Here is a 60,110-nt window from a genome sequence, read left to right as displayed (position 1 = left end):
AATACAAAACAAATATAAACAAACACAGCGACTAGGAAATTATTTACTGGATCCAAATGAGACTCTTGTTCCAAGTGTAAAATACTGCTTATTCAACAAGATGTCTTTTAACAAATTAAGGGAGATATGGAAAAGATTTTAATTAAACCAAATGATTAAAGTTATTAGTGCAATTTTACTTAATCTTTTTCACATTTAAGGGTGGCACTAATAAACTCTGATAGTATATTTTCAGCAACTTGAAAACGGATGAAGTAGCCATCAGAAGAGAAAGGAAAGACCCCGGGGATGGAGGCCGTGCAGCCCCAGCTCCTGAAACGTTAGAGCTGGTAAATTATGGCTGAAGCTGGAGAAGTCGTTTAGGTTCATCAGAAAAACCAACTCAAGATAATGCAGTGGAGCTTATCTCTGTGGGAAGTAGGGCATGGAATGAATTTCTTTGGTATCTGTTGGGTTGACAGAATAACCTCATACCTTTGGAACCTAGAAATTGAAAGAGTAATGAGACTTTCTAGAATATTGGTGCCGGGTTTGAGAACTTTGGCTTGAGTTGGAAAGGGCTGAATTGAGATTCTACAGGGTTGAGGAGACAAGCTGTTGTAAAAATAATATGCTTTCTGAGCAGCTGTCATTTGATATACTCTATGATTTCCACACATTTTCTAATTTAATTCTCAGAACAATCCAATGGAATACTAGTCTTATTTCAACTTTACAGAAGAGGAAGCAAATTATGTAACTACTCTTTTATTTATGGACATGTAAGTCATGTTCTGTTGTTTTGCCCGAAGCTGAATTAAACGTTCATTTGTTCTTTAGTACTTGTGTTTTTATTTATGTTGATTTCCTAGCATTTTTTAATAGATAACTCAAGATGACTTTTCCATATTTGCTATGATTGTGACTAGAAAAAAACCACACTTGAAAACATGGAAGGAAGTAAAGTGCTAACAATATTTGTAGTCAGTGGTATAATTATGGCTGATATATTTTTGCTTCCTGTTTTCTGCAGTTTTATATTGACTTGGTATTACTTAAAATGAAAATAATAAATGTATGAATAAATGATAGATTATAGTAAACTAGCTTCGTAGCTTAGGAGAATATTCATGGAATCTTTCCTAAAGTCAATAACTACAAAAGAAAATATTATCTCAATGTAAGACATGAAATGGACAGATAAAATGTGAACTATGTTAGTTTCAAAAATCAGTATGTTGCCCTAGCCAGGTAGCTCAGATGGTTAGAGTGTCATCCTGGTACCTTATGGTTGTGAGTTCAATCCCCCATCAGGGCACATACAAGAACCAGCCAATGAATGCATAAATAAGTGGAACAACAAATCGATGTTTTTCCCTTTCTGTCCCTCTAAAAATCAATTAAAAAAACAGTAAAAACATTTTTAAAAATCAGTATGTTGTGTGGTATCTTGTAAACACTTTATACGACATGTAAACAGGACCAGTATTATAGGAAGCTGCCTGAGTTGTCCAGGCAGTAGAAAGTACGAGAGCCAGACTGAAGTAGGGAATCAAAAGGGCACAGATTTTAGAGTCTTGGCTGCTAACTGAGGTGTGATACTGAACAAGTTGCACAACTTCTCTGAGCCTTGGTTTGCTTTTTTGTAAATGGAATTAATGATCCCCACCATGCAGATCTGTGCTGAGAATGGATTAACAAGCAATTAGCAGCTTCAAAAATTGTAGAAGAGGAATTAGAAAAAGCAAGTAGACAGTTCTTGAGCAGCTTTACTCTAAGGAGAAGCAGAGAAATGGGGTTGTCGCTAGAGGGGCAGGTTGTTACTGGTTTAAAGCACATTTATATACTGATGTTAATGATCCATTGGAGAGAGAAAACTTGTAGATGATGGAGAACTGCAGGGGTGATGTTCTTGAGTTAGTGAGAGGGGAGGATCGCTCTTAGGTAGGAACCCACTATATGGGGAGCGGTAGGTGGGACAGAGGAGTGAGTGGGTGCCAGTGAGTGGGTGCCGCTGATGGTACTGGCAGAGGTGGGAGAATTTGAAAGTGTCTTGCCTGCTCTTAAAACTGCTGTGGAATTAAGTCCCTCCCTCCAGCAAATAGCATGAAGGAATGCATTGGGAAGGCCAGTGGGGAGAAGGTAACTGGGAAACTTGAGGAGAGCAGGGCAGCAGTGACCTACTCTTCCAGGAGAGTAAATTGATAGGAAATGTTGTATAATTGCAATGGTGGTGGAGGAGGCAGAGTCACTGGAAGTCAGTAGGCAAGAATTTAGTGAGATCGGATAGCATTGTTTTCTGTTTTCCTCCAGACACAGTGACTGGGCTAAAATGAAGGTGTCAGCAGGGCTGCTTCCTTCTGGAGGCTCCAGGGAAGAATCACTTTCCTCGCCTGTGCCAGTTTCTGCAGGCCACCTGCATTTCTTGGCTCAGGGTCCCTTCTTCCACCTTCAAAGCCAGCAACGTAGCCTTGTTGGATCCCCTTCACTGACTATGTCCTTTGTCATGTCACTTGCTCTCTAACATTAGCCCTTCTGCCTCCCTCTCATGAAGGCCCTTGTGATTACTTTGGGTCCACTGGGGTCATCGGGGTAGTCTCCCCATTCAAAAGTCCTTAATCACATCTGCAAAATCCCTTTGCCATGCAAAGTAGCAGTATTCCTGTCTGTGCCCATTAGGACATGGGCATCCTTGGGGGAGGGGCGTATTATTCCGCCTCTCATTAATTAGTGAAGCTGAATATGTTTTCATATGATTATTAGTTTTTAGTATTTCTTCTGTGGATTGCTCATTCATGACATTTTTTTCTATTAGCTGTTAGGCTGCATAATTCATTTGTAAGAGCTTTTTCTCTCTTATGGATATATATCCTAAAAGTGCAGCATTTTGCATCTTTCCCCGTTTGTTGCTTTCCCCATTTGTTTATGAGGTATTATCTAGCTTACAAAGGTACATTACCTTTTAAAAATTTAACTAGTGGGCAATGTCAAACAAACAAAAGTAGCCCTGGCCAGGTATAGCTTAGTTGGCTAGAGAGTCATCCTGATCCGTGAAGGGCACATAAAAGAATCGACTAACGAACGCACAAATAAGTGGAGCAACGCGTCGGTGTTTCTGTTTCTCTCTATAAAACCAATAAAATAAGTAAATAAAACTAAACCTATAAAAATATAAGTAAATGTAGAGACATAGTGTGTTAATGAAACTTAAATCATTATCACTTTAAATCTTATTTTAATCTATATTTTATCTATACCCTTACCCACTTCCTCTAAATTATTAATTATTTTGAAGCAAATCTCAGGCTTATATCATTTCATCCTTAAATATTTTAGCAAAGTATGTTAATTTAAGAAAATTTAAGTCGTGAAATTAGTTTTTGTAAGGTTTCTGGTTTTGGTACCATGCGCCAAAAAGCCCAATTTACTTCTTTTTAAAGGGGATGAAAAGAAAGTCTGAGTATAAGTTTTTGCATCTTTTTAGGAAGTTATGTTTCCTTTAAAAAAACTTCTAAAATTATGAATGAGCATTTTCTGACTGCGTAAGCAAGTATATTTGAGCACCTACCATGTGGAAAATGCTGTGAATTCAGCTTCTTGTTACCCTTGGGTGCATGTGAACAGAGAACTGCATAGAAGGATTATAGTCATAAAATTAGCGGGCTGCCCCTTGGTGTCCGCACTCCTGATTTAGTCCTCTTTCCATGATGACACTGATGACAGGGAGCAACTGCGAGGCTGCTGGCGATTGTCTGCCATGGCTGTATCGTGAGCACATTTCAGTGTTTTTTGCCACGGCCACTGCACACTAGGAAGGAAACACAAATAAGCAAACTGTGGGGAAAGACTGGAGAGATCCCCTTCTTCATCGTCAGTCTGCTCTTTGGCGACTCCTTCGTGTTCTCAAAGGGATGTGCTCCACATTCCTTTGTTCAACATAGTCCACAGTGTGGACCGTTGGCAACCGCAGGTGCAGTCAGAGAGCCACTGGCGTCCCCTTTGAAAACAAAGAAATATAAGAAGTACTGTACAGTTATTACTTAGGACTAGGTAGGAACAAGTGACCCAGGTGATGTGTCAGGTTTCCAGACACGAAAGGGCAAGGCAGGGCAGGAGTGCAGTGTGTGCCCACTCGTCATAGCCTAGCAACTCCGCAGCCCAAACAAACACCGCTCCAGCCTTACCACCAGAAATACCCACGCATTGGTTCAGCACCCTCTAACTTCCTACCCTTAACCCCTTCAGTCTGGTTCCCCTGCTTTCGGTGTGACTCTGGAAGGTGACCAGACAGATCCTGGACATTATTTCAGCCTCTGTCCTGTGCGTCCTCTCTTCAGTAAGTGACTGCTAACAGTCCTCTTACTTACATTTCTTGCTCTCTTAGCTTCTGTGATGCTTAATGTTTCTCATCTACTCAGGTTTTTCTGTGTGAATCTTTGACCACTGTGACAGCCACTTTTTAATCCTTTCATCCCTTAAATGTGGCTGCTTTCAGAGGCTTTGAGAGTCACCTCCCCTTCTCTCTTTCTCAGCATTCCTCGGCTTTCATTCTCTTGCTACCAAATCTCTGTTTCAAGCCTAATTTTTTCCCCTAAGCTCCCAGCCCACATTTCTGCCTAATTTCTGGGGATATCTAGGTTGACCTTTGCTCACCTCAGACTTCATAGCCCAGCTCCTGCTTTGAACTTTAGGCCCTGGACACCAGTACCCATCACCTCCAGGCTTGGACTGTTACAGAACAGAAAGAGTTCATTCACCTGGCAGGCGCTAGCAGAGCCAAAACTAAACACTGAGAATTACAGTGGAGACATATTGGCTGTTGATGAATGGTGCCACCCAGGAGAATGGGAAACTAATGCTCAAATGCCCGAACTCCCTGATGGCATGTATGTTATAGACTCTGTAGGGCAGAATCACAAGACAACATGGGTTAGGGGTTCCGGGTTATGTTGGGAGCTGATTGGTGGGAGGTGAGGTAAGGGTAATGAATCATTTCTCAGGTCTTGAGGACAGCTCGGAGGTCGGTCCCAGCGTTCCTCTGTCCAGTCTCGTAGGAAAGTAGCCATGGGGTCGTTCCACCTGAGGGCTTAGGAGCCGAAACATAACTTCGGTCAGGGTGTTAACTGCAGCCTGCCAGAGGTCCAGACCTTGTGACCAGTAGTCGGCTCTGGGTGGCTGTCTTCTGCCACCTAGGTCTCTAAGGAGTGTTTGTGGGGTGTCGGGGGGGCAGGGGGAGGGAGAGAGTATGAAAGAATGAATCCTAGAGCTGAGTTTGATTGCTAAAATCAGGCAGGCCTTCCTTGAGCCTGTGGCACCTGAGAGGGGCTACAGTCACACAGACTTCCATCCTGGGGGCCAGAATGCTGCTTTGGTTTCCTTCCAAGAACTCCACTCTCCCTATAGGTCTGAAGCCTGTTTTCTGAGGCCTTGAAGTGTTGATCAGTTTTACCAAGTCTCTTCCCAGATGATCAAATCCCATTTTGTTTCTATTTTGTTTTTCTCAGTCCCACTAGCGCTATGTCTCAGCCTTCACTGGCAGAATCTGGGTACTGTGCCTTGGGCCATAGGGTCATCCTCTTGGACATTCACCAGGTCATGACCATTACCCCTTTTTAAAGTCCTGCCTTCTTCTGTGTCCTACTGCCCCAGCTTCCTTTGTGCCTCTAACTTCATGCTCAAAATCATGGAAAATCCCTCCTACCATTACTTCCGGATGTGGTGGCTCACACTTGCACTCATCCTGTGCCATCTTAAATCTTTCCTGGAACTTGGTGAGGTGTAGAGATATACTGACCTCTAAAGTAGGCTTTTTTAAATTATTAAATTTTATTAGCATTCTTTTCTTTTTAGTATTTATTCTCAACTGTGTATCATGTGAAAGATTGGAAGGCCTAGCTTTGCTAGTGTTCCATAAAGTCAGGTAAGTGCTCTTTTGACATCCGTGCTAGTTAAAGTTATACCTTAGATATTTCTCAACACTCGCCTTGATCGTGTTGCTAGCCGGGAAAATGCCTTCAGGTACCTTTCACCCCAGGCCATAGTCCACATTTATTGGTGTGATGTTTCAGGCCTTTCACAGTTACTCTCTGCAGTACTCTTCTTTTCAAGCTTTGTTGACATATAATTGACATGCATAGTGTAAGTTTAAAGTGTGCAGTGTGAGGAGTTGCTATAACTCCTTAGTGGTACTAATATGGGACTCTTTTTCCTTCTTTGTCCTCTCTTTATTCCATTCTGATTTGCTCGTTGACTGAATAATTGTCGAATGCTAGAATGGCAGGGCTGTAAATGGAGGTGAGGCAGGTGGTGGTAGAGACTACAGAAAACAGGAGAGCGGGTGCCCTGGGCTCAGCGAGCAGCAGCTCCTGATCCCCATGTAGTGTGGCGGTCAGTGCTGTCAAATTGTCATCTTTTTCAAAGAAGCTTGCCATCTGATTTTGATGTAAAATGTCAAAATTCTAAGTGTTAGCAACCAATTCCAAAGCCTTTTAAAAACTGTGAGGGCTAAGCAGGACAGCTGTGAGTGGGATCGGGCCTGCAGGCTCCGGGCCAGAAGCCCCTCCAAGGCCCTCCATGCTCCCTCACACCTTGTCCTTTCATGGCTGTTCCTTTTGTTCCGCAGGCCCCCTTATCTGGACTGCCCGGCCCCATTCTCTCCATTGACCCAAATCCTAACTCCTACTTGATCTTTAAGATCCAACTAAAAGTCTGCAGTGTGGCATGCATGCTTGACTTTTCAGCAGCAATACAGAGCACGTAGGGAAGGCAAAATCAGAAATGGGGTTGACAGGTGGTCTAGATACCAGCTCCTGGGAGGTCAGCCAAGGCGGGGATCGGATTCCCAATCTACCAGTCCAGGGAGCAGGGAGCAGGGAGCCAGAGGACAACGGGCTCTGTAACTTGGATTAAGGAATCTGAATAAGTACAAGGCACAGGACAGCAAAGATCAGAATGGAATTTGTAACAGTCACAAGACAACAGTCTTTTTTTTTTTAAATACAATTCTGTATTTTTTGAAGGGGAAGGAAAAAGGAAGGATAACTAACATTTTTTTAAAAAAGTACTGTGTGCTAGGTATGTCTCAGTGTCATACATGAAATTCAGAAAGATCAAATAGTTTGTTCATGTCACATAGCTAATAAATGGCAGTGAGAATTTAGATGTTCAATTCATGCTAACAAGAGAAGGAAGCAGTAAGTAATAAACAAGTGGAGGTCAGGAAGGCCAGTGAACTCAAGTAGTGTTAATTGCTTAGTTCTTTATTCAAGTGAAAATGTACATTTGTACTCATTCCACAACCAGATGCTCAGTCTGAGAGTCTAGGAAATGAATAGGGACCATTCAGAGGGACTGAGCAATAACAAGTATAAAATAATAGTTCTCCAAATGTTGGTTTTAAGTTTCGGGTTATAAAGTACACAATTCAGTGGTTTTTACTATGTTCAGAGCTGGGCTACCATCACCACAGTCAGCTTTAGAACACTTTTTATCACCTCAAAAAGAAACTCTGTACATTTAACTCTCAACCATCAGTCCTAAGCAACCACTAGCTGACCTTCCTTCTTTATAGATTTCCCTCCCATAGACTCAAAGGTTGGTTTTCAACCCAAGTGCTTCATGGATGAAGGACCCATGATAATCTTTGTTATTTTTTATTTATTTTTACTTTTTAAATTTTTTTTTCTTTTTATAACTTTTTAAATTTAATTCTTGTTCAAGTACACCTTTCTGTCTTATATTCCCAGCCCTGTATTTTTACTTTTTATTGAAACATAACATATGAAACTGCCCCCCAAAGGCATAAAAAAGGCATAAATTATAAGTATATAACTCAATAAAATTTTGCAAACTGAACTCACCAGGGAACCAGCACCCAGATCAAGAAACCAAAGCTTATCGCTATTTCAGATGCTTCCCCTATGTCCTCCTCCTTAAGGGTGACCTCTCTTCTGGCCTCTATAAGCAAAGATTAGTTTTGCTTTCATATGAACTTTGTACCGGTGGAATTGTAGACTATGTTCTCTTTTCCTGTCTAGCTTCTTTTACTCAACATTATGTTTGTGAGATTCATACTGCCTGTGGACAATTTTCTGATGTTAAATTCCCCCAGTTTCCTTCAGAGTTAATTATTTGGAAAGGGTAATGAGACACTAAAATATTCTTTAGGTGATTTATTGAATAAGCCACTGCCCTTGCTCAGCATGAGAATAATCCATTCCTGAAGGATTTGTTAAGGGATTTAAATTCAGAAGATTGACATTATTGAGGGCAACTGACAGCATTTTGGTCTTGCAGAGCTACTTGGACAAGTCATTAAATTTGAATTGAATAAACTTGAACACTTATAAACATTTAATAAACATAAGACTAAATTTCTTGTCTAGGTCTTTTCTTCCTGGGATCTTTTTATTTTGACATGCCTTTGGGAACTGCTTATGATTTTTCTTTCTATTTAACATTCTTTTTCTCTTTCACATCTAGTAGCCAGTGTTGTAGACCAATCCCTTTCTTCACCTAGGAGTCTTTTACATGTATGACCGAAAATATAGCTAGGGATGAAGGTCGTGTTTTATGCCTACAGGTGTTAGAAAGTACCATATAATTTACTCCTAGTTTCCCTAGCACTTTCCTGTTTCCCTGCACAAACAAGCTAGTGGAATGTTTACTAAACATGGCAAAGTACTTTACATAGACATTTGTTGTCTGTGGAATTTCTTTTCATGTACCAACAAAAGCTTGCATTTCAGAATAAAGCACAAGGAAGGTCTTCGTGAATCAGGCCTTTCCTAATGTATTTGAATACTCAGGTGACTTGGGGAGGGGTGCAGGTCTTGTACTGTGCTGTCCTTCCCCAAAAGAAACTTCACAAGACAACTGAGGTGAGAGGTCAGTGTCTTGCTTTGAAGCCAACCAGATCAGAGTCATTGAAAACAGATGCTTTGTGGGATTTAAAACACAGAATGAACGTGATAACCAGTAAATGTGCTTCCTTCATATATAATACTTCCCTGTTCCCATAAAGTTTGCAATGGTGTTTTGTCTTCAGACCAGAAAGCTCCAAAAAAAATGTATCCCTAAGCAGTCAAGTGGAAGCCAATCACTTCTGCAGGTTTCTAACACTAAGTATTGACTCACCTTCCTCTGTGCTTCCCATAAGATCCCATATTTGATAAGAAAGGTCATCAGAGCCCTGCCAGTTCCAAGGGCCAAAAAAGCAGTGCTTTTTAATGCTTAAAAAACTGTATTCTCTCAGTTTGCAGAGAGGAATAAAGAGGAAATGCAAAGTTTGTTCATGGAAATTAAGCCCAACTTTTCCAAGATGTACAGCAATGCATCTTGCCATTTTTGCTTATCATAGAAATAGGTGTTCTGTGATGAAAGTGCTTGTACAAATATTTTCTCTAGGATTTATATGCAGTGAGAAAGCTTGAAGAAAATTTTTCTGTTAAATGCCATTGACCACCCCGCCCCTCCCTTTCTGTGATATGCCTGGCTTTGAACTTGTACTCGTAACAAACTGTCTGTCACCGCTGCTGCACCTTTGCTCTTTCTGTTCCTTCTTCCTGGCACAGCTGTAGTCAACCATAGCACTTTCTTTGCTGACTTATTCATATTTTACCTGTAAGACTCTGCTAACGTGTCATCCCCTCCAGGAATTCTGAACCTCTAGTTTGGTGTAATTATCCCATCTCTCTGTTCTCACTGCACCCCTTGCAAATCTGTTTTAAACCTTATTTTGTTAAAGTGAGGTTAGAATTCTTTGCATGTGTCTCTCTCATTAGCATATATGCCCCTGGAAAGCAAATTATTAATAACAACTATTAATTATATATAACCACCCTTTTATGTTTCTTTTCCAAATCATAATATTAGCCCATTTCTAAATTTTAGGTTTAGTTAATAATTATTAATGGAAAACATGCAGCTTTGTGAAACACGCACTATCATTATTTTGTCTACTATTAAACAGAAACAATTTAGATGAAGCTTCTATCTTGCTTTAGGGGTCCTTAAATACACTGTTGATACAAAACAATACACTGTTGTGCAAATATGGTCTGGAATACCCATTTGTAAAAATGGTCCCATTCTCTGTTTTTACTGTGTGTATGTACTTCTCTTTCTTCTCCTTTATTAACCCCTTATTGTTCTGTTACACTAGATTGTCTTCATATTTCCAAAGGGCATGTCCTTGTTTATAATGTGTACTGTTACTTTATAGATTTGGGTTTCCAACACTACCTTGAAGGAGGCCGATTTATTGCCCCTTTCAGAAACTGAAAACCATGTATGTGCTTGTCACCCAGTGAAGTATGATCTAGGCTATGACCCTATGGCCTAACAGTTTAACCATCATAGTTTATATTTATATGATGCTTTATGGATCAGACCCTGTGCTAAGAACTGTATTTGTGACAGTTCTGTGAAAAAGAAACACGATTGTGCCTTTTTGCAGGTGAAGGAACTGTCTCAGAGAACTTCATGACTTGCTCAGCATCTTGTAAATTTTAAATGCAGAGCTGGGATTAAGAACCAAACTCTACCACATTCCAGAGCCTATGATTTAAAAAAATTTCGTTGTTTATTTTTAAATAAAATAAGTGTAGATTAATAGGCAGTTGCAAATATAACTTATTCAGTAAATGGTGCTAGGAAAATTAGACAGATACATGCAGAAAAATGAACTAGACCACCACCTTAAGTCACACACAAGAATAAATTTAAAATGAGTTAATGACTTAAATGTTAGACCTGAAACCATAAAAATCCTAGAAGAAAAGACAGACAGTAAAATCTCAGACATTGCTCATAGCAATATTTTATCTGATATATCTCCTCAGGCAATTAAACAAAAGGAAAAACAAATGGGACTACATCAAACTAAAATGTTTTTGCACAGCAAAGGAAACCATCAACAAAATAAAAAGACAATACACTAAATAGGAGAACATATTTGCATCCAATAAGGGGTTAATACTCCAAATTTATAAAGAACTTATAAAACCCAACCCTTCAAGAAGAATCCAATTGAAAAATGGTCAAAAGACCTGACTAGAGACTAGAAACTTGCCAGAGAGGACTCACAGAGGGCCAATAGACGTATGAAAAGAGGCCCCACATCACTAATCGTCAGAGAAATGCAAATTAAATCCACAATGAGATATCAGCTCACACCTGTCAGAATGGCTATCATCCATAAATGAACAAACAACAAGAGCTGGCAATGTTGTGGAGAAAGGGGAACCCATTTGCACTGTTGGTGGGAATGCAGACCGGTGCAGCCACTGTGGAAAGTAGTATGGAGATACCTCAAAAAATTAAAAATGAAACTGCTTTATGATCCAGTGATACCATTTCTGAGAATTTATCCAAAGAACCCCAAAACATTAATTCAGAAGACTATAAGTACCCCTATGTTCATTGTTAGTTACAGTCGCAAAATATGGAAGCAGCCTAAGTGTCCATCAGTAGATGAGTGGATAAAACAACTGCAAGACATTTACATAATGGAATGCTACTTGGCCATAAAAAAAGAAAATTTTACCCTTTGTGACAGTGTGGATGGACCTGGACAACATTATTCTAAATGAAATGAACCAGTCAGAGAAAGATAAATACCGCATAATTTCACTCATGTGGAATCTAATGATCAACTGAAACAACACGGAAAACAGAGACAGACTCAGAGATGGAGAGCATCCGACAGCTCCGATGGGGGCAGTGGAGGGAGTGGAGGGATGGAGCGGACAGGAAAGGGACCCATGGGCGCGGACCACAGTGCGGCGATTGAGGCAGGGGGGTGGTATAAAGGGGATACATGGTAATGAAAAAAATACAATTTAAAAAATAAAAATAAAACTAATAATTGACATAAAAAAAGGAAATGGAAGGGGAGGTCCTTTGAAACCTCAATCCCGTTTTCCCCAATTTGACATCCTTTATAACTATAGAAGAATATCAAAACCAGGAAATAGTTCTGCATCCATAGTTATGGTAAACTGAGGTTATTGATTAGCACAGAATTGGAGTTGCATAAGAATTCTCAATGAAAATAGCATTCTTTATATTATAAAGTCTTTATTTTAGCAAACCATTTAGTATTGCCATGATATACATTGGGGAAGAATGTGCTTTAGATCATTGGTTCTTTTGTTTTACTTTTAAAAAAAAATTATGTATTATTGATTATGCTATTACAGTTGTCCTGATTTTTTCCCTCTTTGCCCCTCTCCACCCAGCACCCCCCACTCCCTTGGGCAATCCCCCCACCGTTGTTCATGTCCAAGGTTCTTGTGTATAAGTTCTTTGTCTACTCCCTATCCTATACTGCACTTTATATCCCATGGCTATTCTGTAACTCCCAATTTGCACTTCTTAACCCCTTCACCTCTTCACCCTTTCCCCCACATCCCACTCCCATCTGACAACCATAAAAATGCTCTCTGTATCCATATTTCTGTCTCTGTTCTTGTTGCTTAGTTTGTTTTTTATATTCAATTGTTGATAGAAGTGTATTTTTGCCATTTTATTGTTCATAGTTATGATCTTTTTCTTAAGTCCCTTTAACATGTCATATAATAGTGGTTTGGTGATGAACTCTTTTAGTTTTATTTTGTCTGGGGAGGTCTTTACCCTTTGATTCTAAATGATAGATTTGCTGGGTAGAGTAACCTTGACTGTAGGTCCCTGCTTTTCAAGACTTTGAATATTTCTTGCAAAGCCTGCAAAGTTTCTTTTAAGATATCAGTGGACAGTCTTATCAGAACTCCCCTGTGGCTAACTACCACCTGTAGTATAACTACCTGTAGCTATACTTTGCTGTGTGTAATGCACACTTTAGCCCGAATTTTTGAGGGAAAACTGTGGATGCACATTATACATGTGTGGTACCTGAAATACCTTGTATCTGTAATTATTTGTTACATAAAATTTCTTGTACCATAATATGTTAAAGAATAAATGCTAAAATATCTTTATAATACAAAAAACAAGTTTCTAAATATAAATAAATAAATAATTGAATCAAAAAAGTTAAAACAAAAGATTTTTTTCCTGAATGTTTGGGCCAGAAATGTGGATGCACATTTTACATGGAAGCACATTGTATATGGCAAAATATGGTAACTTCTTTTCTCTGGCAGCTTTTATGATTCTCTCTTTATCTTTAACCTTTGGCATTTTCATTATGATGTGTCTTGGAGTGCGCCTCTTTGCATCCAGCTTGTTTGGGACGCTCTGCTTCCTGGACTTGCATGTCTGTTTCCCTCACCAAATTAGAGAAGTTCTCTTTCATTATTTTTTCAAATAGATTTCCAATTATTCTTTCTCTTCTCCTTCTGGCACTGCTATGATTTGAATGTTGGACCCCTTGAACTTGTCCAAGAGGCTGCTTACACTATCCTTATTTTTTTTGGAGTCTTCTTCCTGTTGTGTTCTGATTGGTGGTTGTTTTTGGGTTCCTTATGTTCCAAACCATTGATTTGATTCTTGGCTTCATCTACTCTACTGTTGTTTCTCTGTAAATTGTTCTTTATTTCAATTAGTGTATCCTTTGTTTCTGACTGGATCTTTTTTATGCTGGTGAGGTCCTCACTAAGATCTTTGAGCATCCTTATAACCACTGTTCTGAAGTCTGCATCTAATAGATTGCTTATCTTCATCTTGTTCAGCTCCTTCTCTTGAGTTTTGTTCTGTTCTTTCCTTTGGGCCATGTTTCTTTGTCTCCTCATTTTGGCAGCCTCTCTGTGTTTGTTTTTACGTATTAGGTAGAGCTGCTTTGACTAAATGTCTTGGTAGTGTGGTCTAATGTGGTAGGTGTCTTAAAGAGTCCAGTGGCACAGCCTCCCCTATCACCCAAGCTGGGTACTCAAGGTGCACCCTTGATGTGGGCTTTGGGCACTCTCCTCTTGTAGTGGAGCCTTGGTTGGTGTTGCCAAATCAATGGGAGGGATTTATCTGGGCCAGTCAGCTGCAAGGACTCGCTGTGACATCTTGGGCATCACCTGAGCTGTGGGGCTGGGAATCCTTGCTCCCGAGATGTCCCTCCAGAATTTTTATCCATGGGTGTAGGACCAGCCCAATCTGCGTCTGTGTCCCTCTTACTAGTGTGTATGGGTGTGGTTTCTCTTTTTTTAAAATATTTTATTTATTTATCTTTAGAGGGGAAGGGAAGGAGAGAGGGAGAGAAATATCAATGTATGGTTGCCTCTGCCGAGGACACACAATGTGTCGTGTGTACCCTGCTGGGAACTGGCCTGCAACCCAGGCATGTGCCCTGACTGGGAATCGAACCGCGACCCTCTGGTTCGCAGGCCTGTGCTCAATCCACTGAGCTACACCAGCCAGGGCTGGGTGTGGTTTCTTTAATTGCATAGTTGCCAGACTTCCAGTCAATACAGTTTCTGATGGGGCTGAGTGATAATTGTTCTATATTTTGGTTGTAATTTTGATGTGGCTGTGTGAAGAGGTGAGCCGTGTCTGTCTGCACTGCCATCCTGACTTGGAAGTCTAGATCAGTGGTTCTTAACCTTTTAGGACATACATGCATTTTTAGAAGACAACGAAATATGAACCTTTCAGCAAAAAAAGACATATACAGAAATATAAATAAAATATTCATGGTTTCACAAACATTCTCTATCTCCACCTCCCAAAATGTGCATAGATCACAGATTAAAAACTTCTGGTTTAGAGTAATATTTAAAGAACTACATTTACTTATATCTGGAAACTGTTTAACAATTCTCATTACTGGGTTCCCCCCCAATACTGCTTATAGAAAAGTCACCAGAACCCTCATATTTCTTTTTCTTAGAGGGCTGAAAGCTCCTTGGATTTTCTACAGCTCTTGGTTGATTGCAGGGGATAAAAAAGCTGCTTCTAGCATGATCACCTCTGTGATCACATTTTATCTGGACTGCTTTCTTGTTCTCCAAAGGCCTTTGGTCAGTAACTTTCACATCTTTCCTTTTTCAGGTCGCCATCAAGAACTGGGTAATTTGGGCTTGTGGCTCTGGAGTTAGGGACCAGGCCTGGGATCTTGGAAGCCCGTATAGTCTGAGAATGAAACTGGGAGCTCCTGTTCGTTTTGAGCAAGCTGCCAGGAGCCAGGACGTGCATTTACACAGCTAGGCCTCACCCTGAGTGTTCATCGACAAGGAATAGGTCAGAGTAGCAGTCTGGAAGGACGAGGGTAGAGATATTTAAAACAACAACAAGAACAACAAAAAACTTCACAAAAACCAGCTTATGATCTAATAAGAAGGGTAGGCTGAATCGTGATTCTGAGGAAGAAACTGGCCTTAGTCATGTACCTTTTATATACTTCCTGCTGAGGTGAAGCTCATTAAAATATTCTGCTGCCTTGGACCCAGAATCCAGAATTAGCTAGCCTGGAAGAACCTACAAGGAAGTGGTTACACGTGGAAACTTGCGAGTGGAAATAAGGGCTGATGCTGACACTGCGTACGTGAGATTGGCTGTGTTCTGCTCTCATACAGCCAAGGTAAAAGGTCAAAATGCCTTTCCTGTATTAACTGTATCGTTGCTTATGATGATCTTTTTCCAGTCAGAAGTTTCACAACTGTTCTGCCATCTGAGTTTTCTGCCAATGAATGCCTTATCTTTTGCATTGGGTAACCTTTTACTACTCAGTAGTTTTTGAGCCTGGTTAGTAAAAGAGACTAGTGAAACAACTTTGCCTTCAAAGGCTCTGTACCCTTTTCCTCTTTCTTCCAAGTGTGACTAGGACAGAGACTTACACCGTGGTTTCTTTGCACTGTCAAACCAAGTATTTGAGTCGAGGAGAATGGGGAGTCGAAGAATGGAGGGTTGGTCTGGGCCAGGGCCTTTTCATGACTCTGCAGCACCGTGTTTGTTGGGGTCTCCTGAGGTTGAAGGTCGGCCTCAGTTGTGTAACAGCAGTCACACCTGCATACCTGCTGTGCCAGCACCTATACTAAACACTAAGTAATCCTCCCAATAACCTTAAAGTTCACTGTTTGTCTGTGAGGAAACTAAAAGTCAAGGAGGTGAACTCACCTAACCAGTGTCACAAAATGAGCTAGTGAAGAAAATAAGACTTGATCCCATATATTTCGTACTCCTTTCTTTAAGTGGACAATTTACTTCTCAGCTCTGGCTTCTGTAGTATAACCCACCCCCAACTCCCCACCTCCAAAAATGAGGCAATGTGGCCCAGGGACACTAGTTGGCACTAACTGCATTCCTCTGGGACTGATTTCACTGGATGCCATTTTACAGAGGGAGATAGGCCTTTCCAATAGCAGAGGGCTCTGCTATTGCAAGAATTAAATCAAAGGGAGGATTAGATAACCTGGCGGTGTCTCGAATCCAGACTGCAAGGCTGGACAAATTCAACACACTCAGTAGCCCAATAATGGCTAGAATATTCTCGTCCGCCAAATTTAGTCTACCCTGGACAATGCGAGATAAACAATGGCAAGGGTTTGCCTCTTTCCAAAATCATAACTTTTTGGACTCTAGATAACTGAGGGCAGGTGAATCCTCTTTTATTTACAGTACCTTTAGTTGCTTACACTTTCTAGGATTGCTGTATCAGATCGCTTGGCTTGAGGTGATTTTCCCAGCTATGTTTTTCTGAGCATTAGATAGAATCCGGTAGAATTCACATTCAGGATGGGTTACTTTTGTAATCCCATAACCTAATTCCTTGGGTGTTGATTTTTTAATGAGGTTTTTGTCTCTAAATTTTGAAGAAGTGACTCCCTTAGTATTTGCAACCTTTATTCTCTCAAGTGAGCTTTTCGTAGCATTTGGAATCTCTTGTACTTGAAGGCTTTAATAGATAGGATCAAAATAAGTTAGATAAAATGGATAAAATCTACCATTTAGTCACTCATATTGTTATGTTAAATATATTTTTTTAATTTTTCAATTACAATTAACATTCGATATTATATTAGTTTTAGGTATAAAGAATAGTGGTTAGACGTAAATAATGAAGTGATTGTTTTGAGAAGTTTAATACCAACCTGACACCATACATCATTATTAGAATGTTATTGCCTGTACTTCCTACGCTGTATTTTACATCCCTTTGCCTATTGTTACATTTTATACTTGACAACGAATATGCAAGTATTTTACTCATCTTTTTGGATGTGTGACATATCTCACACACAACCATCAAATGGAGAGGAAGAACGTCTTGTTACACCCTAACCTGTCCTGGTATCAAAAAAATAACGTCTGGAAAGGTTTCAGGAAAAATTAACATTTGATTATTTCTTCAGGCCGCGATAGCCTTTCTTGTTTCCTGCTCTGCTCTAAAAGGAATGGATTCATCCTATTTTTAAAAGGTTTCTCTCTGCATCCAAAGCTTTGTACAGGAGTCTGCTACACTACAATAGGAGAGCCCTGGGTTTTCAATCAGGAAGGTTTACTCCAAGGCTAAGGAGGCTCATCATTTAGCAGTGGGATATGGTATAAAGGCAGAAGCCAAGGGGCACTCTGACGTCTCTTTCTAAATTGGCCACTTTTAGCCTGGTGCAGCTTGCCTACTTTGTGAATTGCTTGTGAAAATGAAATGTGATAAGTTTGCAAGTTTGAAAACTATAAAAGCCTGTATAAATGTAAGTTGTTAATTCAGAGCAAAGCAGTAAGCAAGGAGAAAGGAATCAGTTGAACACAAATGCTGTATATACCTTTTCAAGCACCAAATGTTTGGTGCCGATGTTTATTGAACATTTATTGTGTTCAGTTTTTAAATGTTTTTTTTATATGTCTTAGCTCATCTAATCTTCACAGTACCCTAATAAGATAGATATTCTGTCACTATTTTATAAATGGGAAGCACTGAAGCAAAGAAAAGTTAAACATCCTGCCTAAGTTAATATGCCTAGATAATAATGTCCAGGTAATAGACTCAATAGTGATGAGATGAAGCTGGGATGCGAATGAGGCTGCCTGGCTCTAGAGCCCAGACTATACTGATGGCAGCAGAATCCATACTAACTGAGTTGGTATTAGGTCTCAGACATTTGTCATGCATGTCACAAAAAGTTGTTGTGTGTGTCACAAAGGGTTGTTACGTAAGTCTCGAAAAGTTAAAATTGTGATGAGTAAGACATTTCCCAAGAAAAACGAGTATCCGCTAAGGATTCAGGTTTGACTCCCGTTCAATGCCTAGTCTTTGTATCTTACTTATATGGCCTGTATAGCCCCTAAACATTCATGTAAAGTAATCTCTTGCACACCTACTTCATCAGCAAAATGGTGGTAATGGAATCGGTTGATATATTTTTAAGGTCTACTAAGGTTGAAAATGGTCAAGTGAGAGAGTGTAGAGGAAAAGCCTTGTAAGTTAAATTTCAGACAAGTATTTTTGCTGAATTGATAATAAAAGTCAGAAATCAGTTAATATAACTCTAGTAATTTCACTCTTCTTAAAAATTCACCTGCTAATAGTTGAATCTGATTCTTTTGCTTTCTTTTTCTTTTTTGATAAAAAATTATCATGGTCATCCCATGATATGTCTGACAGTATCTTTTTCTTCAACATCAGTTGGTAAGTTTCTGTTTGATTTGTATGATTTCTTCTTAATTCATTTCATTTCTTTTGTTTTACCACTTATATCTTCTATGTTAATTTGGTACTTCTAGTTAGATGATATAAATGTTCATTTATATGTAATGAGAGACAAGGTAGACAGAGCTGAGAGAATAAAAACTTAAAATCTTCCCTTCCTTCACGTACCAAGATAATGCCTTAATTGTTTAATGAATCTTTTTATTGCAAAAGTAACATTTTACCATGGAAAAGTAGGAGGTACAGAAAAGTAGTAAGTCCATCAAAAATACGAATCATGTACCTAATAGAAAATTGAGTATTATAATTTTTATATAAGGTTATATCATAAATATGTTTGACTTAAGACTGAAACATAAAAGTGACATAAAAATGTATTCTTAAATATTTAAATTTACAGCTTTAGATGTAGATTTGTCAAGAATATGTATCTTAGCCCTGGCTGGTGTAGCTCAGTGAATTGAGTGTGGGCTGCGAACCAAAGGGTCACAGGTTCAATTCCCAGTCAGGGCACATGCCTGGATTGCAAGCCAGGTTCCCCGCCCCCCCCGCCGGGTGGGGGGCCACGTGAGAGGCAACTACACATTGATGTTTCTCTCTCTCTCTGTTTCCCTCCTTTCCCCTCTCTAAAAATAAATAAATAAAATCTTTTTAAAAAGTATTTTAGTTTATATTCACTATTGGGTGCCTCAAATTTTCTTTTAATTGATTTTGGAAAGGAAGAAAGGGAGGGAAGGATGGAGGGGGGGGAGGGAGAGTGAGAGAGAGAAAACATCCATTTATTGTTCAATTTATTTATCCATTCATTGGTTGATTCTTTATTTACTTATTTATTTTTTAGAGAGAGAGGGGTAGAGAAGGAGAAAGGGAGAGGAACATCAGTGTGTGGTTGCCCCTCAACGTTCTAACTGGGGACCTGGCCAGCAACCCAGGTATGTGCCCTCACTGGGGATTGAACCATCGACCCTTTGGTTCATAAGCCCACGCTCAATCCACTGAGCTACACCAGGCAGGGCCATTGGTTGATTCTTTTATGTGCCCTGACCTGGGATCAAACTGCAACCTTGGGTGTGGGGACGATGCTAAAACCAACTGAGATACCTAGCCAGGACCCAGTGCCTCATGTTTTTAAATGATAATAAATAAATAACATCACACTGAACTTCTTGGTACATATCCTAAGAGGGATAAATACCCAGAAGTGGAATTATTGGCAGAAAAAGTACAAACATGTTAAAGCTTTTGCTATATCTTGCACAATTGCTTTTTTGAAAGAATTAATTAATATTAATTGCAACAGAAATATAAAAATGAGCTTTTTAAAAAATGGATATTTTCATTTAAAAATATTTACAAGTTATGGCTTGTGATTATTTCAGTTGAATAGCTCTTCATACATGTTCAACTTCATACAAGTTGAACAGCTCTTCATACATGTTCTTTTTTATGTTACAAATCCTTTGCATGCTTATGGAAAGAGTGACATAAAAATTAAATGAATTTGTAATCTTGAATTATATCCTGAATCAGAAAACAGTTTTTTCCTTTCATTATAAAGGATGTTAGTTGGATAACTGATGACATTTAATGTCTATAGATTATCTCAGTGATTTTCAATCGGTGTGCTGCAAGAATTTTTAAAGACTTGCCATACCTCTCTATGGAGTCAAGGGCACTGACCTCTTTTCCTTTAGATTACCAAATAAAAAGAATGACATTGGCCAACACAACAATAGCTCTCTGTTGGGTTTATGAAAGGGAAAATCATAAGTAACTCAGCTTTAGAATCATTAGGATGCTTCAGTATGAGTACTTGAGGAAATCAGTAGATACTTACTTTGATTTTTCACAGACTTTTGATAAAGGTTCACATCCACCTAGGGCACCCACTTTGGGGTTGGGAATGTGATTGGAGTGTCAAAGGAAGACCTGGGGATATAGGTGAAAAAGTGGTAAGAAATGGAAGTAATAGATTAGGTATTAGGTCTAGATCAGGTGGACCTTGTTAGGCCACTGTAAGGACTTGGGTTTTTTTTTAACTGTGTTGTCTTTGGAAGGTTTTGAGAGTATCATCTTATTAATAGCTGTAAAGGATGTGGTTGCTGTGAGACCAGACCGTAGTAGAATGAGAGTGGAAACATCATGACCCTTAGGCTATTGCAGTAGGTGGTGGACTGGACTCAATAATAGTCGTAATAGTAATGAGAACAACAAATTTTGGAAGGTAGAGGGAACAGAAATTTACTGATGACTGGCTGTGTGGTATGAAAAAAGGAGTCAAGAATGACTTAAGGTTTTTGGCTTGAACCATTGAATGAATGCAAGTTCATGCTGGTCTCCCTGCATCATAGTCTATCATGGGAGGGGCTATTTCATGGAGGTTATCTTTGAAGGGCTGGGAGATTAGTTGGGAGGCTGCTGCAATCATTCTGGAAAGAAGAAAGAGGCCTCGATCTGCACAGAGGCTATAGGCATGGAGAGGCATTCAGAGAGCACAGACTTAAGAGACATTTAGGAAGTAAAAAATCACCACTTTGCAAAAACAGTTTAGATTTTGTTTTGGTTTTGATTTTTAACTAAACTTGAAGATGGCTGAATCTTTTTTCCTCAGTAAGTATACTTACACCCTAGGGCAGAGCTTACCTGAGGCATGTGTTTGTATAGTTCTGGGGCTAAGTTAAGAACATGTCTTACGATTTTAAAGGAATAAAAAAAGGAGGGAAGGTGTGTGACAGAGGCTGTTTGGAGCCCTCAATACCTAACATACTTACTAAGAGGTCCTTTACAGTGTAAGCTTGCCAACCTATGCTGTAGATCAGTGGTTTTTAAAGTATGGTTTAACTTCTGCTACAGTAGCAGCAGCAGTACCTGGGAACTTGTTAGAAATGCAGATTTTCAGGCCTTGATGCACACTTGCTGAATTAGAAACCATGGGAGTGAGACCCAGCAGTAAGTATTGGGTTGGCCAAAATGTCTGTTTATTTTTTTCCATAAAATAAAAGATACATTTTTCATTTTCATCAGTAACTATTAGTTTGGATATTTTGAGTATGTCAGCTATCTCCCATGTGGTATAACGTTGATTGTTCTCAATTAATGTCCTAATAATGTTACAAGTTTTCTTCCATCTTCAATGTTAAAATGGCTACACAAAAATTCACCAGTTTTGATTGTTTTAAAATGCATGCAGATAAGATAGCTATCACAATACAATGTAACAATTGTTTCAAATGAATTTAAAAACAATTAGGGGCTACTAGAGCGATCTTAACAGGGGAAAAAACAGTTGAACTTTTTGGCCAACCCAGTGTTTTAACAGGTTCCCTTGGTGATCTGGGGCACATTAATTTCTGAGAACCATTGCTCTGGAGAAACTTTTTACCAGTGCACGGTGATACATGGTGAATAAGAGTGTGGTGCCTGAAAACCCCGCACTGGAAACCACACTACAGAGAGTCAGTCCATCAGCAGTAGGGCAGATAAGTTGCAGCAATTAATAATCAATACAATGAAGGTATCCTATAGCTTGTGGTTAAGGGCATGAAGTGTGAAAGCAGACTGCTTGCATTTGAACCCCAGCTCCACCAAATAGTAGCTGTGTGACCTTGGCAAGTTCCTTGACCTCTTTCAGCCTCACTTTCCTCATCTGTAAAATGGGCATAAAATAGTTAACTACTTTCTGGGGTTATTGTGAGGCTTAAACAATTATGAAAAGTAATTAGGAGAGTAGCTGGTACATAAGTATTAGATTAAAGAGCAATCTGCATATTATGTTGCGTTAAGGGAAAATATGTCAAAGTTTATTTCATAAAGGCAATGACCTGCCTATGTGTTTTGCATGTAACAAAATGATTAAGCAACCTCGCATAAAAACTATGTCGATTTTAGAGGTTTGAATGTTGGCATGACCTCTCTAAACCTGTTTTCAGTTGTAAAAAATACTAAAATTGCTCTTACAGGATTGTGAAGAAAATGGATGAAATGTATATACCTGCATTGTTTGGTACATGGGTATAATAAATGTGTTCCTGTCCCTAATTGCCCTTTCTTTCACCATTCTTTCAGCCCTTACTTCCAAAATTATTCTGCTGTCTTGAAATTCTCTGACAGAACCAAGGTGCAGAGTGGCTTCTTGGACTGTAAGATTTGGCTTTTTCCATGAATCAAGGTCAGGAATGTCAGTATCTAGTTTTTCCCCAGCCAAGTCCCAGGGCCAAGTCTGTGCCTAGATCTAGGACAGGACTGTAATCCTGGTATCTCTTGGGATTTCAGCCTTTTAGCTGCCTTGGTTTGTAAAATGCTTAGTATGTATTTAGCAACACCTAAATACAAATCGGGCATACAAAGAAATAGATTCTTTTCTCTGTCGTGGAGACCACAGCATATTTTTTCTACATCCCAGGGCCTGGAATCCAGTAGGCTCCAGATTATATATATATATGTGCATACATAGCTTTGAGCTGTTAGGGTGAATCTGAGTTTCTCGGTGGAATTTAAAATCATTTCTTAGAATGGAGTAATAAACAATATAGGTGAGTTTAGGGTGCAAACGGCTGAAACCCCTAGCTGCACTTTGTACTCATTTTGAGCAGCAAAGAACATGCTGACTACTAGTTCAAAAAGAAAATTCCCTCCCTCTTAACATTAGTAATCAATAGGCACCCTCCAAAAACAGCTGGCCAGAGACGACGCTGCGGGCGAACCGGCTCCAGTTCTGGCGCGATCTCGAGGGGCGCAAAGGCCAGAGCCTTTAGGCAGGAGAAAGGCAGCCTCCTTGTGACGTCAAATCAGCGGACTCTAGCACCGGTTTTAGGCCGGTTCCGGTTCCCCGGCTTTCTGGGCGCGAGAGTACGTGAGCGCGGCGACATTCTGCGCGTGCTCCGCTGAGGGACGCGAGAAGGTTGGGTCCATTTCGCGAAGGAGATGCGTGATTGGCTGAGGCCGTGCTGGGGGGTTCCCCAGCCCTTTCGGCAGGGGTAAAACAATAAGAGGGGGCGGTGGCAAAGGGGGCGGGACGTACGTGTTCCTGGTCGCTCGCCGCAGCGCCTGGCGCCCGGGAAGAGCAGGTTGTAAGGGACCGAGCTCGCGGCTCTTCTGTTCCCGAGGCTTGACGTTAGTCGGAGGGAGGGGGAGGCGAGCGAGAAGAATCCGCTGAGCCGGCTGGGTTCTCCGCGACTCTCCTGCTGACCTCCGCGCGACGTACCCGCCGCCGCTGTTGGTTGGAGGTGTGTAAGGGGGCCGGGAAGGGTTGTCGGTGTGGTGGTTGGAAGGGGACGTTCCTGTCGTGTGCTCTTCGCGCGCGGCTGCTCCAGGCAACCGCCCACAGCGTGAACCGCGGTGTCAGAGGTTTAGCGGTAGAGAGACATTGTTCTTGGCCGCTGCCTACGCTGCCGTGTGTGCGGGAGAGAAGCGGAGCGTTTCCTCTCAGGTGAGGGGTGGGAGGCCGCGTGGGAAGGGAGGGTGGTGACGGATCCGCGTTGCGAGGGCTCCGAGGGCACAGGTGGAGCCAGGGTTTGTTGGGGGTGAGGTGGCGGGCTGGGAAGGGGGACGCAGTACTTCCCGAAGGCGCGCTAATGGAGGCTTAATACGGACCGTGAGAGTAGGCATTCCAGAGAGGATGTTTTAGGTGGGGAGCCACTAGTCCTATCTCCGATTCATTTGCGGCTCTTATTCCTAGTTGCCGGGGAGCAGGGAGGCGGTCGCCGCCCCGCCCGTGGGGGAGGGGGAAAGAGGCTCTGTTGGCGGAGGCAGAAGCGACGCAGATGCGAAAGTAGAGGCCTCCGGGCACCATTTCTGAGCAAGGAAACAGAATCCGGGTTTGAAGGCAGCCGCTGCTTTGCTTACCCGGTACCTAAGTGTTCCGCGGTCTTTCACACCCCCCTCTCGGGTTTATCCCCAGCGTGTTCAGAAATTGGAGCTATCTGTAACGTGTGCTTCTTCGTGCCCTCTTTACGTAAACGATTCTATATTGACCTAGGAACAGAAAAAAGATGTTCGAGTGCTTTGGGGAATGGATTTCTTTCTCTTATCCCACTTTCGTCGGGGCTGGGGGCAGATATGTAGGATAGTTAAGGGGAGGAACTAAGCTTCCTTATAGTGTTTTGTTAGTCGAATCTGGTTGAATTTTACCTGCCTCTAAAAGCAGATTTAAGATGGCCCTGTGCCGCTTTGGAGCGAATATAGATTTGCATCTATAATTTTCCGCATAGATCAGTAGTTTTCCCATTTCAGGTCTACTTAATTTTTTTAATGTTTTTTTTTGAGGGGAGGTGTCTTTACTCCCTTAAACAAACAAAAAACAAAACACGTGTGCCGAAGGTGCAGCAGCAGCAAAGTTGTCTCCTCTAAGCCCCTATGTGATTGTTGTGATACTAACTTGGGTTAAAATGCTGTTTTTTTAGGTTCAAGGCTCCATGCCTCACGTTAGTCTTCCAAATGTTAGCATTGCATGTACCTGGTTCAGTGAACCATTAACTAACACCAGGGAGCCCCATATGCTAGAGAGGAAGAAGATGGGAATTCCTCCTCCAGCTCCATATTTGGCAGTTAATATAGCCTTAGGCATGTGAGCAAAGTTTCTAAGTAAACGTTCTGACCTTTTAGTATCCAGTGGTCCTTTTGATGTCCAAAATTTCTGATTTAAAAAAATAGATAATAGGATTAGTTTGAACTTCTTGGAATTGAATTGCATGTTTCTTTAGTGATATTTATTACCTTTTTGTCTTAATTTTTAGAACTAAGTCTTATGACTTCATCTTTAACTGTTGTTTAATTTTGGAAGGTTATCAGGAATTGTAGGCGGGATAAGGAGCTCAAATGGATTGCTTACTAAGAGCTGTTCAGATTGCGAATATTTGAGGCTGAAATATTAGCCAATAGTGAACAACTGTTAAGAGTGGAGAGGAAAAAAAGAAGAGAGAACCAGAATGCCTGTGGGGTGGGTGGGGATCAAAGGTAGAACCAAGAAGTATTAATTTGATAGTCGGATTGAGTGCTCATTTTGCAAGCAACCCCGGAGCAATTGAAATGCCAGCACACGGCTTTTGAATGTGAATAGTACTGGCACTGTTGGCAGCAGGAAATATTATCTCTATTTCATGGATAAGAGATGAAATACGAAAATTGCCTTAGCAGTTACTGAAAAATGTATAAATACTACTATAATGTCTTTAGATTTTTAATCGCTTTCTTATCCTGCAGATGTACTGCTGTTGATTACCCATTATCAGGGTTGAGGATTTTTTCCTAAATTTTTTTTTAAGATTTTATTTATTTATCTTGAGAGGGGAAGGGAAGGAGAGAAGTATCCATGTATGGTTGCCTCTCGTGAGTCCCCTGCTGGGAACTGGCCTGCAACCCCGGCATATGCCCTGACTGGGAATGGAACCGCGATCCTGTGGTTCACAGGCCTGCGATCAATCCACTGAGCTATGCCAGCCAGGGCCCTAAATTGTTTTAAATAAGACTTTTTCCTAGAGAATTTATGCTGAGGGGGCATAGGGGTGGAACATTTCCAAGTCTAGTTTTTATAGGTTCAAACTTAAGGGGTCGTTTCTGAACTTCCATTTTCAGTAAAGTTTAATTGACAAGCATAACTTACACTAGTGGCACTTGTTTTAAGAGTTAATAGGGCAAATTAGTTCTACTAGAACTCTGTCTGGACTGGCTCAGAAGCAGTAGTAAGTTTCTTGACTGCTTTGTCTCAGCATATTATTGTTTAATTTCTATATATTTTGCCTTTTAAAATATTTTATTTATTTATTTTTAGAGAGAGGGGAAGAGAAGGAGTGGTAGAGAAACATCAATATGTGGTTGCCTCTCATGTGTCCCCTACTGGGGACCTGGCCCACAACCCAGGCACATGCCCAGACTGGGAATCGAATCAGAGACCCCTTGCTTCACAGGCCTGTGCTCAATCCACGGAGCCACACCAGCCAGGGCTATTTTGCCTTATTTTGATGTACCTTTCTAATATGTTGAGATGATTCTTGGATTTCCTACTATATTAGTGTCGCCTGCTTTTTAGCTTCTACCAACAATATCAAATATGGGAACAATTGGGCTTAGAATTTTTTTAAATTTTCTTGTGTCTTTGGCTGCTCTTCCAAAGAGGTTGTTTTTTGACCTCTGTAATGAAAGCATCACCAGAGGCAGGACAACTGATTTCAGATTCTCTCATAACTATAACAAGGATCCTTGAACTCCTTCCTTTTTTTAGACTCTCTGAACACCAGTTTCCTTTTTTTGTAAATGAAGCTAATACCCTGTCTGTTTCAAGGAGATAAAGGAACGTGTAGGTTACTTGTTAAACTTTAAAGCATAAAGGTTCTAAAGCATAAATACATGCTTTTTGTGGGAAGCTTTTTCTGTCTTAATTCTTGGTCACTTCTAATAATATCTGAGCTTCAAAACTTGCCTCCTTATCTTTGGAGTATAAAAGCAGAAAAGGCTTAAATCCACAACTACCACTTATTGTTTATTTCTGCCACTGGTGCTTGGATCCTGATTGTGATGTCTTCATTCTGTGGTCTGCCATAACAAATGAAAGGTTTTTGCTCTAAAGAGAGGGAGAGAGATTGTACATTGCTGTTTGATTGGTAAAATTATTTTAAACAAAGACCCATCTGGAGTATAGGAAGGTTCTAGTTTTAATGTGGGGTCAGTTATTGAGAATGAGTATAGTCCGTGGTTCACTGAGAAGTGGCTTGGGCCTGACTTGAATGAGCCCAGAGTGAGAGGCTCTAGAGGGGAAAGAGATTAACTATTTAGCAGTCGAGATAAGCTGTGTCCTAGCTTTTGGTGTTTTTTTTTTCCTTGCAAAAAGAACAGCATTCTGCCCTGGCTGGTGTGGCTCAGTGGACTGAGTGCAGGCTGTGAACCAGAGGGTCACCAGTTCAATTCCCAGTCAGGGCACAAGCCTGGGTTGCAGGCCAGGTCCCTAGTGGGAGCTACATGACAGTCAACCACACATTGATATAAATTTTTTTAAAAAAGAAGAAGGACTGCATTCTATTAGTAGAGATTATTTTTGTAAGAAGCAAGATACATAGCACATACAACTTTACTGTGCTGAAAAAATTTATAGATTTTTCTATTATCTAAATGTCATTTTCTTTTGGTTTCTTAGAGGTCTTTGTTTTTTAAAATAAGATGACATGGTGTCTCAACTTCATAGCAGTTTTCATTTTGGCCATTTTCTCCACGCCTTGAAATAGCCACCAAAATGTAACATGAATTTTCATGTCAGTAATTTGCAATGAGTGAGTTTTTCCCCCCTCTCAGATTACTTGAGGAAAGATGCCACATTTATTATCATTTGTGACAGATGGTGGTCAGGATACTCCAGGCTCCTCAGAGATTTTTTTATTGTCTATTTTCATACTTACCTATAATGGTCGTGATTATGGCCAGTTGTTTGACATTAACAATTATAAATAGGTTTTATGGTTATATGCAGATCTAATTATTTTATCACTGTATGGATAAAGTCAGTTTTCTTTAATAAAAATAAAGATGTCATTTGAGATCTTTGAGATTAAAGAGAATTTATGGGATACAAAGTGTTTTTTAATGAAATCTGTTTTTATAATTATTTTGCTATAATAGTAGATCTAAAAAATTAGTATCATTGTCTTGCCCAAGTGAATATATTCCCATGATGTTATTGAAATCAGACCTTAGTTACAATTTTTATGCTGTGTTGCGATGTTTTTTCCCTATGGGTTTTATAGTGTTTGACAATATAGTCATGACTGCACATGAACTGATGTTTCCCTGTTGGGGTTCAGTTTATTACATACTTGTTTGTAAGACTATTAATACCAGGTCATTTGACAATATAGTACTAACTACATCAGGTAAGCACAAGTGTTTTTTAAATTACCTCTTGGAAACATTAAAGTTCGAGGGCGTGCCTTACAATCTAGGCGGTAGGTTTTTCTTTATATTCTTTCTCTATGTAGATTCTCATTTTTAATTCTAGCATGGTATCTTTACTGGGCTGTATCTCCCATCTGAGCTTTTCAGTTTTTTTTTTTCAATTAGTTATGTTTAAACACACTCAGACTTTAACCATTAATGGTCTCTAATGTAGGCAAACTGTCAGTACTTTTTTATTTACGTGTACTAAATGAATTTTCACACTATTTGTATTTCTAGATATAGGGGAACAGAAGGAGAAAGAGAGGGAGAGAAACATTAATGTGTGGTTGCCTCTCATACACCACTCCTCACTGGGGACCTTGTCTGCAACCCCAGCACATGCCCTGACTGGGGATCAAACCTGTAACCCTTTGCCTTGCAGGTGGGCACTCAATCCATTCAGCCACATCAGCCAGGGCTGAATTTTCACACTTTAAACCTTTATTCTAGAGCCATGTTTCCTAACCAGTAATTCATATCTGTTAGATGGTTATCAGAAACTAAGTGAAAAATTTAAAATATGATTTTTAGAACTACAAAGTTAGTATATATATTTTTAAATACTCAGACAATGTAGTAAATATCTTACTGGTGATCTTAACAATTGGTATGTAGTTTTTCTTGTTTTCTCCTAGACCTGTAATATATATGTCATGTGTATTTATTTTTGCATCATGCCTTTTTGTCAAGGATGATGATGATATTCTACAATTTGATTATTATACTTTTGTGGACAGTATTTCTTGTTTCTATTTATAACTTGCCTGCTTTTCCCTATTTCTGTTGAGTGTGCGATTCTGTATTTTATAGTAAATCATTTCCCTCTTGATGGGCATTTAGATGGGTATTTCTTTTTTGGCAGTGCAAAGCCTTGAATATACATCTTTGTGCATGTATTTTTTTTGTGACATGTCTTCAAGCAAGATAACTATGTGTTCATTTTTTATTACTTTGATTAAAACTGAAATTGCATCTCCAAGAGGTTTTAACAGCTGTATTTTCACCAGTACTGTATGTGAAAGAGCCTGTTTTCCCACTTTTTTTTAAAATCCTCACCAGAGGATATGTGTACTGATTGCAGAGAGAGAAACATGAAACATCTTTTGGTGTATGGGATAACATTCTAACCAACTGAGCCACCTGGCCAGGGCTCCTACAGTCTTACCAGTACTGAAAATATTATCAATCTTTTTAATTTTTGTTAATCCCAGTAGGTGAAAGGTGGCAACTTTGAGTATATTGCCCTTTTTTAATTGTTAAATGGTATCAGTGTACCATGTTTCTCCAAATGTTTGTAGTGGTATTTTCTCCATAAATGATTGTGAAGTGATTGACATAATGAAGCATAATTGCATTAATTGAGGAATAATTTACAAACGGTAAAAACCCCTCTTATCATATGCTTTGTTCTATGATTTTGGGCAGACACAGTCATGAACCTACCACCACAATCTAGATCCAAGATATTTCCATCATCTCTGAAGTCTCTCATGTTCCTTGTAGTCGTTTCCCTTGTGCCTCCAGCTGCTGGTCTGATTTAGTCTTACAGGTTTACATTTTATAGAGTGTCGTTAGCTTTGAATAATGTTTTTGAAACTCATGTTGTTGCATAAGTCCGTAAGTTTGTGTTTTTTTTCTTTTTGTTTTGAGTAGTATTCAGTTACATGGACTAATATCATAATTTTTTTATTCATTCACCTGGCCTAATGGTCTTTTTTTTTTAGGTTTTGAGTATTTATTATTTTTTGAATTATATTTTATCAATTATGCTATTAGAGTTGCCCTAATTTTCCCCTTTGACCCCTCCACCAGCAAGTCCCCACTCCTTCAGGCAGTCCCCATACCATTGTTCATGGATCATGAGTATAAGTTATTTGGCTACTCCATTTCCTATACTGTACATACACCTGGCTCTTCTTCTATACCTATGATTTGTACTTCTTAATCCCCTCATTTCTTCACGCATTCTCCTACACACCTTCTCCTATTTGGTAACCATCAAAATGTTCTCCATATCCTGATTCTAGCTCTGTTCTTGTTTGCTTAGTTTTGTTTTTTGTTTTTAGACTTTATTTATTTATTTATCTTTAGAGGGGAAAGAGAGAGGGAGAGAAACATCAATGTATGGTTGCTTTTCGTGCCTCCCCTGCTGGTAGTTGGCCTGCAAGGAACCGGCCTGCAACCCAGGCATGTGCCCTGACTGGGAATTGAACCGGGATCCTCTGGTTCACGGGCCCATGCTCAATCCACTGAGCTACACCAGCCAGGGCTGCTTAGTTTGTTTTTAGATTCAAATTGTTGATATGTATTTATTGCTGTTTTATTGTTCATAGTTTTGTTTATTAATAAAGCTGCCATAATGTATAAGTCTTTGGACATATATGCTTCATTTCTCTTGGATAAATATGGAGTAAGATTGCTGAGTAATATGAGATGTGCATGTTTAAGTTTATAGGAAACTGCCATACTGTTTTATAAAGTGACTGTAACATTTCTTTATTCCTACCAAGTTTCCATATCTTTGTAAACAGTACTTCTACATTTTTATATTAGTCCCGTTATTCTAGATGTTCAGTGATATGTTATTGCCTCATTGTAGAAATCTAGAAGCATTAGGAGAGGTCATTGGATTTTTTAGAAGAATTGTGACTTTCTAGAAAATGACATTAAGGGAAAGCTCAGATTTTAATATGTGAAAGGGGAATAGCGAAGAGGAAGACTAAGCCAGATGTATATTTAGTAATTTAGGGTAGAATATGATTAATAAAATACCATGATAAAGACCCAATGTAGTGTGAGAAATCAGGAAATACAATTATATTCTACTGAGCAAATAGGAAAGATTTTCAGGGGATAATATTTTAGCTGGACCCAAATGTGAATGCATAGGGTTTCAATCATTAGATGGAAAAGTATGGAGTGAGTATTAGAATAGGAGTAAAAGGTGTTCTTGTTAATCTTCCTCTGTTTGTGTTTTTGGTTTTTGTTTTGTTTTTTTTGTTGGTTTTTTAGATTTGATTTATTTGTTTTTAGAGAGAGGGGAAGGAAGGGAGAAAGAGAGGAAGAGAAACATCTATGTGCAAGAGATAACATCGATCAGTTGCCTTTCGCATGCCCCCTGACTGGACACCTGGCCTGCAACTCAGGCCTGTGACCTAACTGGGAATTGAACCAGCGGCGTTTTGGTTCACAGGCCAGCACTTAGTACACTGAGTCACACCAGCCAGGGCACCTTCCTGTAATTTCCATTTATTGTTCAACCAGTATTTAACTTGTACAAAGTAGAACAGAAATGTAAACTCATTTTCAACATTACATTTATACTAGTTTGAGGTGGTTTGCTTTGGGAACAGCCCCATGTGTATATAGTAGTAATTCACTGACTTTTAACTGAAAAGTAAACAAAAACCTAAGTACATAACTAAAAGCTGAGGTTTTAATGGAAGAACAGAGTGTGGTAGCTTTGGTTGACAGTTTTAGTTTTGGTTTTGTTTGTTTTTTTGTTTTTTAAATCATCACCAGAGGATATGTTTATTGCTTCTAGAGAGAGGGGGGGAGGGAGATCGATATGTATGTCAAAGAGAAACATCAGTTGCCTCCAGGCCAGGGATTGGGATGATGCTCCAACCAAGCCATCTGGCCAAGATGATAAATTTTGTTTTGTTTTTAAGTATTTATTTTGAAATTAAGGAAAACTGAGCATATTGTAGATATCAATGTGAAGCCTGATGTAACTTTCTTTTCTGTATTATTTGTGTATATGTGTTACTTTTTCCTGTCCTCCACTTCCCTCTCAGTGGGTTATAGGTGGTAGGTATTAAGAGATTTAGAAGACAGTGACAGTTGACATAGAGCAGTTTCTCTGGAAATGTGCTTTAGGAATTAGTCTAGGCAAATGGAGGGGAAACATTTTAAGAAATAGGAGTGAATAAAAGAATATGGATGAAGATACACAGGGATTTTAAGTGGGATAGACAGACTTGGTGAGTAGAATGATCTTTGTAGTAGATGAAGCTCTGTAAAATAAGGAAGGTAGATGTAATCATGTTGGTTCGAGGATGAATAAATAGGATTGATGGCTTATAATTGACAAAGAGTAAATTTTATGTTGTGCATCTCAATCTGACACAATCTCTACATTGTCGAATGGAGTTTAATACATGAAATTTCACTTTATTTGAAAAGATACTAGATAGTTGCTTTTCAGTTGTGGTAGAGGCCAACAACCTTCTGAAAAAATTTTTTTGCTTTGGCTAGCTTGCTTTATTGAACTGCATAATTTTATAGACTTGACCAGAGATCATGTCTTAATTTGTAAATGAGGAAATTGAGATCCAACAAGGTCATGACTTCTTACTCTGAATGTGTGATTTGGCTCTGTTTTCCTCTCACACTTCTTATATACACTAGCCATACATGAATGATAAACCCAACTTTATATTGATCAGTAGTCCAAATCCCAAATTACCTTGTTTGGTAATTTATCTATAATTTTTCCCTAGCGATTCTTTGATGCATTCCTTATTTCTTGAATTGTTATTTTTCCTACTCTGGGATAAAATGGGAAGATGGAAGAGATGGCAGTTTTCTGTATAGAACATATAAATTAGTGTGTCATTAAAAAATTGTCAGTTAGGTTTCACCCTCTCCCCTAATACCTTTCCTTTCTGCTTGATTTCCATCAATCATTTTTTTTAGCTTTCTAAACTCTGATTCACTTTAAATCAGTTACAGTAAAGAAGTAAACTGATTTGTGAGTTATATTTGCCAGTGTAATTAATTTAAACACAATTCTGAGTGACATCTTTCATTTTATCATGGAACCTCCTGCGCCTTAAAAAAGAGGCTCTGCATAGCCTCTTGTGTATAACTTTTTAGACTTTTACCAGATTAGCATTGCCTTTTCTCGTTTACCATTTCAAGTTACGTCCTTTGAATAAATAATTTATTGAATAATAATCAAGTAAGTTACTGCTAGCTCTGATCTACAGACTTGTAGTGCATTTTGATGCTTTCTGTGATACTGATAGGTGTATTTGGTTACTTTCCTTACTTTGGCTGTATGTAAGCCAGAAAAGTACTAGGTGAGTATGTACCTTATAAATGTGATGGGAGATTTGGGATAAATGACAGAGTGCCACTGTAGGAAATCTGGAAATATGGGAGAAGAAAGAGGGGAAAATGAGAATCCCCAAACCCAGAAACAATCCCTAACAGCAGCATTTCTGTCTTTTAACCGTTTGAACAAAACTATTTTGTACCTATTTTTTTTTCCACAGGGTTAGTATCTCCCCATATTATTTTTAACATCAGTTATTACAGTATTAAAGTATGTGTGGTTTCCACATTTTAGTTTATAACATTTTACTAGGTAACCCTACTATTCTTCACTGTTCCACATCATTCCAAATAAAAATATTATGTTGCTTAGCTTTGTTGCTTTAAATGTAGCAAATGAAAGTCCTTCATGCCTTATCTTCCTCTTTTACCTCCTTGGCCTGCTTCTTGGGCTACTCTAGGGGTTCTTTCTACTCACATTCCCCACACTCTGCCACTAGAAGCAATGAATTATTTTTAAAAGCAAGTGAGGCATTATATGAAAATTTTTTAGTATTTTGGGGTTTTAATAGACAGAGTTTGGGGACAATTACAAAAGGAAAACTGGAGGCTAATAGAGCATATGTGAAAGTTGAATTGGGCGTCACTAGGATTATAAAGAGCTAGTCTTATCAGTAGGCTCTACTGTATAATTTTAACAAGTAATACTTAAATTTTCTCTCCCCTTCTCCAGTTCCTAATGTTTTAGTTTTGCTTGTGCTGAGGATATAAATATGTAAGTCGTTTACTTTAAATGGTGAAAAGTTGTTTATAATTTTACTTTGTTTCTTGACCTTTATCTTTGAGATTTTAGCTTAAAAATAACTTTAGCATAGCACCTAACATATTCTGTTCTCTGCTTGCCTGTTTATATTTTGGGGCAGACTACAAACTCCTTTAGGGCTAGAGTCTTGTTTCCAGTGTATCCCATTTACTATAAATAGTATATGGTTATGATGCTTAATCAGTGGAAATAAAGACAACAAATGTAAAAACAATTATCTTGAGTACTGAGATGATTGGTGATTTTTACTGGTAATTATTATTTTGAAAACAGTGGAATAAATTCCTAGGAGAGAAAATGAGATGACACAGGTCAGTACTGTTTCAGTAAGTGTGATCTCTCAGTCCTGCCCTGTACCCTCTGCCTGGTTTTCAAAAAAGAATCAAGGACACAGAGATAATGGTCCCAAAGAAGAAGAGGTGCTGTGAATGGAAAGCCTTGGGTACGGTTTTCTTACCATCTGAGGCAGCACTGGACTTCTTTTAGGAATAAGAACTGTGCTACTTCCCACTTCTGAGGGATAAGGGGCATGAAGAAATAGACAGGAGATTCAAATATTGGAGGTTACCAGTAGTTAATGTGGATTTATTCTTTTGGCATTGTAAACTACTTTTTAATAAATGGTATTAATTTTTATTACCATTTGTATATCTCAGAAAAATTATTTTCTTAGAAGTTTATAAAGATGACTTTCTAATACTTACTAATCTTGTGTTTTGCTCCTTTAGCATTTGACATTGTGCAGCAAAGAAATGGTTATGGAGAAGCCCAGTCCGCTGCTTGTAGGGCGGGAGTTTGTGAGGCAATATTATACTTTGCTGAATAAAGCTCCAGAATATTTACACAGGTAAATTTAAATGGATTCTATTAGTATTTTTATTTAGTTTTATTTTTCTGAGTAGGACTTTACATACTGTCTTTCCTGTCTCATATCTTGACAGTGTCTTTGTAAACCATATCTAATACTTTTAACTGTCTGATGGCTAAAACCAGTATTTTTTCAAGTTTTTTGATGAAATCCATGGTGAGAAAGACACTTCATAACACATTTACACATGCTTGTGTGTGCACCAAATTTTATCCTCTGGTACTTTATGTTTAATTTTAAGAAAACCTTGGGCCTGACAAGGTTCCAGTGAGTTCCAGTCTGCAATTTGAAATCATGTGGACTTTAGTTGTCTCTTTAAAGTTCTCTACAGCATTGTTAGAAAATTAATCCATTAAGTGATTATACTTGTTAAAGTTTCTTGATCTGCAACATAGATGAGTAGTATTTATAGTTTCTGTTCTTTGTGATGTATTTTAGCAGGTGAAAGATAGGAGACTTTAGTCAGTGTTAGGTTTTGCAAGTAGTAGTTGTGGAACATTCTGGTCAAGTGAGTTAATAATAAATATATGAGGTTGAGCCCCTTGTACAGACTTCCCCCGCTAGGTGAGTGTTCTAGGAACCCGTCTGTATCAGGGTACCAGCCAGTGGTGTTGTGGGAGGCTGCATTATGCTTCAGTGAAATTTTTTTTTTGAAGACTCTGAATGTGTTTGCCCATATTACAATGAGTGATGTATAAGCACACCTGCCTAAACCACACTGAGAGTTCGGCATTTTTTGACCAAAACGATTATGACCACCATGCCCCATCCTTGTACCCATGACTTTATGTTATTTCCCTGAAAGAAAAATGTTCTGAAAGGAAAAAGTTTTTGCTGATGTGGAAGAGCTGAAAAAAATGACAGAAGCACTACAAGGCATCAAAATTGATGAGTTCAAAAACTATTTTGAGCAAGTAGAAAAATGTCTCAGTAGGTATATTGCATCATCAAATGGAGGGTACTTTTGAAGGTGTCTGAAGTTTAAACATGTAAAAATAAGTAACAATTTTTTGTAAATGAATTCCAGGTTCTTTGGGTTCCCCCTTATATATGTTACCTGTAGGTCCTCTTTATGAGGATGTTGGTTATTCTAAAGTTAAATTTTGCAGCATGCCCTGCATCATTAAATGTGTGTAATACTGTGTTATTCCAGGAGACATTTATATAACAGCCCCCACAACTCCAAAGCGAATACCTGTATATTTTTCTAATCATAAAAATAAAGGAATTCTTCAACAGTGTATGTGAGAAGTGTGTGGGGGCAGAAGAGAATTAATAGGGCCTTTTTTTATTTGGGATTTAGGGTTTTTTTCAGTGTAGATAATAGCATTATATTAACAAGGAACTTTTTTGTAGTGACAAAAAAGTAGAATTCAAAACAATTTGACTTTCCACCACCGTTTTAAATACAGCAGCACATACTTCCGTTTTATACTTCATGTATCCAATTTCTCTAATGATAAAAATTTGGTTTGTAATTTCCACTTAACACATACATTTTTGTGCACTTTTAGGATAAGTTATTAGAAGTCAAATCATTAAAAAATCAGATTCTTTTTAGATACAAGGTGTGTCCAGAAAAAGTTCAGCCATTGTTAATATAATGGGAACAGTATGCGGAACATCAGTGTAACGTGGCACCCAAGGAGAATAGATGAATGTGTGTGTGTGAACAGTGACTACTTCACTGTACTTGTCAATGGGGACAGTAAGACGCCATTGAGTGAGCATGTGTGCTGTGTGGCTGTCACATTCAAAATGACAGCAAGTAGAGCAATGAATGTGCATCAAATTTTGTGTTAAGTTTGAACATTCCTCCACGAAAGCTATTTGAATGATTCAGAAGGCTGCAGCTATGGGCAACTGGTGATTGGCAGCTTCATCATGACAAGATACCCACCCATTCATGCATCAGGTTTCCTGTAGAGTTTTTTGGTGAAACATCAAATTGTTAGTCACCTAGGCAACTCAGCCCCACTACAGACCAGATTTGGTGCCCCATGACTTTTGGCTTTTCTCAAAACTAAAAATCACCTTTGAAAGGAAAGGGATTTCAAACCATCGATGAGATTCAGGAAAATACAACAGGGCAGCTATGGTGATTGGGAGAACTTGTGAAGACCCAAAATACCTGAGGCATCATTGTCCTTTGTATAGCATTTCCTGTATCTTGTACCTTTAGTAAATGTCTCTTTTTCATATTACATGGCTGGATACCTTCTGGGCAGACCTCGTATACACGTAGATCCAAATTGTCCTCCAGTAAAATAATAGTAGTTTACATGCTTGCTGGTTTTACATCAAAGAAAATATAAATTTTAAAATATAGACAGCAAGTTTAAAACATGAATTCTAGAATCAGACATACTAGGTTCATGTCTCAGCTGGTGCATTTTGAGAGGTGTGTGATCTTAGCAGAGTTAATTTAACTTCTTCTGATCCTTATTTTTACCCATTTAGACAATAGCACTTATTTCATGAGGTTGTTATTAGGGTTAAATGAATCAGTCTGTGTAATGCATTGGAAACATCAGTTGGCATAGAGGAAGTCTTAGTATATTTTATGATAGAAGTTCAGTTTTCTCTATTAAAAAAGTCAACTTTGAATGTTTGATAACCTTAATTTAGAAAGATAAATTCTAATTGCTTTAGGTAGTACCAGAGAAACATTATGTACTTAAGAATAATGTAGAAATATTAAAGAGAAATTGGATATTATAATAATGTAGATTTTTTACATGGTCTCTGAATTATTTCAGTTATTTTAAATCTAAACTGATTTAATCTAAGGCTTTGCAAGGATTAGTAATCATTTAGGGTTTGGGGTGGAATGTTAAACAGCATCTGATTCCCACACAAGTCTAGATATAACTGAGTTTTTGTTTCTAAAGAGGGGATCAATTACTATAGCATCAATACGGAGAATGTATTACAAATACCTGATTTTCCCACTTAACAAAAAAAATAGGTGTGATAAGAATTAGATGAGAATAGCTAGTGATTTGAGTGTATGGTATATTCCATATGCTAGGGATGCTGAGAGTTTTGTCATTACTCATGTAATACTTACAAAAACCCTATGGGGGGTGGTCACTATTCTGGTTTATAATTAAGGTAAACTTGTAAGACTGTAAATGTGCTCAAGATTACACAACTAATGAACGAGGGAGCCAGGCCTGGAAATTGGGTCTGTGTGGCACTGGAACTGTGCTGCCTCTTAGGCTTCCCTTGACAGTTGAATGTTTTCATTGTCTATGGTTTGCAGGTTTTATGGAAGGAATTCTTCCTATGTTCATGGTGGAGTAGATGCTAGTGGAAAGCCCCAGGAGGCTGTTTATGGCCAAAATGTAAGTATCAATTTCATATACATTTATTTTTTGTGTGTACTTTAAAATAAATATTTGAAAATAGCCTTTTTGGCCCATGTGTTTCTTGAATGTGATCATTAGTTATAACTAGGATTTATGTTACAGTAATTGTCAGTTGTGCTTTGAGTTCTTATAAACATTGATTTTACATGAAATGCCGTATTGCATTGGTTTGGGGGTGGATACCAAGGAGAAGATGGGATGTTTTATATCCTTAATGTATTTTATACATGAAACAGTTGAGCCAGTTTATTAAAGCTTATACAGATGTGGTCTAAACCTTAACTTTAAACAGGAATGCACAAAAGTATATATATTCCTTATGATTTTGTAGAGGATGGCATGTGGGATTTCAGGTAGACTCTGAATTTACAGGATAGTCATTTGAAAGTAGAAGAAATTGCCTCGGCACACACGCAGTAAAAATAGATGTGAGGCCAAGGAGTACACAGTACATTTTGTGTGAATGACTAATTATCTAATGCAGATAGTGGGACAAAGCTATATAAAGCCCATATACTACAGCATAAGAGACAGCCATTGTGATTTCTTGTGTGAGGAGTTAACATGTTGACAATGGTGGCTTCAGGAATATCAGTCTGGCAGTAACATAGTGTGATATAGTAGATTCAACCGAGGCAGAAAGATTAAGTAAATATTCTGTAGGTTGTGAGGAAGAAGTCAGTGAAGTTTTGTTGCTGTGTTATATAGGTAATGGAGTATCATAAGAATTTTTGTTTTCTCCCTTCTAATAAAGGATATACACCACAAAGTATTATCTCTGAACTTCAGTGAATGTCATACCAAAATTCGCCATGTGGATGCTCATGCAACCTTAAGTGATGGAGTAGTTGTCCAGGTCATGGGTTTGCTGTCCAACAGTGGACAGCCAGAGAGGAAATTTATGCAAACCTTTGTTCTGGCTCCTGAAGTAAGTTTTTATTTATATGATTGTATTTGGTTCTTATTAGTTGCTTGACATGTCCAGAGGGTTTCATCTTACCAGTTTAGGTGTACATGTAGCTTTTTTGAAAAATTAGGACGGGGCCTGTTGATACAATTTATTTGAGCTTTGTGTGTGTGTGCTTTTTGACTAGAGGTAAAAGTCAGATACTAATACTAATGTGTAACTAGATGGTTAAGATTAAGATTACAGAAATATTACAAAAATATGTTAGGTTTAATAGCTTACATATTAAGCTATGGAAAAGTTCCATTTGTTAATTGGTTCTGGTTCTCTTACATTGAGAAGACATTTCTTAAGTTTCAGTATTTTTTTGTGTGATCTGTAGTTTTGTTAACACCATATATCATGTTCAACTTTAGAATATTATGGTCTTCATTATTCTCTATTACTAAAATAGAAATTGTGTGTGCTGTGCAATTTGTTCATTTTTTAATTTTATGCTACCATTATGGGGGTACTTATGGTGTTATTTGGATGCTGTTTTTCTGTAGGGATCTGTTCCAAATAAGTTTTACGTCCACAATGACATGTTTCGTTATGAGGATGAAGTGTTTGGTGATTCTGAACCAGAACTTGATGAAGGTAAGGTTACTTTTGAGATAGAAAGGTTCTTTCATCATTCTTTAGGGGAAAGTATGAAACTTAAAGAAATTTTTTTATATTGTAACTGTCAAAACCCCTTTTCTCCTTTGGGTTTTTGTTATGAATGATATAGGTGTTCATTATATGAAATAATAAAGTCAGACATAGAAAGTGGAAAAAACTCTCCTCAATCTCATCCTTTATAGATAACTGAGAGTTTGGTGCCTATTACAGAATTTTGTTGTGCTTACCAGTAGTTATATTTATGAAACAAACAAAAATCAGTATTATGTTGGCTAAAGTTTGCTTATTTGTTTGGCTGTCAATTTTTTGGCTATGCCATAATTATTTAATTGATCTTCCATTGGATACATAAGTTGTTTCCTTTTGAATAAGTGCGATAAAGGAAACTAAGCTATAGCTTAATTGTTTATTTCCTACTCTTTCCTTACTAATACATTTTGTTTTAAAAAAATAGGGTAAATAGCAAACATGTTGTCTTGCTTTTCAGATTTTTAAGAGAATAGGGAATATTGCAAATGAATGCCTTTTTTTACTGTCACATCGCTCCCTTAATCATTAAAAGTATGGATATCAAATTGTGTGTTAAGCCTGTTTTTAAAAGATTTGATGCATTATATATTGTCAGAATCAGAAGATGAAGTAGAAGAGGAACAAGAAGAAAGGCAGCCATCTCCAGAACCTGTACAAGAAAATGCTAATAGTGGATATTATGAAGCTCACCCTGTGACGTAAGAATAGTGTTTACAAGGTTAAATTTGGTCTAAACTAATGCAGTCTGGTGGTTTTGTTCCTAGGATTACTGCTGGAAGTAAATTTTTGATAAAGCTACCTGTCAGCAGTATTTGAGTATTTTTCAAGAAATTTGGGAATAATTGTTTTACTTAATTTAAAAAATTGAACATGGTTTGGCCCCAAACACTGAACACTTAACTGATAATGCAGAATGTTGGGACAACACAGAGTAAGCATTTTATTTTATTTTTATGAATATAGGTTTTATTTATAGTTAGTACTAAAGTAAGTAAACATTTTTAGTTACCCAGTTTTAAGATAGTGGGGTTTAAGAAATGTTTCATGAGAATGTGATTCCTTTCTGCCTCCTACTTCTTAGTGGACTTTTGGTCATTATATTAGAGAAATACTGAATTTTTTATCTTACTTGATCATTTCGCTGTTATACTGAAAAGGGAATAAAATATTTTATTGTAGTAATGGCATAGAGGAGCCTTTGGAAGAATCCTCTCATGAACCCGAACCTGAACCAGAATCTGAAACTAAGACTGAAGAGCTGAAACCGCCTGTGGAAGAGAAGAACTTAGAAGAATTAGAGGAGAAGTCTACCTCTCCTCCTCCTGCTGAACCTGTTTCTCTGCCACAAGAACCACCAAAGGTTAGATCAAAGGATCTCTTTATTAATCTGTAACTTCACACTTTCATATTTGATGCTATTATTGAAGCATGACCTTTGTTCTGTTATGTTAAATTGTTTAATATAGTAAAGTATACTTTTTTATGTATATGAAAAAAGCTGTGTGGTTTTTTTTCTTTTGTTTTTTTGTTTGGTAATCCTGAGGAAGTCTCATTACACTTTCCCCTCCAAAAAAATACCCCTCAGAGTGAAGTTTAAGATAAATCTTTGTCTGTATGCAGTGCTTAGTACCTTTCATGAAATTATTTGGGTCCATGTATAAACCTGAGAGTTGCTCTTCCATTGTGTGTTAAGTCCTCTACATGGGTGCAAGCGGTCATGCAATTTCCCAACTTAAACAAGTTGGTTTATTATTAGAAGAAGAGATACCTGTTATTTCTTGTTTAAATGGAACAGTTTCCTTACTATACCAATTAAACTCTTTTGGAAAGATGAGTGACTGATAATGTATCATTTAAGCCTATCTATACATCTTTTATCTTTCTGTAAAAGTAGGTTAAAGTATATTTGAGTAGTGAGAGGAGATACTTAGTTCAATTGGTGAATGTTTGTTACAGTTTCCAGCTAGTACTTTCTTCTTTCCTATCCTTCCCCTCTTCCCTTAACACCATCACACACCCTATTTTTCTCTAAAGGGGAAAGAAATTGGTTCTGTTAGGCTCTGACTTATTCTAGTATGTGTTAGTGGTTTTGCGCTACTTGCTCATCTACTTAGGACATATAGGAAGTTGCTCGTTGATTTATTTAGTAGTTCAGTAAAAATCATCAAATCTTGCATAATGAGATTTTGAAAGCTGGCACATAGACTGGCATGTGTGTGTGTGCCTTTCTTTTAGGAATCCTCCAATATAGAACAATAGTTTAGAAGTGAAACAATATATATATTTGGAAGTTTCCCTATAGGAATGTTGGTGGTTTTCCATGATTAGTAGTCTAGGTTTGTTGCATTTCCTGCAGGCTTTCTCCTGGGCTTCAGTGACCAGTAAAAACCTGCCTCCTAGTGGTACTGTTTCTTCCTCTGGAATTCCACCCCATGTTAAAGCACCAGTCTCACAGGTAACCAATCTGTGAACACATTGGATTGTATCCTTGTTACATTGCCAATTGCTTATCTTTTTAATACTTTTTTAAATGAGTCAGAAATTATGGATTAAATATACAAACAATTGTATTAAATGTCAGTGCACCCACTTTAAATGCCAAATCTCCATTCATCATCCACATAGGTGGTATTTGGGGTTTGGGTGTATGAAATGCAGATTAAGTTGGTTTTACACATACACATATATATATTACTGTCATTTAAAAGGCTTCTTCAAATAACCAAAAAACTTTTCTTTTAAAAAGTTTTAAATTTTATTAAGCAAACATTTTAAGGAAGAAATTTGGAAAGGCACAAAGTAGTGTGGCATTATATAGAATCACTGTTTTTAAAAATAGAATACTTAATAAGTTATACTGCCTGAGCTTTTTTGGTCTATAAGTGGTTCACAACCTTTAACTGAAGCCTGTACCAACTTATGACTGTAGTGTTCACCTTCACTGATCATTCCAAAATTCTGCTTTTTGTCTGTCATTATACCCATTTGAAAGCCATTTCAAAGCTTTCAAAACATTGAAAATAAGATACTGCCTACTAGATTTATTAGATGTACTTTAGAATTAACTAAATTTAAGTTAAGCTTATAGGCACAATTTAAAGGAGTGTCCAATTCTTTTATCTACATTTTGAGTTAAACTGAATTGCACTAGAAAATTTACATTTAAAATGGCTAGGGCACATAGAGTTGTTTGTGTACACCTCTTAATATGCTCTAAACAGTGAAACTTGGAAGTTTCAAACATAGCTACTAATTACTAGAAAGTCTTTCTTGTGTTGCTGCCATATAATCAGGTAACATAATGGAATACACGGCCTGATGATAACCTGGGTGTTTGTTTTTTGATGTTGTTTTTTCAGTTAGATATTCAGAAAGATTCTTAGTTACATATTCAGGAAGTGTTGAGTTAGATACTCAGATCACAGATTAGTAATCTTTCTTAAAATTAATTTACCAAGTATTAATTGTGCTTTTCAACCCATCTGAAGACCTGATAAGTGACTACTGGATGTGCGTTGAAATTCTGGATTTATCAGATTTGCACTTGGAATCCCTTGGATTGTTACCTCATTTGAGAGAGTTGGCTACATTTCTTTTAAACTTGTAGTTAAAAGTTAAAATAGCTAATGCTTATTGTACCAGGCATTTTCAAAGCACTTTGTATTCATTTTCATCTAATCCTCTAACCACTTTGTTAGGGTGATTACTATTATCATTCCTGTTTCCCACTTAATTAAGTAATTTGAGGCCTAGATACCTCACCTGAGGCCAGACAGGTTTATAAATAAATAGTAGGGCCAGGTTTTGAATTTATGCCGTTGGACGTCATGGACACCGGAGTCCATATGTGACTCATGCAAACCTGCCTAGGTTTCTTTAGCCCTTTGGAGGGGAGTATATCTCTGTTTACACTGAAGAAGAGTGCTATATTTAAGGCATGCCTAAATTACATTTTATTACATCCTAGCCTCTTACCCAGGGAAAAATTCTTTTTACTTTTTGTAGTTTTTGAGTTGTAGAAGATTAGATTTTATTTCCCAACATACACCCTTATTAAAACAGAATGTTTAAATGTTTATAATTTAAACTTTAAAATAAATTTTTGGTCTGTTTAGGCTGTATTTGGAATGGATTCATGGTTTTCCACTTAATAAACACTTCAACTTTATTGTTACTGTGGTATTGTGTTCCTTTTCTTGACAGTTTTAGCATAGGTTATTAATAAGAGAAAAATGTAATTCTAGGGTATTAGTGGGCTTTAATGTAGAAGTAGGTAAGTTAATTTCTTGGTAAAAGAATCTTTTGTCTGGAAATTGGTTATTTTATCTAAATAGCTTTTGTTAAATTGAAGGATGTGTTTATAGTTTTGGTTTTACCTGCTATTGACTTGATGCTTCCATTTTTATATTGTATTCCATTTGACTTTGTTTGTGGGATTTGTCATGTGAGTGCACTTTCTGGTTATGTGGAAATAATTTTAAGGCTCTAAAATAATATGTGGCACATTAGCCATTTTATCTAGTTAGAATCATGAAATTTAGCCTGAAGAATTTTATAAGTGTACAGCAGGCTTAGTTAACATATATTAATTAGTTGTTGAAAGGATTTTGGTAGATTTTTTGGCTTCATTTTTCTTGCATTGGCATTGTCAGATACATAGGTTGTTAAAGCAAAGTATGAATTATTTGTAAGGTGTTAAAAATTATTCTATGTTTTTACTTTGAAGTCCTTAAAGGATAATGAAGAACTTTTGTATTTTGCTACTTGAGGTTTTGTTTTGGTACTCTGTTTTGAAAACAATTTGAATCAGTCAGGGTGCCTCAGTTCTTTGATAACATTTGGATTGAATTGAGTCTGAAGTTTTTCTGAGATTTTTAAATTAAAATGTATGTTTGCTTTTTTATTCATTTCCTAAGCACACTAGCTTCTTCAGAATGTTATTAGAGTACATTTATTCTTTAATTCTGTTTACAGTCATATTTAAGTCATGCTTTTAGGCCTCCTTAAGTTGAAATTTTTAAATAACTGCCCTTTTCCGGCATCACATCATATGTCAGGCTGTCTTACAGTGTAAATCCCAGCTATAGATAAGCAGTGGTTTCAGGACTGTAACTTAGGTTCCCTTGTCAGGCACAGAACACTCTTTTACGTGCTACGGGTTAGAAAACTATAAATGGGAATTAATTTTAAGTGAATCAGAAGCTACTAGGCATCTGTATTTAACAATACTGTTTTGGTTCTTTAGGTGGTGTAGAAATAAGCTGTGATCCTTGTAGGAATGAATACATATAAATAACTGAGAAATTTGGAAAATTAAAATGGTTTAACTAGCAAAATTCTAGAACATGGGAAGCAACTTCGTCTTGTTGGAGGAGGAAATTTACATAGAAGAAAAAAATTGGCAAGAGTCAGCTGAATTTTTTAAAACCTCTTAGGATAGAAGTTTAGTGGGTGAAAACATTTATAATAAATTATTGTTTTTGAAGGAAGCATAACTTTTTGTATTAAAAATAGTCCTTGCAAATTATGATACTTCAGTTATATAAATATGAAAGAGTTTAAACTACTGCCCAGATTGACGTCCTTAAGAGATGCTCAGCCAAAATTATAAGCTTTCTGACTTGAAGACATGCTCTTTCTATCCCACTGAGCATTTTCAGCATCCTTTGAGGGTGCATATATTTTTGTTTCCTTCTTGAGCCACAAATATTTGGGCAGTAGATAATCTGAAGACATTGGGAATACTGAAATATCATTGTAAATAATTAGAAAGTATGTGTCATAGATTCTTGTCTTCCTAAGATAAAAAGATGACCTTTTCTTTTGTATATGTGTTTACATGAAGTGGCTAACTCATCTTGCAATTTTGGGATTTTTATAGGAATACCTTTTATGCTGTCTCAATGTAGATGTAACTTTATTTTTTAAATGTGGTTGTAAAAAAAAATCTTATTGTGAGTTATATGGCCTTGAGTGAGAAAACAAAACCTACCCTACAGTCCTAGATTGGTACAGAATATCTTTATAAAAATTTATTTTTTATGTACATAGGACACTATCTTAAAAACATTCTAAACTTAAAATTACCATTATATGCCTGTTACGGACTTTTGGTAGTTGCTCTAGTTGTTTTTTTTCTCCTGTGGAATGTCTTTATAATGTTTTTTCCTTTGCATTTCATAATGTGCTTTTCCCCTTGTATTTTAGCCAAGAGTTGAAGCTAAACCAGAAGTTCAGTCTCAGCCACCTCGTGTACGTGAACAGCGACCTAGAGAACGGCCTGGTTTCCCTCCTAGAGGACCCAGACCAGGTGAGTCAGTCCCCTCCTGTAGCTTTCAGAATATAGTGTTTAGTACTTGAAAAAGTTGAAAAAGACTGAATTTAAAAAACTATGTGTTTTATACCCAAATTCTATTTTCACAATGCTTAAAGGTTTAAATAACCTGCTAAAATTCAGTCTGGGGCAGAACGACTAACTTTTAGGGGGGAGGATTAGTTGTCATGCCAGAGATGTGTATTTTGAAGGCATGCGTTAATTTTGGAACAAGTATTTAGTTATTGTCACTGGTTATAAGAATTCAAAACAGAGTGCCAATAACCTACTCTATTACTTTAGCAATCTTATCTCTTCACAGATAAACAGTAAGCACACCCTGATTCTTACTTTGATTGTCTAAGGTTTTAAGTAAGTTGCCATGTTTTCAGTGTTATTAGCTAATACATGCAGCACCTTTGTTTGAATTCTGTAAGTCTGTTTAGATTGCTTTTGGGAGGAGGTGGGAAGATTGTATACATCAAATTTAGAATATGTAACTTTTTCCACAAAAGTAAAGTATTACTTTTTAGTATTACTAAAAAAGTAATAGTATTACTTTTTAGTATTACTAAACTAGAAGTCATGGAGGCTAGGGTTTGTCCTATCTCCCACTGATTTGCGTTTATGATTTTAGGTGAGACCCCCTTAAATTATGAGCTGCTTTTATGCCATTCAGTTGCTACACAAATTTTTCTTGGGCAATGCATTTCTTATAACCCTGTGTTCCTTGTGTTGCTGAGGATCAAATAAGACTTAATGTGTGTCTATGTATGTATATGAACACCCTAACACATATACACATTGCATATACGTGAAGTATTACTATTAAGTTTACTGATTTGGTTGTAATTTCATATCTTAACCAGAGATTAAATAACTTGTATATTTCAAAATCTTAAATATGTGGTACAAATGTACTTCACTATCTGAAGTTTACTTGGCTCCTGGGTAATAGCAAGAGTTTGATTAAGGAGGAATACTGGTAGTAGTAGCACTTGACTTTTATACAGTCAGATGCTTAAAGGTTTAAGTAACCTGCTAAAATTCAGTCTGGGGCAAAGCGACTAACTTTTCGGGGGAGGATTAGTTGTCATGCCAGAGATGTGTATTTTGAAGGCATGCATTAATTTCGGAACAAGTATTTGGTTACATCTAACAGAGAAGGTACTTCCACAATAAGTCTCTATTCTATTCCTTTTCTCAGGCAGAGGAGATATCGAACAGAATGAATCTGACAACCGTAGAATAATCCGCTATCCAGATAGTCATCAACTTTTTGTTGGTAACTTGCCACATGATATTGATGAAAATGAACTGAAAGAGTTCTTCATGAGTAAGTGATTTATTTTGCTTTATCTTAGAATTAAGAGGAGAAAAACATAATTTTTCATAGTGTAATAAGATTCTTTAAACCATTTATCTCTGTATGTACTTTGTATATCTCCAGGTACCAATCTCTTATCGGAAGGGAGTAGAAAGCTGTATCAGATGTTTCTCAGTGACTGTACTTAGTGTTGACTGGCCTGGTTCTCTAGCCTAGAGGTTAGAAGAAAGAGCTGGATGAATCAGCCTTAAATTTGGAGATGGGATTCATTTGGCAGCTATAAGTCAGAATAGAAAATATTAATTGTTTTTCTAAAACTGTGTAGGTAACTTTTCTTTTGAAAAGTGTAATAAAGGTGCTGAAGGGCAAGAAAACAAGAAGTCCAGCTAGTTGTTGGCATCTTGGGTGAATGGCCTATGTAAGTGAGTATGTACCTTGTTGTTGGATATAGCCACTAGCAACTTTTGAGATGGATCGAGGAGATTAAGGTCATTCATCCTGAACAATTGAGGCCACAAAGTATTCTGTTAAAATATTTAACCCTTGGTATAATGTATATTTTCACAGGTTTTGGAAACGTTGTGGAACTTCGCATCAATACCAAGGGTGTTGGGGGAAAGCTTCCAAATTTTGGTTTTGTGGTTTTTGATGACTCTGAACCAGTTCAGAGAATCTTAATTGCAAAAGTAAGTGACTTAAAGGGCATAATTCAAGACTGTATTATTCCTGTTATATATAATATTAATCTGGTGCATTTTAAACCATAGAAAATCTTTTTTAATGATAAAACTAAAAATAGTTCACTATGAAATGGTATTTATGCAAAGAATAAAGATTTGTTAGTAGTTTCAAAGTCTGATGTGGATCGTTTTAAATTTATTAGGATTTTCTTATTAACATGTGCAAGGCAATACTTTACTATTACTCTCTAACCTGCCCATGTAAATCTTTTTCTCCCTTTTTAAAGCCAATTATGTTTCGAGGGGAGGTACGTTTAAATGTGGAAGAGAAAAAAACAAGAGCTGCAAGAGAGCGAGAAACTAGAGGTGGTGGAGATGATCGCAGGGATATTAGGCGCAATGACCGAGGTCCTGGTGGTCCACGTGGAATAGTAGGTGGCGGAATGATGCGTGACCGAGATGGAAGAGGACCTCCTCCAAGAGGTGGCATGGCACAAAAACTTGGCTCTGGAAGAGGAACCGGGCAGATGGAAGGCCGCTTCACAGGACAGCGTCGCTGAAGCCCCACTGTTCACAAAGTCTTGGCAGTGGTACATTACTCATCGTGTTTGCATTCTTGTTAATTTTTTTTTTTTTTTTTTGGCTTTGGAATGTGACACAGCCTTTTTGATCATTTCTTTGATGTGAAAAGCATCTTTTGGTTATGAGTTAAATTGAGGTGGACATTATTTCCCCAATTTTACACCAGGATTCACATTGTTAATTTATAAATCTAGACTTGGAGAATTAAGGACTGAGGAATGACCATATCTTAAACTATCTTCATCAAAATGAACTTTTTAAAAGGACATGCCCAACTGAATTCAGGTCCTTTGGGTCAAAAAAAAAATCTTCTGCTGCACATTTTGTTTAAGTGTTACTGTTTCTGCTTATTAATGTTGGAAACACAAATAGTGCAATTGGAGAATCTTGCCTTTTTTTCTTGGCTCCCCCCAAAATATCAGAAACTTGTTATGCACTCATCAAAATGCACTAATGGGTACTCTGACTCATTAACATTGACATCGGCAACAGGAGGCAACAAGGGGAAAAATCTTTCATCCTTTTTTCCAGTAGAGAATAATATGTGAATGATGAGGGCATTTTATCTGCTTGCTGTGACCAGCGTGTGTACACATAAACCTTAACAAGACTACAAGTATATTCCCAAGGAAATCACTTAGTTTGAACTAAATAACAAAAATCAGAACTTCAAATGCTGTGGTCTTGAATAGTAGACCAGATTTAGTAGTTCCATATCTAAGGTTTTTCTACCTGCCCCTCTTCAGTACAGGATGGTTGGCTGCTCAACACACTCCTCCTCCCCTTTTTCCTTTCTTTAAGCTGTGTACAGTGAAAATTGTCTTTACTGTATTTTTGTTCTCTGGTAATGTAATAAGCATGATGGTGCCTTCTATTAATACATCATTCCAGTCTTGCTGGTAATTTTGTACAGTATAGTGTATGAATTGCTGTGCTGCAAAGCCAAACAGCTGCAAAATGTTGAAAAATCATTGAAGTGTATAAAAATTGCAGTATCTTTAAAATTAGTAAAATTGAGTAGCATATGATTTACTTGGTTCTTTAGTTAACAGCTTTGTGTTTTCTGTGGGAGGGAGTCGTGTGTTTGGGAGGGAGAGGGAAGGAGGAAGTCAGGTATTTGAGAGAGTCTCTCTGTTGACTTTTCTCTTAGCATGAACGCTGAGCGATCACTTGAGAGGTGCTTGGAAAAGTCAATCAACTTTGATGTACATTTTTAGTGACATTTAAAAAGCAGTCAGATTTCATAAATGGCAAGTAAACCTGAAGTGAGGATACTGCAATTTTCAGAGAAAAGAACAGCAGCTCTTAAGTGTTCGCATTTTCTATTTGGGGGGCAGGGAACTGTCATTCATTTTGCACAATTCTTGAACTGATGTCAGCACCCGAGTGGCTCTGAATTTAAATCTGGGACGACATCTTTTATTTTTACATGAATCTCTAAACAATTCTGTGAGCAAAGTTTGTAGCTGCTGGATTATTGTCTGTCTTTATAGCAAGTTCTGGTAAACCACAAGTATGGCAAAGGATATTCAATTTTATGCTTGAAATACTTGGTACATACCAGTTTATGATGTTTCAAGCTAGGAGTGGGGTAAATAAGTGTGACCACTTAAAGCTGCTTGTTAGCATGGAAGACTTCTCCATTCTGTCTTGGTAAAAACAAAAATGCACTTGACATAGTAGAGCAAACTGGTTTTGGATTATGAAAACTGTTTGCTATTTAGTAAACTAGCAAATGATGCACATATTTTGTCTTTCATGTACTGGGCAATATAGGTGAAATTAAATCTCCCTTTTTTTCCTTTGAATGAGGTCTTCCATGTTTGAGGTAAAGTCTTGCACTATTGCATATATTTTGGGGACACAGATATCTAAGGGTTTCCATTTGAGGGGGCTTAATTAAGGATTTTTCTTTTTCCTGTTTAAGACACTTTTTTACACTTTCTGATGTATAGTACTTGAAGTTCTTGGTAGAAAATTAATTTTGAGTTTTGAAGCCTTTATTCAAACTACTTATAAATGAGTGGTTTATTGTTAGTGTTTTTTATAGTATATTTTTCCTTTACTCTTATTCTTCACATTTCATATATTTCATATATATATATATATATATATATATATATATATATATATATATGTAAAATTTCAAATCCAGGATATTGCCCTGCCGCTCATGAAAACTGTTTTGACACCAAAAGTAATGGCAGATGTTAAGTGTAATAGAAAATTAGAGCAAAGAGCCATTCAGCTTCAGTCTTTACGTACCATGAATACATCATTAAAACATCACATGGAGAAGTTTACATGGTGATTGTTCACCCTGCCGTACTGTGGACCTTTAACATTTTGTTCTCTTTTCAGTGAACCAGAGTAAAAATATTCACCTACCCTTACTGTTGTTTGCTGGGTTGTTTTGTTTTGTTTTGTTTTGGGGTTTTTGTTTTTTTGATGGTAATATTCTATCCTTATGACACTATTGCAACCAAATTGGCTTTACCATCTTGGCTTTAGTAGGTATAGGAGACACAGATTACCATCTTTATTGCTGTAATGTGTTAAGCATTATATGCTAGTAGAATCTAGTTTAATTGTTTCAGGTGGAAAGTATTTTTTTCAGTTTCCATTTTGAATGTGTTTGGACTAAACAAACAATAAACTACTGATGTCTGCAGCATTTATCTACGTCCCTAATTGAATCTATAGGTTTGTCTTCCAAATGCATTTCACACATTCTAAGCAAAAATAAGGAATTGTTTTAAAACCAACTGCTTATTTGTGAAATCTGATATATAAAAAGTAAAACATTTAATAAGTAAGACTTGAATGTTGTTGAGATCTGTCCCAGTTCAGTTGGATAGCTGGTGTACAAGTTAAAGAATGTTAGAACCATAAAAAGTAGGAAGGTGAGAATTAATATAAAGCAAACTACTAAAATTTTTTTTTTAATCTTGGGTTTTCCAAAGGATTTCTACCTCACATTTCAGAAGGATGAGAGAAGAGGGATTGAGGCTATCTGAAGTTATGGACAAGGCCCAATTCAGAAATTGAAACGTTTGTCAAGCTCTAAAAGAATATGAAAGGAAAAATAGTCATTTAATTATACTTATAAACATATACTGAAAAAAAATGAGGTCCTCATATATATAATTTTAGAACTTGAGGCTCTTTCTTAGTTAAAATGGATTGGATCCTTCCTTAAAGTTTCCATAAATCAGACTTCTCAAGTTTGTATTGGAGAGAAACCAGAGTAACCATTATTTAAAATCCTTAGGGGGAGTAAAACTTAAGGTTTGTATACAGGTATATTAAACTCACTCTCCACTTTAATTATCATGTAATTGGTTTATAATGTTACGGCTGTAAAAGAAGTGTTAGAAGGGGTAAAATATGTTTGCCATACTATTGAAAACAAAATTTGAAGGAGCAAATTATCGTTTTGGTCCAGGACATCTATATGAAACAAAATACTTGAATATTTTAACAACATAAGATGCTTTGTTTCAATTGTGCTCTATAATACAGTGTTTGTAGCAAGTGATTGGAAATTTAGTGGATAGATGTTTATATTTTTATTTAAGTTAGGAAAGCTTGCTCATAATTTATATTTTAACTACAGATGAATAAAGACCCTTTTCTTTTTATTCTGTGTTCATAAGTATTTGTTAATTATTTAGTAGTAGACTGTTTTGAATAATTTGATGCCAGAGTTCTAAATTATTTAAAATTACTGGATAACTGAACAGTCTATTACATTATGAAAGAATTTCCCTTTTTGATAGATTTCAGTCGGTCATACAGAGTAATTGTTTAAAACCATTTGCCTCATTGTGTTAATTGCTAAGTAATGAAGTTTCTGGGTATTTTTGACAAATGGAAACTTAAATCTGCTGATGGTAGGACATGCACTTTATGTTTAACATGTTTCAGAATTAATAGGAAATAGTCTGGTTTTAGCATTACCAAATCCTGGGCAAAAATACCATAAATGCAAGTTTAGAATGAAACATCTAAAGAAAGATTACTACCCTTCTATTACCAAATTAATTGATCTCTTTGTCCTTGATTTCTTTTTTTTCCTTTTTTAAAATTGTTGTGCAATTACAGTTGCCCCCCCCCCCCGCCCACGCGCGCCTTGATTTCTTAAGAGTTTTGACAAAGCTGGCTGCCTACTTAGAATGCTTTCATTTTGGTGACAATAATATTTTAACTGCTTTTATTTTGTGTGCTTGCTCTTGTCATCCCATATCAATATCCCCATCTCCCAACAGACTTTCTCTGGGTGGTTTCATTTAGGCCTGGCCTTAACTTGCTTCAATATATTGTCCATTCTGTAGATTCTATACAGTAGAATGGTTAAGAGGAGGGCTTTGGAGATAGATAACCTGTGCTTGAACGACAATTCCACCATTCAATGATTATCCTTTTTCTTTGTTTCTGTTTTCTCCTTTGTAAAATGTGGTGGGTCATTGTGAGGGTTTAGTGCATAAAGCACCTAAAAACAATGTAGTGGGCCTTGAGCAAGTATAAATTATTACTGGTTTTGATTTCAATTACAATTCTGCTTATCTTGTGTTTCATATGCATCTGTTTTAAAAATTCTTTTTGCCATATCCCTTTTTGAAGTACTAGACAATTTAAAATTGGGATGTCCAAACGATGTTTTCTCCTCCTAAGTTGACTTAATGCATATCTGGCTCTTTGTCGAACATTTCTGTTTTTCTGACCTATTTAATCTAGAAATGTTTGAAATCTGGTCTGTTCTCAATATAATTTGTCTCCCATCCTTTTGTCAGGCTGCAAGAAAACTTGTTCATGCTGTTGTGATTAACCCCCCCTGGTTCATGTAATTCATTTAACTATTGAGCTGCTAAGTGCCAAGTACTGTTCTGAGTGTTCTAGGTACTGTTGGTAATAATAAACAGGGTTTCCTCCTGTCAGGCTAAAAGGCTGGAACTCAATGGAGAGTGAATGGGTCCAGATTTAAGAAGGTAACTAGGGGGTGGAACAATCAGTGCCTTCTTGGCCTTAAGCAGGTTGGTCTTTATCTCTGGAGCAGTGGGAGGTTAAAGGGTTTGGCAAGTGGGGGGAGGAAAGGAGATGATAATTTTATTAGGAAATGTCTGGCTAACAAGTAAAACTGTAGTTCAGTAATGAATAAGTCAGGTAAAAGGATGCTACAATATTTCAGTCAATAGCTATGATGCTAGAGTTATACTAATAACTTGTATTGAGTTGGCTAAAAAGTCCATTTAGTTTTTTTCCATAAAAGACCATTTTTTCATTTGTGCCAGTAGGTACTAATTTGGGTGTTTTGAGTATTTCAGCTGTCTTCCACTCCTGGCTTCTAGTGGGTAGAGACTGGGGGTGCTGCTAAACATCTTCCAATGCATACAACAGCCCCACAGTAAAGCATTCTTTGGCCAAAATGTCAACAGTACGAAGAAACTGCGCAAACCACTCTTGACACATTTGATCAGTCACAGCACCTTCTCCATACACTGCAGATGTTTTATTTGCATTTCGGTTGTTTTACCTTCTTTGACGTAATAAAGCATAATATGCCCAAAACGTTGCATATCTTCCATCTTCAATATTCAAGTGGCTGCACAGAACTTCACCAATTTTGCTAAGTCTTTCTTAAATGGATGCTGATAGAACAGCTGTGTTAAAATACACTCTAACAATTGTTTCAAATGAAGCGAAAGACAAAACTAAGCACTACTAGAGCCATTGTATGGAAAAACTAAGTGAATTTTTTTGCCAATCCAATACTAGAGTGGTGGTATTAAAAATCTAAGGAAAACATACTTGAAAGACGACTCCCACAATCTAACTCATAGGTGGTCCCTATAAATACCCTTGGCATGTGTGTTTCTTTCATTGTACAAGTAGTTGTGGGGAGAAGATAATACAAAGCAACTGAGTAGCAGAATATAGGTCAAAATGACTATTGGGAACTTTCAGTGATCTGGTGTTCCTCAGACCCATTGTAGAATTGATAGGGAACTGGGGAGTGCGCCTTTCAAAGGACTAGCTAATGTATGAGGTAGGACCCCAGGGGTGGGGGGATAGAATATTATCTTCTGGAGGGCAGGCTTGTGCAAACTTACCCACTAAGTGAGTGTCTAGGAACCCATCTGCATCCGTACCAGCCGGCATTGTGGAGGCTACTTTCAGCTTCAGTGAAACTATTTTGAAGACAGCACACTTAGCCTTTCCATGATGGGTGATTTACAAGTGTCCCTGCCCACACATGAGCTGAGAGTTCAGCAGTTTCTGACCAAAACCAGGCATGACCTCCATGCTCCACCCTCTATTCACCTGATTTCCCCTGGGACTTTTTTTTTTTTCCACTTCTCCAATAAAAGAAACCCTCAAAAGGAAATATTTTGCTGATGTGTAAGAGGTGAAAAAAATGGCAGCAGCACTGAAAGTCATCAAAATTGATGAACTCAAAAACGAGCAGTGGAAAAAGTCTTGATGGGTGTATTGCATGAAGTAGAATACATTGAAGGTGGCAGAGAAATAAATACACAAATTTTTCGTAAGTTTCTGTTTTTTGGGAGTCCCCTTGTAAAACCTGTAAGAACACCTTGGAGGGTAATGGTAAGAGGCTAGAGTGCATAGTGTTGGGTCAAGGGGTGGCGAAATATTAAGTGGCGGGTAGGAGAGTAGGGACTACATCATGTAATCTACTAGGGTAAGGACATAGTTTGGATTTTTTTCTAATTGCAAGAGCAAACCATTAAAGAGAATTCAGCATTGGCGTGATATCCTTGTAGAAGATAGATGGGATAAACAAGGAAGCAGGAAAATTGATAGACCTGATGTAGTTGAAGACTTAGGGAAGGAATAGGCTTCGTTTATTTGGCAGCTGAATTTAGGAGGTATCTTGAACTGAGAATGACTCAAGTTCGGGATAGTTCGCATAAAGAGAAGTCCACGACAGGCAGATACTTCTACTTGAAAATAGTGTAACCGATAAGTAGTTAGTGTAACCAATAAGTAGTTATCTTTACTCTTGTTTATATCTAAAATGAGTGTTCTGCAATATTTGAGGACTGGGAATCACTGCTGGTGGCTTTATATCTGATTTAAAATTTTGGCAAGCTGAATATAGTCTACCTCCAATGAGTCTAAGGCTTAGAAAGGATAAGTCACACTAGTATGAAATGATTTGAAATACTGGATTAGCTAGAAGTGTTGTTGATCTGCTCTAAAGGACAAGTTACTTTTAGAAAAGGGGTTTTAAGTATCAGAAAGTTAAATGCTCTGCATATTTCTTGGCTTTATTTTAAAAATTGTAAAATAACCTCCAGCATTAGCAGGCCTAATATTAATGTCCCCTTAATCAGCAACTACATTTGGAAAGCACAGTTATAAGTAATGAGAGAGGAGAGACTTGAAACAGAAATGAAATACTTGTTAAATACTCTGAATCTGAATTAAGAAAAAAGTTTTTTTCATTTTTTTCTTAAAAAATGAGGTCCTGTCATTTTACATGCTAAATCTTTACTCTGATAACCCTAAGTTTTTTTAAAAAAATGAACTAAAGCTTGGAAAGGTAAAAAACTAAAACCGCATGGCACATGGTGATGAGGATAGTAACTTTGATATAGAAAATAGATGTGAGAAGTATTTCAATGAATGGTGGTTACATCAGAAATGACTCAGTGATGTTTCAAAGCATTTATGTAACAAATATGTATTAAGTGACGAAAGACTTGTATAGTATTCCAGTGAATATTTATTAGCATCTAATATCAGCCAGAAACCTTCTAGCTGATGGCTGGCAATACAGAGGGTACAGCCTACTGTCAGGAAACTTGCTTGTTTTTTTTTTTGTTTGTTTTTTTTTTAGGGAGGGAGGCAACAAATATGTAAATGAGTAATATCAGTCCTGATTAGTACTGGGCGCAACACAACTTAGTTCTAAACAGCAGGCCTTTGAGGAGCAGTACTAGTTTTGCAGAAGGGTTAACTCGAGCACTGTGGGATTAGCTACTTTTCCAAGATCGAGTGGATAATGGACAGAACTAGTTGAAGTAGAGATTGTAACAGTGACTGGAGATGGGACTGTTAATCATAGGGGTAGTAATGAAAAGCGTCTATGAAGAGATACATTTGGTGTCTGAAATGAAGAGAAGGCAGTCCTGAAATCTGGAGGAAGGACTTTCCAAAAAGGACAGATGCAGAGATCCTTTGGAGGGTTTATTGTATTCAAGGGGGAAAAGGCCAGTGTGGCCATGACAGTAAGTAGATGGCATCAGGAGGTAGGTAAGAGCTAATCTGAGGGGATCCTTGTAGTTTGGATTTCACTCTTGTACTGGGGTTGCGGTGAACCGAACAGAGAAGTGATGTAATCTGAATCGGTGAGGGGCCTGTCAGGGAGGAAGATGCCAGCTGATGGGGATGGTGGCTCGGTTAGAGTCGTAGCAGTGACGATGGTGATAAATGGTTAGCTAGTAGGATTTATTTTGGAGATAGAGCCCACAAGACTTTTATGTATTGGACTTGAATGTGAGGGAAAGATAATTATTTAAGGGATTCCTGGGATTTTGATGCAGGAGAGGAGGAGTGGGGGTGAATTATGGCAGGAAGATCAGCAGTTTGCTTCATTAGCTATACAGTTTCATGTGCCAATTGGATGTCCAAGAATGAATATCACATGGTATGATTTTGGGATTCCAAGGAGAGCTTGGTGCTGTGAGTTGTCCGTATTGATCTTTGCGACTACTGGATTAGATGAGTTCCTCCAGGGAGAAAGTGTACAGAGAAGAGGCTGAGTACTGAGCCCTCAGATATTCCCAAAATTTGAGTTTAGTATAGGCATGCAAAACAAACAGAAAACTGAGGGAAAGAAAATTGGACCAAATTGGTGTCATGGAAAGCAAAGTTTCAAGAGTTTACCACAAAAGTAAATAGGTAGATTCAGCCGTGGCTGGTGTAGTTTAGTGGACTGAGCGCGGGCCTGCGAACAAGAGGATCCAGGTTGATTCCCAGTCAGGGCACATGCCTGGGTTGCAGGCCGGTTCCCTGTAGGCCAACTCCCAGCAGGGGACGCACGAAAGGCAACCATACATTGATGTTTCTCTCCCTCTCTCCTTCCCCTCTAAAGATAAATAAATAAATAAATAAAATCTTTAAAAAAAAAGGTAGATTCAAATGCTGTTGAGGGGTAAAATAAGGTAGTAGATTAATTTGGGTGTGCTAACTGCTATAATAAATAGACCTCAAGATGTCTGGTGGCTCAAACAATAGTCTATTTACCCCTCATATAAAATAATAGTGGTAATGAGGTTGGTGGTATGGCCCTTCCCCACTTATGTCTACAAGATCACACTGTAGTTATCTCCACTGTAGCTAACCGAAAGGGAAAAGGAACATAGGGAATCTTGAATGGAGATTTTATGGTATACATAAAATGGAAATGGTGCACATCTCATATTCCATTGTCTTGAATTCAGTCACGTGACCACTACTAACTGCAACAGATTGCACAAAAGAAACAAGCCATACACACAGGAAGAAAAGAACCAGCTTGTAACTAGTTATCTGCTACAGATGGCTTTGGCGGGATGTAGGTCGTAATGACTTGGTGAAGGACTATTTCAGCGAAGTGATAAGGGTGGAAGCCCAAGAGTACAGGAGGTAAGAAATGAACACACTTTTTTTGCAGTTTGCTATGAAGATGAACAGGAATCTGGTAGAGGCTAGAGAGAGATGGAATGTTAAGGGGAAGTTTTATAAGGTTATTAGGCATGTTATCAGTGCAAACGGAATGTATACTATTTTTAACATACGAAGTGGACTCCCAGGTTCACACTATTATATAGATGTTTTGGTGACCAATAGATTAACACATAGTCTATGGTGAGCTTGGTAAAGTAAGTGGTATGTTGTACTTAGGTTTCCAAATTCTAGTTGTCTTAATCTCCTTAAAATGTAATGATGTCATCGAATCAACTGACAGACTGAGAACAGAATTTACTTTTCTATGGCAAGTGTCCTTCCATCTAGGAACCAGAACTTTAAAATGAGTCAGTCCATTTTCTTAGTGGAATGGTGGAGTGTATTCATACCTGTATGCTCAATGTACTGTACTGAAAAGAGTCTTAGTTTTTGTATTCTGAAGATTTTATTCACCGGTGACTCAGAGTGATGCCAAAAATCCATGACTAATCTGTAACTCATGGGACCTAAGTGAGGTTTTCGACCGCACCCCCCCAGTAAAACACCCAAACACGTTGTTTAAGGATACTAAGATATGTAGAAAATGATTGTTGCCAGGACCATTTATTTAGCAGATGACTGCTAATGTGAGGAAGAGAATCGGGCCACCTATGCTAAAATAGATTTATTTTCAAAGGCAGATTTCTTTTTTAAAAAATATATTTTATTGATTATGCCATTACAGTTGTCCCATTCCCCCCCTTCACTCCCTCCACCCTGCACACCCTCCCCCACCATTCCCCCTCCTTTAGTTTATGTCCATGTGTCACAAGTTCTTTAGATTCTGTATTTCCCATAGTATTCCTGCCCTCCCCCCTGTCTATTTTCTACCTACCGTCTATGCTACTTATTCTCTCTACCTTCTCCCCCCTTCTCCTCCTCCCACTCCCCTGTTGCTAACCCTCCATGTGATCTCCATTTCTATGGTTCTGCTCCTGATCTAGCTGTCTTGTTAGTTTGCTTTTGTTTTAGGTGTGTTTGTTAGTAACTGAGTTTGCTGTCCTTTCACTGTTCATATTTTTCATCTTCTTTTTCTTAGATAAGTCCCTTTAACATTTCATATAATAAGGGCTTGGTGGTGATGAACTCGAATTTGACCTTATCTGAGAAGCACTTTATCTGACAAAGGCAGATTTCTGGGGAGGTGACAAATTTCATATTCTGTAACCTATTTTGTAAATGACATATAATTCACATACATAAAATTCACCCTTTTAAAGTGTACAATTCAGTGGCTTTTAGTGTATTTACTAAAAAAGTTGTGTAGCTATCACTAATTTCAGAA

At 37.7% G+C, this 60,110-nt stretch overlaps 1 protein-coding gene across 2 annotated transcripts; it reads left to right on the top strand.

Annotated features, from left to right (window-relative positions):
* Window positions 1-23,554: 23,554 nt before the first annotated feature.
* On the top strand, window positions 23,555-51,767 carry G3BP2 (G3BP stress granule assembly factor 2). Of its 2 annotated transcripts, XM_037050952.1 has the most exons (12): window positions 23,555-23,775; window positions 35,081-35,199; window positions 38,486-38,567; window positions 39,346-39,519; window positions 40,047-40,137; window positions 40,787-40,889; window positions 41,371-41,551; window positions 42,548-42,646; window positions 46,399-46,501; window positions 47,712-47,840; window positions 48,399-48,517; window positions 48,799-51,767. In XM_037050952.1, exons 2-12 carry the CDS (start codon window positions 35,105-35,107, stop codon window positions 49,069-49,071), a joined length of 1,449 nt encoding a protein of 482 aa, XP_036906847.1. In that variant the 5' UTR covers window positions 23,555-23,775; window positions 35,081-35,104; the 3' UTR covers window positions 49,072-51,767. The 2 variants fall into 2 exon arrangements, with proteins under 2 accessions (XP_036906847.1, XP_036906848.1); XM_037050953.1 differs by lacking the exon at window positions 42,548-42,646 and having other exon boundaries at window positions 23,556-23,775.
* The last annotated feature ends 8,343 nt before the right edge of the window (window positions 51,768-60,110 follow it).

Source organism: Sturnira hondurensis, unplaced genomic scaffold, assembly GCF_014824575.4.
Source record: "Sturnira hondurensis isolate 20B ecotype Veracruz unplaced genomic scaffold, ASM1482457v3 Scaffold0007036, whole genome shotgun sequence".
NCBI lineage: Eukaryota > Metazoa > Chordata > Mammalia > Chiroptera > Phyllostomidae > Sturnira > Sturnira hondurensis.
This window is presented reverse-complemented; position numbering and strand designations above follow the sequence as displayed.

Excerpts from the sequence above, each read along its gene's own strand:
- G3BP2 (XM_037050952.1), top strand. The coding sequence starts at position 35,105 with ATGGTTATGGAGAAGCCCAGTCCGCTGCTTGTAGGGCGGGAGTTTGTG. Across the intron at positions 41,552-42,547 it reads TGCCACAAGAACCACCAAAG|GCTTTCTCCTGGGCTTCAGT; the intron begins GTTAGATCAAAG and ends CATTTCCTGCAG. Across the intron at positions 46,502-47,711 it reads TCCTAGAGGACCCAGACCAG|GCAGAGGAGATATCGAACAG; the intron begins GTGAGTCAGTCC and ends TCCTTTTCTCAG.